At 41.8% G+C, this 69,968-nt stretch overlaps 7 protein-coding genes and 1 pseudogene across 8 annotated transcripts in view; 3 read left to right on the top strand and 5 right to left on the bottom strand.

Annotated features, from left to right (window-relative positions):
* LOC120286522 overlaps positions 1-402 on the bottom strand; it is a 456-nt gene extending 54 nt beyond the window's left edge. The window contains exon 1 of the mRNA XM_039298791.1: positions 1-402. This exon is cut by the window's left edge and continues 54 nt beyond it. Within this exon, the coding sequence (XP_039154725.1) occupies positions 1-402 (402 nt within the window).
* A 25,900-nt stretch (positions 403-26,302) lies between these two features.
* On the top strand, positions 26,303-27,609 carry LOC104435021 (ethylene-responsive transcription factor 3). The gene has a single exon (XM_010047856.3). It carries the CDS (start codon positions 26,607-26,609, stop codon positions 27,282-27,284), a length of 678 nt encoding a protein of 225 aa, XP_010046158.1. The 5' UTR covers positions 26,303-26,606; the 3' UTR covers positions 27,285-27,609.
* Positions 27,610-33,027: 5,418 nt separating this feature from the next.
* Positions 33,028-35,688, top strand: LOC104454770 (annotated as a pseudogene).
* Positions 35,689-36,726: 1,038 nt separating this feature from the next.
* Positions 36,727-39,489, top strand: LOC104454759 (triacylglycerol lipase 2). The gene is made up of 9 exons (XM_010069664.3): positions 36,727-37,073; positions 37,163-37,270; positions 37,634-37,774; positions 38,007-38,117; positions 38,218-38,361; positions 38,468-38,508; positions 38,646-38,725; positions 38,826-38,921; positions 39,008-39,489. Exons 1-9 carry the CDS (start codon positions 36,873-36,875, stop codon positions 39,325-39,327), a joined length of 1,242 nt encoding a protein of 413 aa, XP_010067966.2. The 5' UTR covers positions 36,727-36,872; the 3' UTR covers positions 39,328-39,489.
* Positions 39,490-40,670: 1,181 nt separating this feature from the next.
* LOC104435010 (centromere/kinetochore protein zw10 homolog) lies at positions 40,671-46,350 on the bottom strand. Of its 2 annotated transcripts, XM_010047848.3 has the most exons (14): positions 45,685-46,245; positions 45,384-45,521; positions 44,975-45,148; positions 44,712-44,873; positions 43,768-44,001; positions 43,542-43,691; positions 42,951-43,043; positions 42,582-42,677; positions 42,326-42,454; positions 42,122-42,199; positions 41,886-42,044; positions 41,662-41,812; positions 41,480-41,562; positions 40,671-41,210 (listed from the first exon to the last, which is right to left on the bottom strand). In XM_010047848.3, exons 1-14 carry the CDS (start codon positions 46,243-46,245, stop codon positions 41,127-41,129), a joined length of 2,292 nt encoding a protein of 763 aa, XP_010046150.1. In that variant the 3' UTR covers positions 40,671-41,126. The 2 variants fall into 2 exon arrangements, with proteins under 2 accessions (XP_010046150.1, XP_039171739.1); XM_039315805.1 differs by lacking the exons at positions 40,671-41,210; positions 41,480-41,562 and having other exon boundaries at positions 41,663-41,812; positions 41,886-42,028; positions 45,685-46,350.
* Positions 46,351-48,256: 1,906 nt separating this feature from the next.
* Positions 48,257-49,228, bottom strand: LOC104435000. Its single transcript, XM_010047837.3, has one exon. The coding sequence runs from the start codon at positions 49,105-49,107 to the stop codon at positions 48,457-48,459; it is 651 nt and encodes a 216-aa protein (XP_010046139.2). The 5' UTR covers positions 49,108-49,228; the 3' UTR covers positions 48,257-48,456.
* Positions 49,229-52,608: 3,380 nt separating this feature from the next.
* LOC120285950 (GDSL esterase/lipase At2g04570-like) lies at positions 52,609-55,501 on the bottom strand. The gene is made up of 3 exons (XM_010047828.3): positions 54,887-55,501; positions 54,215-54,704; positions 52,609-53,158 (listed from the first exon to the last, which is right to left on the bottom strand). Exons 1-3 carry the CDS (start codon positions 55,250-55,252, stop codon positions 52,965-52,967), a joined length of 1,050 nt encoding a protein of 349 aa, XP_010046130.3. The 5' UTR covers positions 55,253-55,501; the 3' UTR covers positions 52,609-52,964.
* Positions 55,502-57,529: 2,028 nt separating this feature from the next.
* Positions 57,530-60,216, bottom strand: LOC104434978 (GDSL esterase/lipase At2g04570). Its single transcript, XM_010047820.3, has 3 exons — positions 59,663-60,216; positions 58,952-59,441; positions 57,530-57,954 (listed from the first exon to the last, which is right to left on the bottom strand). Exons 1-3 carry the CDS (start codon positions 60,101-60,103, stop codon positions 57,761-57,763), a joined length of 1,125 nt encoding a protein of 374 aa, XP_010046122.1. The 5' UTR covers positions 60,104-60,216; the 3' UTR covers positions 57,530-57,760.
* Between the last annotated feature and the right edge of the window lie 9,752 nt (positions 60,217-69,968).

The following is a 69,968-nucleotide window of genomic DNA, read 5'->3' as shown; positions in this document are numbered from 1 at the left end:
GCTCCTCACCTCCGGTCGGAACCCATCTCTAAACCTTCGAGCTCGGTCTGACGGTCGTTGAACCAACTCAGGGGCATACTGCGACAGTTCGGCGAACTTCGCTTCATACTGATCAACTGACATGGCACCTTGACGAAGGCGCTGAAACTCCGCTATCTTCACCTCTCTAGCACAGTTAGAAAAATACTTCTCATTGAAGACTTCAAGAAAAACATTCCACTCTGGAACCACACCTTCAGGGAACACTATCCTTCTGTTAGTCTTCCACCATGTAGCTACGATCCCTCTCAATTGATAGGCTGCCAGGACGACCTTTTCTGCTTCAGTGCACAACAGTAACTCGAAGGCATTCTCTAACTCCAGGATCCATAAGGCTGCAGCTTCGGGGTCTCCTGTCCCCATGAACGTTTGTGGATTCAACCTCAGAAAATGATGTACCAACTTCTATTTAGGCCTCCCAGCGGCCACGTCCTCAGGTGGAACTTCCTCAGGTTCCTCTTCTGGTTCGACAACCGGTGCGGCGGCGGCTGCGGCGGCAGTAGCAGTGGCATTGGCGGCATTGGCGGTGTTCAACGCGGTGGCAATAGCAACGACTTGCTGATCCATCCTGTCTCCCATCGCCTCGAGCATCTGCATGATCCCAATAAATCTCAGATCCTCTGGGGCTGCTATACTATCTGGCGGCAAAGCTGTACCACCTGCACTGGCCCCGACCTGCGCTCCTCTCAGGGCACCACAGGCACCACCCCTCAACGAAGATCCACCCCGAAACACGGGGCCTGCTGCTTTCTTCCTAGCAGCTCTCGGCTCTCGGTCACTCATGCTACAGGCTCAATACAGACGCCTATTGGCGAATTCCAATACCATATTAGAATTTGAGTAACCTTCCAACCAAGCTAACAAACAACTAACAATCACATGCATTAGGATATGGAAAATTCTTCCTACTAACTATCCCATGACTCATCGCCCTTATCACTCCATACACAAACCATGCTCTGATACCACTTAAACGGGGATGTCACGCCCCGAACCTTGAGACACGTGAACAACCCGCCATGGTCATATAAATGCGACATTCCCAGGTAGTGTCGCCGACCCCAAAGTTAATTAAATTATTATGCGCATGCGGAACGTGCTAAGAAATCCCCTGACAAAAACATAGAGGATAGGACAGCAGGAAAAATCAATTCAAAATCAAACATGCTTTCATACATCATCATCAATCCAGGGTTTACATACACCAACAGGATCCAGAGACTATATGCACCAAAATGGGTCAGAGTTATGTGCATCAAAAAGGGTCAGGAGCACTCTCTGTCGTCTGGTCTATCTCCGTCTACATGCCATTCATCTCCGGGGGTACCGTCATCTACGGTCCTGTAATATTTTCCCCAAACCGGGATGAGACTTTGTCTCAGCAAGTTCACCCCTCCTAAACCCCTATTAGAAAGTAAATACGCTCCAAAGTAGCTTAGCCACGACATCAAGAAGACTTACCTCGCCTTAGCCTTCATCTGCAGGTTAGCACAGTTTATATAATTCAGCCACGTACAATTCTAATAACTCAACAATGAAGGCACAATCACATCATCAGAACAGTTCAATCACGGGGATCGTCTCAGCGATCAATCGACTCGGCCGATTACATGTCATTCTAGTAAATCAATTACTGCTTTCAATCTCGACCCTATAGGAAGGTTTAATAACCAGTGGCAATCACGGCCCCACTCGGCACGACCTGTAATTAGGTGGTAATTCACGGCCTCATTAGGCACGACCTCTCATAGGTGGTCTATCACGGCCTCACTGGGCATGACCTCTAATAGGTGGTCCATCACGGCCTCACTAGGCACGACCTCTAATAGGTGGTCCATCACGGCCTCACTGGGCACGACCTCTAATAGGTGGTTAATCACGGCCAATCTCCCATCAATTTCCATACTTAGGATTTTATAAAGAATCCTCATAAATCGCAATCACACTCAATTCGCCACAACCAATCATCAATTTCAAATTCTACATGCACAGCAGCGATCAGCACGAAATTCTGAGAAACTAGGACCAAAAATAATTTTTCGAGTGTTTTTTTTTATAAATAATATTTTAATGAATTCGGAATATGATATATTATTAAATAATCCAACAATTTTGAAGCATTTATTTAAATCATAAATAAATTCCTTTAAGTCACGTCAAGGCTTATTTTAAAATAAACATACTTAACCCTTAAACTAAACACACTTTACTTTAATTAATCACCTTAATCTAATCCACAACTAATTAAACTAATCTAACCACCTAATCTCAATCAAATTAAGCTAAACATACTTAAGGCATCATTAACTCGCTAATCACGGTTTAGTGAGGTAAACTCACCGGAATCGCTTTCCGACGAGTCTCCGGCGAAGAGCACGACGACGCCGACGACAAACCTACACGGATCAACACCAAATGAGGATCGAAAGGGGGCCAAACCAAGCTTGGAAGGGGCTGGTTCTTGCTAGGTTTTCCAGCAACTAATCGAGCTCGGAGGTGACGAAACGGCGGCTGAACGGGCGGAGGAAGATTGGCGACAGCTCGAGCAACAACCGGCGGTGGTTTGGGCGGAGGAATGGCGGTGACGGGGGGTTCGGCGAGGCGCGGCGACGTCGAGCAGCGGCTGTGGGATGGTGGACGACAGCTGGAGCTCACAGGCGGAGACGAAACAGCTCAACACGGGACGGTACGCGGTCGCACGCGGGCGAGCGGCGACGGCGAGCCCGGCGACGAACGGCAAGCGGCGGCAACGAGCGGGCAAAGGAGGCGGACGAACTTGCTGCAACCGGCCGGATTTCTCTCTCTCCCCCCCCCAATTTCGAATTCCAAGTCCCAAGGAGCTAGAGGATGAAGATGATGGTGATAGGTGGCTTTTTGAGATTGAATCTCCACCCTCCACTTGTCAAGATCTCCCTTATTTTGGCTACCCACCATGACATCATCCCATGATGTCATCTTCCACTATCTTCTCTCCCACAACGTCATTCAATGGGTGCAATATCATTTCCGCCGGGGTCCAAATCCTTGTACATCCCATTTCTTCAATTTTTCTTTCAATTCTCTTCTAATTGAATCCAATTAAAATCCATAAAACCCATGCTCCTAATAAGATATGTGACATGACCGGCTTCCAACTTCTAAATTCAATCCCAATTTTTACGGTTGAATTCAATCTGGTGCGATTTCAGCGCGCCTAATCCACTGAGTAGCTTTTGGGGAAATTTTCTTGCATCCGACCCAAGGGTGATCAGTCCCCAAGTCTGACGTGGTAAAATTCCTTAATTACTCCACTCAATAGACTAGTTCCCTCGTGAGTGGCCAACTCTGAGAGACGAACTACATGCACAGATGAATTGCTCGACTCAATTGACTGAAAATAAAATTGAGAAAATCGGGATGTCACAGGTTGTCTTCGGTGAGTTGGCAGCTTGAGATGGAGCATAATCGCTGGCAGCAAGCGGCTAGGTCTCTTCGGTGGTCAACTAAGGAGAAGAGGAAGTTCTTTTGTTGACCGAAGGGAGTTGGCTCATGGACAAGTGTCCATGGGTGAAGGGAAGAGGAAGAAATTTTGGTGAATGGAGATGGACGCAGGGGTGGGTTCGAAGGAAAACCAAAAAGGGAAATGAAAGGCAAAGTAAAAGAAAACTTGAGCATGAGAGGTCGAGAGAGAGAGAGAGAGAGAGAGAAGTGCACGAAAATGGACGTGGAGTCGGCAACGCCAGCTTGCCCGAGAAGATTTGTGCAAAAAGAAAGGAAATAGTCAACAACCTTTAGCCACTCCATTAATGGCTTGTCCCCCAATACTTTCCAACCAAATTTCCCACAAATAACCTCAATTAAAGTCCCAATTTTTCAGCCTTATGTCCAATTTCGAATTTCACTATATTAAATTTAGTGTCCTTACTCAATTTCCCAAATTGAGGTCCGATTTCGCTGAAGAAAAATCCCAAACAATTTTCTGCAAGTCCTTAACATTCAAAGGCTCGGCTCGGAAATCCAAATTCCCTTAAATTCGGCCTGTACGAATTTCCATTAATTTTTTCGCAACATCCGAACGATTTTCCGTAAAATTCCCGAGCTCGTCGGAATTTCCTCAAAAGGTGAGTCACTGTTCCTAGAATGACTCATGACACGATAGAACTTCCAGTTTCCGAAATCGAATTCAAATTCACGGTTATTTCCGATCAAACGTGCTTTTAGTGTGACCTTACCTACCGGGTAACTTTTAGGAGTTTTTGGTGCAATTGGCCCGTGGTCGATTTTCTTTGAACCACAATGAACCCATCCGACATGTTGGCGACTCTCAGTAGTCATGAAAATCCCAAGGTTTCAAATACGAGCACAGGGTACCCAAAACAACATAAAATTGGTTTAATGCCGATCGACGAGAATTTTGCAATCAGGTGGCATCACCCACACTTGATCACACATCTCAGTCGAATCGACCTGTCTCCGATCTCTGATCGATTTTGACAATGCCGTAATGACCCTTGCAAACCAACACAGTCGAGCAGTCGATTCCTAGTCGAATTCTCAAGTCTATTGCATTTAAAATCCCTTAATGGCTTCACCGGATAGGCCAGTTATCTCGTGAGTGGCCAACTCAAAGAAAAACACTATAGTCACATTGACGAAAGGTCCATCTTATCCAATCGAAATCAGAATTTGAAAATCATGATGTCACATGAGGACCCCTCACAAAAAACCTTTTCTCCTTCTTAAATTATAACTATTGACATAGTAAAAGACATTAAAAATCTAAGTTATTAAAGAATAATGTAAAATTACTTGAACTCATCACTAAATAGTTATTTAATATTGTTGACGCTATTTAATTTAAGATTTTCTCTATATAAAAAAATTATAAATAATATTATATATATAGTAAGGGTTAGTCCGGGTTGGACTAACCTAGAACTCTCAAGACCAAGGACCGACCCGTACAGTGCTGGTCCAGGAATTCTAGAACCAATGACCGACCCAGTCTCCCTAAGAACCGGACCAAGATCAACAGAGTTTGGCCGATCCAGGGTCGGTCCAGGGTTGACCCTAGACCGATGCTCACCCCTAATTTATGCAATGCGAAATAACCCAAAACATATATTGGGGACAAATGAATGCAAAATAAGGTCAAATTGGACATCAACCATCCATCATCTTCATGTCTTGAAGAGCCTCCACTTCCAATGACCTATTTTAATCCTAATCTAAAACTATGACTAGATGCATACAATAGGAAAGAAATAGTCGGTCATGGCAAAAACAATCACAAACACAATACAATCAAGAATAATCAAGTAATTGAAACCATATGCGAAAATGAACAAATTGGGCCTTGAGGTCAGCCTTTGCAATTTGCAACAATCCCTCTAGGAAGTCTACACAAATTTATATTTATGGCTTACAGCCATTGGCACCGTTTGTGTTCTTGCATGGCAACCAACAATTATAAGCCCCTTGGACATGTTTTAAGTAAATCCCAAGGTCATCCCACAAAATCATGTAGTGTACCTAGGCATACATCTAAAAAAGCACATGCATAGCGGGAAATAAATATGTAGGCAGTCCCTTGAACCTTGGTTCTCAAAACAATCAAACAATTTTAGTGAGCCACCATTGGATCACTTATTCGGTCAACAAGCGTCAAACACAATCACAAGCATATAAGAAAAGTAAATAAGTCAAGAGTTGTGAAAGTTCAAATGATGCTTAAAAGTCATTTGAAGAGCAATTAATAGTGAATTGTGAAAAAATATGCTAATGGTATTGCAAAGAGGTGTCATAACTATGGAAATCATTTAGCCACCCAGGCTAACTCGGGTGCAAGGATGGGCACTCATATGGTCCAAACTTTAGGCAACATCAATAGTAAGTTAAGAGCATAGTTTGAACGTTTGGAACTCGAAGGATGACATGAAAAATGTGTGCATGAGCATCACTTGAACTAAAGTCAAGTTGAGAACAACAAAAATAAAGAAAATTCAGACAAGTTCAAGACATTCAAAGGGTCTGAAAAGCATCATAAAGTACTTTTTATTTTTGGAGAATTTTTAGTGTGTAAAGTTCAAAAAGTTAGGATCAAAGTCCATGCAGACATGTGAATCCAATTCGACATGCAAGTTAACCTAAAAAATTCTATAAGAAAATCATGACAGAGCAATGCAACAAAACATCACAAAACAAGGTAAGCAAAATCAACGCAATTGAAATGGAACCCATTTGCAATAAGCTCCAAAAAAATTACACGACATTCACAAACATATGAAAAACAACTTTCATGAAGAAAGTTTCCTAAGATGGGTAAGTAGGAATTTATAAAATTTCAAGAATGTGCAGCATTACATGAGAATTTCAACAAAACAGTAGAGCATCATAGCACATCAACAAAGATTCGGCCTAGTAAACAAGGTCTAAAAAATGTGAAATTTTACCACAACGTAGATCAAAGAAAGAAGAACAAACTTTTTAGGAACTCAATCTCAAAATCCTTAACGATAAAATCACACAAAAATAAAAATAGGTCTGACTCAATAGGGGTAAAACAGGGGTTCCAAATTTCACTCAAGACAGATTTCTAACCTAAATTGGAAAAAATGGAAAACGAGCCAAACAATATACAAATCATGCAAAATCAGCATCATTGGAAAGATCAATGCGAGTCCTAAGACCTTCCAAGAGGGGTCAATTCTAATTGAGGTCAAATCAATGGTCGAAAAATGATACTCTTGATGGCATGCAAATCAGCCACAAGCAAATTAGGACATAATGCACGATTAATGATTCATGAGACCACCTAAACAATGCACAAAGAATATGAAACTTGCATACGAAATAAGGCTGAATGTGACAAGGGTTTTGTTAATACATTTAACCCTAAATCGAGATGCAAAGAAGCCACATGATACATTAACTTTGAAAAGTAACTCATTACCAAGAACAACATACCTGACAAATTTCCATTACAATTTGCTAAATTTATGCATGGTTTTCACATATTAAACAAGATTCAAATATGACATGCCATTCATCAATGCGAAGCTTGTAACATATGCTTCAAATGCCAAGAAGACATCAAGACATGATATGGCCCTTAAGGGGCCCAAAAAAAGAGGTTTCAATTGGTTCGTGATCAGCCCCTAATTCAACATGACTAACACTGAACATGAATAACTTTTGATGATTTAATGATATGTAAAAATCTTAGGAAAAATCCTATGTGTAGGATGCGACATTGCAAATACATTTCATGAAGGCATCTAAACCTAATTTGGCTCACACAAGCCGACACGAAAATGAAAAAATAGTCATGTGATGAAATGTACAAATTATAGTGGCACCCAAACAACTTTGCACATGTGATTAACATGGTAGACAATGTTTAATTCATGCAAATCATACCATTTTAGAACACTCACAACACATTTAACAAGTCTTATGAAGGATGCAAATTCATATGGACTCATTTAAGACCATAATTCCTAGCAAAAATAGGTTGGACCTACTATAAGGCAGACTGACCTAATTTTGGTGATTTTACCTAACCAAATCAACTTCAAAAAAATATAAAAAGAAGATACCATGTCATTAAGACAATTTTCATACAAATCTCATGAGAAAGTGTTTCCAAAATATGTGCACAAGAATCAGTACAAAAATACTAAACCAGAAATTCGCAATAAGTCAGAAGGCAAATCAACATTCAAATCACTGCAAAATTGACAAATTTCAAAAGCATCTTCAGTGGCCAAGGACGTTCGCTCGGGGCATGCCACCTATCAAATCAAAAGTTTTCAAGTCTAGATTACATGTCTAGAAGGGCTCAAGGCTAGAAAACGTCATCTATCACCTCATTTTAGTCTAAATAGAAAGTCACATCTCAAGAACATGAATTTGTAGATCAAGACAAATCAAGCTCATTCAAGTATAAGTTCATCATCAATGATCATCAACTTATTACAAATCATCTCATAACATCCTAAACCTCATATCTAAGCTTAAATCATGATCCTAAGGTCGAATCCTAGCCCATATTAGCTAATCCGATCTTGCTTCGTCATATTCATGATCAAGAAAATTACCTTTTGCGATTTTCATCAAACTTTAATTGCAATCAAGTGAAACTTGAACTGCTGGATCTTCAAGGACACTAATTGGACCTTTGTGGACTCACTGGGAGCTAGAATAGGTTGGTCGGACTACCGGTCTAACTACTAGACAAAACCGATCCAAGTCAAACGGGTTTGAGATTAGGATACCAAAGGCTTTCTGGTGGTGATTCTACCAATTCACGACCACAGCAAGGTCGAGGACACCTCCAAGGGCTGATCGGTGGTAGCTGTGAGCTCTGAGGACGATCGCATGGCGCCAATTTGCATGGTGGACGGAACTGATCCAAATCGAAGCGATTTTATGCACCAAGGGAAGATCAAGCCACTAGAAAGTATCCGGTGGCTAATTCACCAATCCCCGATCACAGCAAAGTTGGGGATACACCAAGGGAGAGATCGATGGGAGCTGAGCCATCGATCTAGATTGTCGGATCGGTGATCAAGCTAGTAAAAGCAATGACCAGCTCAATTGCCGGTTCTTTAAGTTGCGGAGAAAGAGCTACAGGGCAGGCTAATTGGATAACTGCCAGTGTGGATTCCAAATCCGATCGACACGAGTAGCAGGAGAGGAAGGTGCTAGGCGATGGTGCAGTGTGGCAAACCGCCGGCGAAGGGGTCGATACTAGCAATCGATGACAAGAGTGCGATGGAGAGAGAGAGAGAGAGAGAGAGAGAGAGAGAGAGAGAGGAGAATTTGTTGTATACTTTGATCTAAAAAAATCACAAATGAGCCCCCCTCAAGATTTTTGGAGGGAAAACCTTATACCGTCAGTTCAATCCAATGGTCGAAATTTGATCTAATAACCAAATTAATCTCATCAAGTACTAATCCTACTTTAAATGAGTCTTATGATTGGTCGGATGGTCTTAATTTGCTAAAAGGGAGTTAAAATAGATATTGCGATTAAGACCTAATTGGGGGAAAAATTATAAATTCACGAAATTCAAGGTTAATTTCATAATATTTGAAAAATATGAGGACATGAAGACGAAATATGCATGATGAGGATCTAACAGCCGATCAGCAGCTATCAAGAACTAGTCGACAAGAGGCCGAACTAGCCTATATCGCCAACAACTGATCATACCGGTTAGGCCGATTCACACTAGCTTAACCGGCTCCTAGTTGGTTTTGGCCGAGCAATCCTTATGACTAAAAAATTTATGCAATTTGGTCCTTCAAAAAGAAAACTTAGCCAATTTAAGGAGAAACGATCAAATTCTAATCAAATTAGGCCAATTAAACCACATTAATGCAATCTATTGGTTTTTTATTAACTTAATTGCTTGATTATTCAGAAAAATGGTGGATCTAGACCATGGGTACGCATAATTGAACCTTAAAGGCCAAAATAGACAATTTTACAATTTCCAGCTTGAAATCGCAAATTATTTGAAATTGAATTCAATTAATATTGCGATTCACCTATTCGACTAATTGTCCATGCTTAAGATAATCATTTGCATTTCGACACAATTTTTTCTCGAAATTGAGTGAACGAGTAAAAGACAAACAATCCCTAGACCAAATGTCATAAAACAAACTAGGTCTAATCATGACTAAAATGAAGTAATTTTTTTTTTTGGTTGATTTTGAACCTAAAACCAAAAAATTCGGAAAACAAAGTTCTTAATCGATTTTCAGAAAATTTTCGACACTAAAGTCAAATTGACACTAAAATGAAGTATTTTGTGGATTTTTGACTTTTTTTAATTTTCTTAATTAAAGGTTTGACTAAAAGTCAACCATTTAGTTGGTTTTTCCTAAAATGTTGATTTTGTGTCAAATCTTTGAAATTTTTGAAAATTAACTTAGCTAAAGTGAAATTAAGACTATTATGAAATTAAGACTATTAGACATCTTTTTGTACAAAAAGCTAGCTTTTGACCCAAGATTGACATTTTGATCAAACTTTTAGTCAAAAGGTTGATCAAAAAGTCAATCCAAAAGTCAAGCATTTGACTTTTTGGGCTTTTGCTAGGAATGAATAGGAAATCGTTTAAAAATGACAAAGAAAAAGAAATAAATGAAAAATAATTTTTTTTATCGAGAAACAAGCTCTGTCACAATCGAAAACTCTAATATTGATTTTTACATTTTAATGACACGTTGACTAAAAATCAGGTGTCAACAACCATGAGTAAAGTACATTTCTATGAGGACACGAACTAGACATCAAAATGAAATTGGAATTCCATGTTGAAATCGAATTTCAATTCATCAAATTAAACCTTAATTTAGAATGGGTTAAGTTAAATCGTCTCGATCGAACATATTAACATTATTTTGCAACTTTTGGATGTGCCAAATTTGCTAAATTGAGAAGTTTCATTTGAATTTGCCAAAATTAGCCCCAGATTTGGATTGATATTGAGAAAACAAGTTGATTAGGGGTACAATCATGTCGATCAATAAGAATTGATCGAAACCCCTCATTAGGGCTAAAAATGGAATTTTTCGCCTAGACATGCCAAATCAAAAAAAGGGTCACCCGAATGAACTAAAAATGACCTCTAGATCAAATATTATAAAAGAAGCCAAGTGAAAATATGACTAGAAATGAAGTAATTTTAATTTTGGCCAATTGCAAACCTAAATTCGAAAAATTCACAAAAATAGATTCTTAATATATTTTTGAGAAATTTTTGTGAACAAAGTAAAATTGAAACTCAAATAAAACATTTTGTATATTTAAAATTTTTCCAATTTTTTTGGTCCTTTAGTTACAATAATCACTAAAAGGTCAATTTATGGTCAAAACTTTGATTTGTTTCAAAATCTTTTTTTGCCAAAATGAAATTGAGACTATTTGGGAACTTTTTGTGGAGAAAAACCAAATTATGACTAAAGGTTGACTTTTTGTTCAAGGGACTAACCAAAAAAATCAACTCAAAAATTAACTTTTAGCTTTTTGATAAAAATAATTAAGAAATCACCAATAAAAGATGGGCCAATGAAAAAGAAATAGAAACAACTCTTTTCGTTTAAGAAAATGGTTCCATTACAATTGAAAACCCTAATCCCGACATTTTACCTTAATTGACGCATTGACTAAAAATCATATATCAATAATAGACATGCGGACCCCTAGAGTGGCATAACTTGGCACAATGGGACACTTAAGTGCCATAACTTACGAAAGTGACACTTGAGCGCCAAAATCAGAGAGAATGGGATCACTTAAGTGCCACTCCGGCCAAAATCTAGTCAAAACGTTGACGTGTCAATTTTCCAGCAAAGCGAGTGCAAAACGATCAGAGAGAATGGGATCACTTAAGTGCCACTCCGACCAAAATCCAGTCAAAACGTTGACGTGTCAATTTTCCGACAAAGCGAGTGCAAAACAACATCGTTTTGCACGCTGACATAGCCAAATAATGCAAAAATGGCGTCGTTTTGGGCTGATGTGGTAAAAAATGACATAAAAATAATTAAATTAAAATTTAATTTAATTTAATTTTAGTTAAAATATTTAAAAATAATAATTTTAATATTAAAAATTAAAACAAATTAAAACAAAAGAGGGGGGGAAGGCGGCTAAGGGCCGAGCCCTCAACCGCCGCCGCCGCCGGGAAGGACCGGCAACGGAGGGGAAGGGTCAACCGAGGTCGCCGAGCCCCGGCAGGTGTCGCAACCCCGCCGGCGGCGGCGAGGGCTTGCGAACCTCGCCCCAGATTAGGGTGAGGGCCGCGACCCTTGCCGAGATTTGTGGCGAGTGGCGAGGGCTAGCGGCCCTCGCCCAGATCCGGCCGAGGGTCGGCAGCCCCTGGCTCGGCCGGGCGAGGGCCGCCAACCCTCCCCACTCCATCGCCGGCCCTTCCGGCGACAGCGAGGAGGCGGCGGCGACGGCCGAGAGCTAAGCCCTAAGCCGTCCCCCCCCTTTTTTTTTTTTTTAAATTTTTTAATATTACATTTATTATTTTTAAATATTTTAAATAAATTTAATTTTAAATTTAATTTAATTAATTTTGATATTATTATTTTTACCACATCAGCCCAAAACGACGCCGTTTTTGTATTATTTGGCCACAAAGATGCAAAACAGCTTTGTTTTGCACTCGCTTTGCTAGAAAATTGACACATCAGCGTTTTGCGTAACTTTGGCCGGAGTAGTACTTAAGTGATCCGTTTTTCTTCGAATGTGGCACTTAAGTGTCACTTTCATAAGTTATGGTACTTAAGTGTCCATTTATGCCAAGTTATGGCACTTGAAGCGTTCTTATGCCACCAATAATATATAATATAGTGTTCATAAGATAACATGTGTCAAGGACTCGAAAGAAGCAAAAAAAAAAAACTCCTTTCTTTACTTGCTTGGAAGACTTCCCAAGGAACTCCACTAAGGACTAGAATCAAATAATTTGTCAATGGTTAAATTGAATTTATCTAGAAGATTAGGACCCTTTAAAAAGAAACTTGTCAATGAGACTAAGAAACTTGTCGATGAGACTAAATTTGACTATACCCGCTTATAAAAGGAAATTCTCACAACTATGGACCTGAAATTTAAGGGGTAAGAACTATAAAAGTACCAATACTTTCATACGGTGTTCACTTGAGTGTCAAAACTTTTTTTTTTCTCTCACTTGAGCATCACAAATTTGAAAATCAATCACTTGAGTGTCATTTCTGATTTGCCCCGCTGGAAAAGCTAATGTGGCCACTAGAAAATATTATTTTAATACTTTAAATATTTATTATTATTTTTTGAAATTTTTTATTTTTATTTTTATTTTTATTTTTGCTTTTCTTTTTACATTTTTTCTTTAGGGCCGGCAACTCTCGTCAGCCGCAAAACCCTCGTCCAATCTAGGTGAGGCCATCGTGGTCTCGCCAGTGGTTGGTGAAGGCCCCCACCACGAAGCCTTGGGCAATAGCGTCAGGGCCTCACCGGCAATAGACAAGGCCGTGAGGACCCTCACTCACGGCTGCCCAAAGCCAACAAGGCCTTAACGGCCTCACCCAAGGCCTTCATGACTGAGGGTGAAGTGGCCTCTTGGCAAGGGTTTCATGGCTGCAAGGGTTACCGGTGACCCTCACTGGCCCTGAAGAAACAAAAATGAAAATAAAAAATTCAGAAAAAAAAAAAAAAATCCACTTAGGACGTTTGGCTGGAAATGGCATTTGAGTGAGCGATTTTACTTTGATATGACACTTAAGTGAACAAAAAAAATTGGCACTTAAGTGAGCGTCGTACAAAAGTTTTAACACTTCTGCTATTCTTATCCCTGAAATTTAGTAAGACAAAGAAATCTCATCAACTAATAATTCTATATCATTGGACTAGATATTATGTCAAGTGTATCCTCGTTAAATGGAAAGTGTAATTTTCTCTTCTACATAACTTTTTAGTTATCAACTCATTAAGCAACTCAAATCAATCTCTGAGGATATAAAAGGTGTTATATTGGATCTACTCAACACATCACTACACCAAGTCATAAATCCTTCAATACTCTTTGAGAGGGGCTAAGAATAGCTTAGGTGGGAATGGCTAGCGTGGTATCAATATCCAAAAGAATGGGTCGATGATACTTGTGGCGGCTCTAATACTGTGGTCATCCAACGATGTGGACTCAAAGTTGTCACCCATCGGTGTCGATGCCAAGCTTAATTTAGGGCATAATTGAAGTGTTTAGTGTTTTTTTGTACTTTAAGCCTTGCAAAACTTCTATGCATTTTGAATTGCCTCCTTAATCATTCTAGAAAGTACTGAAACTTCACGGCATTAGATCACTGCAATATCAATTGTTTGTTGTCTACTTGCCTCGACGACCATACAAGTAATATTCTTCACAGTGAGATCAGAGATTTGACTTTACTTCTTAGATTGTATGATCTTGTTTTCTTTCTTAGTTTTTCATTGATGTATTTTAAATGTGAGCCGAGTTGCGTACTAATTTGTTTCATTTCCTTGGATTTTGATATATGTGCTCTTGTTAAAAAATTCGACTCTAATTTTGATGTGAATAACTTTTTAATATCTTGTTTCATATTTGAATTCATTTAGACACCAAGAAAGCTGGAGTTGATGTGAAGAAGGTTATAGCCTATGCCGATTCATGCTCTCAAGGTTGCCAAAAGACCTATTCATTGCAATAAACTTTGAAATTATTCCTTTTGTATGTTTAAAGAAAGGCAATTGAGTTATGTAATGCTTTTATGGTTTCACTCATCAATTAATAAGAAGTGCCTTTTTCATTATCTGCTTGTCCATGAGTGAAGTATATTTTTGTGAAATTTCAATTGTTATTAATTGAGTTTGCTTTCTATCATTTGAAATTAGATATGAGATATTACCACAAAAGAAAAGGTAACCTCTACCAAATATCGAAGTTCGCTATGTTTTGATAACTGATTTCTATAGAAAATGCTAATGCTTGCAAATTATGAAGTTTTCTTATATGGATTAACCCAATAAAGATTTCAAGGGCACTCGTTTTCTAAATTACATGAATAGTAATAATGAAGTCGACCGATTTTTCTATATAATAGTTGAACATTTTATAATAAACACGATCATATGTCTCGAAATTATTCATTAACAAAACAGGATCGGAGGCTTGCTCAAGCCTAGGATGCCAAAAAGGCAAATTAGTGAGTCTAAGCAATGCCCTTATATTTACGAGTATTGCAAGGTGCTTTATCCAAGTAGTCAGATCTTTATGTTTTTTTTTTTTTTTTTTTGGGTAAGTTGTCAGATCTTTATGTTTGTGCCTTGAGATTGTAGAAAGATAATGTCCTAGTCCACACGGCGGATGAAACGGAGAATCCAAAGGAATGCGCTAATTATATATATCTTTCGTTGTTTTATCTTATAATATGGAGGTAATTTTCGAATAAATCCCCTTTTTGATTGTAGAAGGAAGTGGAGAAAGCGAGACGAAGGGTGATTTTTGGTTTAATATGTAGAAGGAAAAAATATTCAATAATTTCAAAGCACCACATCAACTATTATACTATGTGGCAGACATTTTTTCCTCGCATCCAGTCATATTACAAGTGTCTATTGACGTGAAATTAAAAAAGAAAAATTCTTCTTGTTCTGCCGACCATGGACATTAGACTAGCCATGGGCCACCCATGAACACCGGTGCCCCAAAGGTCGGGCCTCCAAATCTGGCTGAGTCGTGGCCTTGAAGCTATCTAGTCTATCTTCACCTGATTCAAGCTCATCTATGGCCACCTCTAGATTTGGTCGAGCTCGACTTCACGACAGACATCATCCCCCTTAAAACAGTTCGAGCTCGGTGGGCTCTCCATGGCTGACGAGATCTTGGTCACACCGATAACCTTGGCAACCATAGAAGGCTATCACCTCCATATATAGAAGGCTCGATGGCAATGGAGGCCGCGTGTCTAGGGCATTAAAGGTTGCGAACTGCCATGGATAGAGACAAAAAAAAATAGGGAAAAAGCCACGAAAAACCCTGAACTTTGCCCAAAGTGACACATTTATCCCAAACTTTTTTTTGTGACGTGAAAAACCCCAAACTTTCCAAACCGTGACACATTTACCCCATCAAGGGCATTTTTGTCTTTTTATTCTATTTTTTTCCTTTTTCTTTTTTTTTTCTTTTTTTCTTCTTCTTCCCTCCGCCGGCCATGGCAAAGCCGGTGGAGGGAAGTCGGCGCCGAGCCCGACACAGCGAGGGCGGCCCTCGCCGGCGACGGGTGAGAACAGCCCTCGCCGGCATCGGGCGAGGACAGTCCTTGCGAGATCTAGCGAGGGCGGCCCTCGCCCGACGCCGGCTGGCCGGCGGAGGGAAGAGAAAAGAAAAAAATTTTAAAAAAATTAAAAATGAAAAGACCAAAATGCCATCTAATTTTGGGGTAAATGTGTCACATAACGAAAGTTCAGGATTTTTTGTGTCACAAAAAAAAGTTTGGGGTAAATGTGTCATAGTTTGGAAAGTTTGGGGTTTTTCACGTCACAAAAAAAAAAATTGGGGTAAATGTGTCATTTTGGGCAAAGTTCAGGGTTTTTGTGGCTTTTTCCCAAAAAAATAATGGCGCATGACAAGAATGGAGACAAAAATAAGAAAAAGAAAAAGTAGAATGGCGTGAAACAAAAAGAAAAAGAAATATTTTTGTGAGCGGCGACCAAATCTTGAGAGCCGACAGCATCCGGGGATGAGCGACGCGGACGACCATGGACGGCCAGATCTAAAGAGCCAGCAATGTCACCAGCCATGGCAGAGCAAGGTTCGCGAGCGATGCCGATGGCCATGGGCAGCCAAATTTGGAGAGCCAATGGCATCACCTAGACGAGCGACACCGACGACCAGATTTGGAGAGCCACCTCACCATTACCAGCCATGGCGACTCGTCTGAGGTGAGTGCTTTGGACGAATAAGGAAGACGAAGCCAGACAGACAGGACAATTTCAAATCAATTTAAATTAATGTTATCCAAGATACATGTAAATTTTTAAGTGGATACAAAGAAAAAGATGCGCGCTACATCAGTTGCAAATGTGGCAGTGTGAAACCACCGGATATTTTCTCGTGTAGAAGGGAATTTGGGAAAGGAACTTTAGTGAAATCTAATGTACATCGCGAAATTCTATAAAGACAAAAGGAAAAAAGGAAAAGAGGAGGAGGTCGGGGAATGTGAATGGGGTTTTAGGCTGTGTTTGGAAACTGCCTTCCTAAGTAGCTTTAGACACCTAAAGGCCTTTAGGCCAAGTATCAACTATTTGGAAAAAAAAATTAAAACCCCATTGAGCTAAAGCCAACCTTATGAAGGTTGAAAGCCCAGGGTGCCTTGGGCTTTCAGCTTTGGCCTTGCCCTTCATTCTACTGTTCCCATCTTCTTCATCTTCTTCTTCCGCGAGTGGTTACTGTTCATCTTCTTCGCGGATAAAACCTTGCCCGCACTGGCCACTGTGCCGGCAGCCCTCGACCATGCCAGCACCACCCGCACCGGTGACCCGCGAGCCCTCTCTACTCCACCGCCGTTCCGCCAGCCTCGCCAGCCACCATCGCTGCGCCTCCACCAGATCTAAACCCGAGCGGACCGCTGCCCCTTTTGAACCGAAGCCCCTGCAACAAATCACGAACCTCGCCACGCCGATCTCGCTCGACAACCGCGTCACTGCTAACTGCTGCTCGCCTCCGCTTGACGCCGTCGTCGCTCAACAGCTCGCGACCCAGCGCCTGAGGCCCTCACCGCTCAACTGCTGCTGTCCCGATCTCACCGCTTGAGTGCCCCGACACCTGCGGATCTGAGCTCACCTCCGCCCGACGCCGTCATCGCCTAGCAGCCCGCGACCCAACACCTAACTCCGTCGCGCCGGCCGACGCTTCCACTCGCCGTTTGCAGGACCTCCGCCTCAGCAGCGCACCTCCGTCGCGCCTCTGCCCACCGTCCTCCGCTCGGTCACCAACCCCCGCGCTCCACTGTGACCCCCTTCGTTGGAGCCCGACGCCACCGCGCCTTAGCACCACCGCCCACGAGCAGTCGTTGGCGAGGTCCTCCCACGACCTCGATGCCCTAGATCTAGGTCGCGGCGGGGTCGCCGGAGGTCGAGGCAGCGTCGCGCAACCTTGCCGCCCCAAATCCGAGGTCGCCGTAGGTCGCGGCCGCGTCGTGTGACCTCGGGCGGCCTTTGCCGACGGTCTTCAGGGGTCGGCGGGGTTGCCGAAGGTCGTGGCGGCGTCGTGTGATCTCAGGCGGCCTTTGCCGGTGGTCTTCAGGAGTCACTCGACCCGGGCGGCCTTCCTTAGTCATCTCCGGGGCTGCCTAAGTTGGATGTCGGCTGCCAACGACGAATTTCGATCACCGGCGGCCGCCCACCAGTTAATTTTTTTTTTTTATCTTAAAAGCCCTTTGTAAATGTAATTCTCCCAAACATCATTTTGCTCAAAGGTATTTCACAAAGAGCTTTTAAACTATAATTTACCAAACATAATTTGCATTTTGAAAAATATTTTTAATTCAAAGGTCTTTGCATTTTTATAAAGACTTTCTCCAAAAGTCTTCCCAAACGCATCCTTAATCCTGGGCCAAAGCCATGAACACGGCAATTGGGAACACGGGCGAATCGAATGGAATCAGCCCGGACGGCAGAAAGCGAGCGAGAGAAGGACGCCCCATGTGGGCCCCCCAATTCCCCAAGTCAGCAGTCAGCACGTTGTTCTTCCGTGGTCGGAAAGGCTAATCCCCTCGGGGGGCAAGGTGTAGACGCCCCCGTTTTCATTTGCTCCAACGAGGTGCGTTTACATTTGCCCTTTCTGCCACAAGCTAATTGCACTTCTATCTATCTTCATCGCTCTCAGATCCCACGAGGAGAGAGAGAGAGAGGGGGGATGGAGAGATATCAAAAATGTTAGGAAAAAGAGTATTAGAAATGTCAAAACTTTTATATAGTGTTCACTTAAATACTAAAAAAAAAAAAATTGCTCACTTAAGCATCACGTCGGAATAAAATTGCCCACGTAAATACTATTTCCAATCAAATGTTCTATGTGAAACTTTTTAATTTTTTTTAATTTTTTTTGTTTTTATTTTTATTTTGCTTTTTTATGACTTTTTTTTTTTTTTTAGGGTTGGCGAGGCTTGCGCAAAACCCTCACCCTCGGCCGCAAAGGCACTAAGTGAGGCCGTGTAGGCCTCGCCGCCTGCTAGCGAGGTCGCGAGGGCCCTCGCCGACTCTAGGCAATCGTGGGCGACACTGCTTAGAGTGAATAAGGGCCCTCGCGGCCTCGCTAGCACTAGGCGGCATCACCTACAGCTGACAAGGCTTCGACACTTTCGCCCATGGCCTTCACGGCAAGGGTGAGGCAGCTCTTGCCCAAGTCTGGCCGCAAAGGCCATGGGCAAAGGCATCACGACCTCATCGACCCTGAAAGAGGCAACGTCGCTTGCAACCACCCAAAGCTAGCGAGGGTCCTTACGGACTCGCCTAGGGCCTTCGCAACTGAGAGCAAGGGTTTAGCAATCAACGAGGGTTGCCAGTGACCTCGACAACCCTAAAGAAAAGAAAGCCAAAATTCAAAATTCAAAAAAATTCAAAATTCAAAAAAATTCAAAATTCAAAAAAATTCAAAATTCAAAAAAAAAATATTAAATATTAAAAAATTGTCCACTTCATGCCGGCAAAGCCACATCGGACAACTGGCACGTCAAATGATCAGTATAGTTTGGACAACGGGCATCAACGTCAAATTTCCAAACAAAGCAAATCAAAATTGACACTTGAATAAGCAATTTTTTAAATTTGTGACACTCAAATGAGCGGAAAAAAAGTTTTGGCACTCAAGTGAACATTATACAAAAGTTTTGGCACTCCTAATGTTTTTCACCCAAAATGTTAGCCTTCTTTCCATGAAAAAAATAGCCTAAGTTCGAGATAATTATCCAAAAAATCCTATACATATTGTACGGCGGCCAATTCAATTATACGTCTTTCAATTGTGTCAATATAGTTCTAAATTTTTCAACTGCACCAATTTAATCCTAAACATTTTGATGACTTGTCAATTTAGTCATTCCGACCAATTTTGGCCAAAAATCGCCAATGTGAGCATCAACCAGTCACCAACCTATTTACGTGGCATGACCGTCATTGACATGAACAATATATGCATTTTTTTTTCCTTTTCTTTCCCTTTGGCCTATTGTTGGTATTTGGCCATGGCCAACCACAAGCCATGAGCAAGGGTCGGTGAGGATGTTGCAGCCCTCATCAAATCTAGCAAGGGCTCAACAATCCTCATGGCCTTTGGCAGGGGTTCGACCATTGTCTATGACCGATCACCAACCACGGCCATAGGCCAAAGTGAAAGAAAAGGAAAAAAAAAAGAAGAAGAGATTTTTATTTTCTTTTTTTTTTAAATGCCAAATTTGTTCATCTTAGCGCCATTCATGCCACATAAGATAGCTGGCCGCCGACAAACATCATAGTCAACAATTTTCAATCAAAGTTTATTGAAATGATTAAATCACAATTTTAAAAGGGAGTACTTATTATTTTCATGGCCTGCTTGCAATCGTGGTGCCTGTATCTCACAAAATCCAACAACATTTAATCTATCGCATAACATTTATCATTCGATTCGTCTGATCTCTTAAAAACAGGCTCGAGCTTTGAGCAAGCAGGGCAAAGCCATCCAAAGTAACCATATGTCCCTGCTCAAATTGCAACAACGAGGCATGACACAAACTAAGAGAGTTCATTTCTCTATTTGTATTGTCCCAACAAAATCATGCGATCCTCTAATAACTTTCGTGCGGTCGTTATTACCATGTTATAAAAGTGACTTGATCTCACAAATATACATTTCCTCACACACCTAAGGCAAAATTCATAGGTTTTTGGGTCCAACTATTCATACATTTATTTTTAGTGCATAGTTGGTATATTGTTCTATAGAGAATGAGAGGCTCCTGGTGTGAAATATATAAAAAAAAACGGGACCTTCATTCTGATATCGACGGACGCATAGAAAAAAAAATTAGAGATATCGAAGCAAGGCAAAACGGGCAAATTAATAAAATTTCAATTGCTTTTATTTTTTTCGAAATGGTCAAGTCATTCTATTCAGTCAACGGCTTTATATAGCGAACTACGATAGCAAGACCCAAAACTAAAGGGTCCTAAAGGAATTGGGGGGCTTGGAAAGCCAATTAGCGAGAAGTGTCTCATTCCGATGATGGGCTTTAGCTACCCAATTTGTAGCTTGATCGGATTCCGGAGGGCAATGGGATGGGACACGTCATGTTGTGTGGTCAGAAGGCTGGAGCACTCCACAATGAGCTGTCGGAAAGCGACTGTTGAAGCTAAATTAACTTGACCCCTAATATTATTACAATCTCCCAGGGGAAAAAATAAGCAATAAAGGATAAATTAATTGAAGCAATAAGCATTGGCCTTATTCCAAGTCTGCCCTGCCCATTCTGTGTTCCGATCCGGTCATCGCCGGCAGCCGCCCTCTTTTTGAACAATTCATTAAGCTATTGCTTTGGCCATAGCGTCGATTACATAAATGCTTGTAATAACTTTGTAAGCGCGCGAAAAATAAACATATAATTTCTTTTTTGGCGTGCATAACTATAAGTATAACGAAAATATTATAAACTTTCGGGACCCTCGTTGCAAGGTTGATAAGCTGGCAACAAAGATGATGTTGAATCGAGGAAATTTTTACGTGGTGGAGAATTATTGGCCTTCGCGTTGAGGGTTTCACATTGTGGAATGCAGCTCTGGTGTGACAATTTAGGAAAAGCGTGGGAGGTCTTTTTTCGGCCGTTTTTTCAATGTCCCGCCGGCAAAATTGAAAATTCATTTTGACCGTTGAGAGATATGAAAATAACTTGGCTGGACTCTAAAATTATGAAGCTATTTCGATGGTAATATATTTTTCCCTTGTTTTTATTGATATGCACTCGCTATTTTCGAGAGGTTCCTACTATCATTCGCAGAGGTAGCAAAAGAATGGCCCAATTTCCCTTTGACTTGTGGCTGATATTTGGCCATGGTCGACAAACGGCCACAGGCAAGGGCTGACGAGAGTGCCATGGCCCTCACTAGATCTCTGGCAATGGCTTGACCCTCATGGCCTAGGTGACGACTAGCCTCGCCAGATTCAACGAGGGCCTGCCTCACTTGCTAGATGAAGGGAGGGTTCAACCCTCATCGATGGGCATAGGCCAAAGTGAAGGAAAAGGGAAAAAAGAATTTAAAAAAAATATGAAATTTGTTCACGTCAATACTAATTGTGCGATATAGAATGGTTGACTGCTAGCGAATGCCAACGTCAGCGATATATGGCCAAACTTAGCTAAAATAACTAAATTGACAAGTTATCAAAATGTTTATAATTAAATTGACTCTATTGAAAGGTTTATAATTAAAATAGTAAGTTGATGAAAGGTTTTAGGACTCAATTCCAAATCATTAAAATGTAAATGATTAAATTTGCATAATTGAAAGGTTTAGGGTTAAATTAGCAAGATTGAAAATTTTAGGCTAAATTGGCTATAGCACAGTGAGTTGAGGATTTTTTGGACAATTTTCCACTTAAGTGCCAGTGCCAAGTTTAAAAAGAGGATTTTTGTTATATTTGCAACATGTATCTTGTAAATTCTAACAAAGTTTAATCCATCACATATTATTTGTGATTTGATTTGCTTGATCTCTTACGATTGCGCTCGAGCTTTGAGAGAGCATAACAAAAGTAGAGGTGGCAAAATGGATCTACAACCTATATTTTAACCCATATTCGGAAAGATTAATCATAAATGGGTTGCCTTAAGTTATAAAAGCAGGCTTTAATGAGTTGTAAACGGGTTGCTTGACAATTTAATGAGTTTAAATGGGTAGATAACTAATGGATTTCTAACCCATATGAAAAAAATAGAAAAACAAACTCATTTCCAACACATATTAAATGGAGTTCGGGGCCTTTCGCTAAAGAGATGTCAGGCCAATTTTTATATTTTTCCCACTTTTTCATATTATTTTTTCATTTCCTTTTTTTCCTAAGTTTGGCAAGGGCCAATCAACCCTCATTGCCCATAGGCGGGACCGTGACCCTCACCGCTCAATGGTGAGGGCCCCACCCTTGCCTAAATCTATTAGCAAGGGTCGGTTAGCCCTCTCCTGGGATTGGCAAGGGTTGGTTGAGGGTCGGCTCTCGCAAGACTTAGAAGAAAAGGAAAAGGAAAAAAATTAATTTTTATTTTCTTGAAAGTTATAAAAATAGTTCTTTAGATTTGTATTTGTATGCAAGTGTTTTAGTAATATAGTCTTTAAAAAAAAATCTTAAGGAATAAGTTTTCCCTAAATTAATTTAAATATGAAAGTACTTTAGCATTATAAATCGACCCTGATATGGGTTGCTAGATGTGTATTGCATGAAAATTGATCAATTTGAGTCAGATTATTTTCAATCCACCCGTTTGATAGGTCTTAGCGAATCCATTGAAAGGAACCATATGTCCATGATCAAATCACAACAACGAGGCATGACACGGACTAAAAGGGTTCCCTTCTTTATTTGCACCGTCTCAACAAAATCATGCGATCCCCCAATAACTTTCAAGCGATCACTATTACCGTCTTATAATACCAACTCTATTTCGTAAATATACAATTCCTCATACACCTAAGGCAAAATTATTAGGTTTTGGTCCAACTATACATAAACTTAATATTTAATGTACACTTGCTATATTGAGAGAGAGAGAGAGAGAGAGAGAGGCTCCCGATGTGAAATATAAAAGATGGGACCTTCATTCTGATATCGACGGACGCATAGAAAATAAATTTGAGATATTGAAGCAAAACAAAACGGGCAAATCAATAAAATTTCATTTGCTTTCAAAAATAGACAGAGAGTGGAAAGCGACTGTTGAAGCTAAATTAACTTAACCCCTAATATCATTATAATCTCCAAGGCGGAAAAAAGGAAGAAGCAATATCAGATTAAATTAATTAATTGGCATTATTCCAAATCTACCCTGCTCAGTCTAAGTTCCAACCCGGTCATCGCCGGCAGCTGCCTCTTTTTGAACACTGATGCTTGTGATAACGTTGTAAGCGCACAAAAAATAGACATTTTTTTTCGGCGCACATAAGTATAACTTATGTTTTTAGAGGAAGGGCATTCCCCGTTTGTTGTTTAAGTTCTCTTAGTGTGTTTTTCTTTTACTATAATTGGAGTTCTTTACTATAATTGGAGTGCAAGGAATAGTTGTTAACTCCTCTGTTGTTGTCAACTCTTCCTTAACTCTTATTTTGGAGTGCGAGGAATAGAGATAAGATTTGCATTTCTTCAATATTCAAAGAAAGGTATACATAGAAAGGCATAATACAAACCGTAGAAGTGATGATTGGGTGTCTTAGTTTGATAATTTTATTGAGCTTATAGCACGTGCTTGGCCTGCTTTGTGATTTGTTGTGAATGAAATCTAAATTACTAAAAGAAAACTTACTAACTTTGTTATGAAATTATCTTTCAAATTACCAATTTTATAATGTAGAAACAAGACCGAACGTTTCAGCTATTGGTTGATTGGGAGCTTAAGCTTTTATATTTGTCAAATGATAATTTAAGGTTTCAAAAAAGCCACAATCAAGTCTCAAGCTCATCTTTGAGGCAATTACACGATTGGAAATGGCACATGGCATGTAGCCAAATATTTCACATGTAAGTCACGTCGGATTTCCTACGCTTCAATTTTGCCAATATTTTTTTTGACACTTATAAACTCTTTTAGTAATTTATCAGTACGGAAAAAATTCTTTCGTTTTTTCAATTGAACAATAGAATTGTCTATTAGAGAATCATCAAGAATAATTATGTTAAGCATTTGTTTAAATTGGATATCGTTACTTGGCCAATGCTTAAAAAAGGGAATGAAGTATATGATCTAAATTGCAAAATCTTTTAAGCTTGAAGTGCAGTAACATATTGAATTTTGATTATTTTGAGTTGAACAGAAAAAAAAATGAAAAAAAAAACAAAAATCAAAAGCTGAAAATCAAAAACTAAAAAACCGAACAAAATCAAACCGAACCATTGACACCCCTAAGTATAAGCACAACATAAATATTATAGACTTTGGGGAGCCTCGTTGCAAGGTTGATAAGCTAGCAACAAAGATGACGTTGAATCGAGGAAATTTTTATGTGGTGGAGAATTCTTTGTGTTGTTACGTTTGCATTGAAGGCTTCGCATTGTGGAATGCACCTCTGGTATGATGATTAAGGAAAAGTGCATGAGAAAGTCGCCCGATTCGACCCTTTTTCCAATATCCCGCCGCCCTAAATTGAAATTTTGTTTTAGCTATTGAGAGATACGAAAATGCCTCAATTGAACTCTAAAATTATGAGGTCGTTAAAACGGTAGTTTGGTTTTCTCATATTTTTATTGATATCTACTTGCTAATTTTCGAGAGATGCCTATTATCATTCAAGGGGGCAGCAAAAAAAATGGCCCAATTCCTTGAAAGAGCACCAATCGATCGCTTTGGAATTATAATGTCGGGGAACAAATTGAGTATGATGAGTTGCCCAATTCTAATTGACCGGACTAACCCGAATGAGGAGGAGGAATAGATTCCCAAATTGAAACCACTTCCTTCAAGCAATCGAGTACAAGTTTGTATGCGAGAGAGTACATATTAGGAAGGCAGATTGATCACGAGTATGTGTGCAATAGTGCACGATCAAGCATTGACCTATATTAAACGAATTGAAGATTCTGAACCCTAATTATAAGAATGAAGCTTCGATTATTATGATTTTCCATATCAATAGCAGCAACGACATGAATTTATTGTTAACGTATTAATGTGTCAATGTCATGTCGGCCCAACAATAGTGACTTAGGACGATAAACTAACAAGGATGTTAGATTTGAAATTGATTTAAAGTTGTTATCTTTTAATAGAAAAGGAATGTGTTAAAATCGAGTTGGATTTCACATATTTCTTCTAGGGAGTTGTGCCAAAAAAGAAATTGTATTTGTAAAAGGTTTGCTAGTCCCGGGGGCTGCCTGCAGCATGCTTTTAAATCGGCAGAATTGCCAAGACGCAAGAGGCAGGAGGAAGGCGGGAATCAGAAGCAACAATTATTTAACAGAAAGGACCACATAATACATTGCTCGCAATAAATAGCCATTTTTTGAATTATTAATTAATCGCCCCCCAAAAAAATGAGCTAATTTAATTTTCGGAAACGAAAAACGAAACTAAAATCAATATAGAAAAACGAAAGCTGTCAAGAGAAGAGAGCTAATTTTGCAAATAGAGAGATTTCGACATTTCTTAGGCGCCTTGGAAGAACGAGGAATATTTTATTCCTCTATGAAATTAATTGAATCGTAGAAACAAATAAAATAAAATGGGGAATTCCACCTCATCGATGATGACTCAAGCAGCAGCCCGAGAATGGCATAATCGTCATTTCGGGCCGCTGAATATTTACGCTTTTTCATCCGCTCATCGATGACTCGAGAACCAATGGCGAGAAAAATTCGAAAAATAAATGCGGGGAATTTCGCCTCATCCCTGACTCGAGCAGCTCGAGAATGGCGAAAAGACGATGGCACAACCGTCTTTTCGCGCGGCGGATGATTTCGCCCCTTTTCTTTTCTTTTCTTTTTTTAATAATTGTCTCTGCAGGAATAAATATAAAAAAATAAAAAATAAAAAAGAAGAAGAAGAAGAGAGGGCGGAATAATAAAGCAGGTGAGGATCAGCGACGAGAACAGAACGCGAGAAGAAGAAGAAGAAAAACTCCATAGGCGCGCAGAGATGGAGCGACCCAGAAACTAAACCCTCCATCGAAGGCGGCGGCCGTCGAGATTTTCGCCGGCGGGACCTTTTCCGGGGGCCCCCACATCCGTTCGTCCTCCGCCGTCTGCTCCGGAATCCTTCCCCGAGGGGGGGAAAAGGGGAGGAAAGGGGGGAAAAGGTCGCTTCTTGGTCCTTCGCCGCCTGTCTCATCCATGCCCGAGACCGGACCCGCCGCGACGGCCGCAGATCCGATCCCGACGACCCAGAATTTCCCAGACTCCGCCCAGCGGGAGCACCGGTTCCGCGGCGTCCGGAGGCGGCCCTGGGGCAGGTTCGCCGCCGAGATCCGGGACCCGTGGAAGAAGGCCCGAATCTGGCTCGGCACCTTCGACTCCGCCGAGGACGCCGCCCGCGCCTACGACGAGGCCGCCCTCTCCCTCCGCGGGCCCAAGGCCAAGACCAACTTCCCTCTCGACCCGCTCACCGGCTTGCCCCAGGCCGCGCCGTCCCCGGCGGCGCTCCTCCCTAGGCCCCGGCCGCGGCCCCGGCCCCGCGGCCGGCGGCGCCGCGGCCCGCCCGCGGAGGATTTCCACGTCAACCGGCCGACCAGCAGCAGCCTGAGCAGCACGGTGGAGTCGTACAGCGGTCCCCGGGTCTCGCATCCGGCACCGGCGGTCCCCAGGGTCGTGGCCGTCCCCAGGGCCCCGCCGGAGGACTGCCGGAGCGACTGCGACTCGTCGTCGTCGGTGATTGACGACGTGGACGACTGCTGCGTGCTGGCGCCCTCGTGCTTCCGGAGAGCGTTGCAGTTCGATCTGAACCTGCCTCCGCCGCTGGAGGACGCGGATCTCGACGGTGAGGAGCTTCGCGCCACTGCCCTGCGCCTCTGATCCATTGTACGACCAGGATTTGATATCAAGTTTTCTCTTCTTTTTTTGGGGGTATTTCCATCACTTTACGACCTCTAATCTTGTATCGCGTTCCGGGAAGAATGATAAAGAGAGAGTGGAGAGATTCGGGCAATCTTGTTTTCTTTTTTTTTTCTCCAGAGATAATCTACTTATTTTTAGATCTCCTGTAGATTATATGCTTTTGTCCATGAAACTTGATGGGCTTTCGGATAGAAGATTTATGTATCTGCTAATCAGACCTTGTTGATCTGCGTGTACAAAAATGTCATCTCCTTTTTGGCTAAGAATAATCCTTATGACTCAATGCGGTCCCCTCTTTCTTCTGTTCTGCATTGGTCTCTCCCTCTCTGTTTTTTTTTTTTCTCTGGTTGCCATTGTTTCTCTGCTTATTGTTTTGGGACCTTGCACGAAACAAGACTAGATTTTTGGGGGGTCACTGTGCACTGCACGTTGTGTCATACATATGGACAGAAGATGAGTTAGGATTCAAAGTCAGGAACTTGCTTGTTCAAGGGCAAAGGACAGTCATTTTGCTTTGAGCGTATTGACCCATTAGCCTACATTGTATAGCAAGTGAGGTTCTGGTGGACATGAGCGCGTCTTATGACCTTAGAACGTGGAAGGGGACATGCCCAGAAGACGATGGAGATGGTTGAGAATAGGGAAGGCTTTTGTGAGGACGGTGGTGATGAGTGGTGGAGGTAGGGTTTGTCGATAAGAGGCATTGAATGCGCATGGGGAGGGGGGCTTAATGGGGATTCTTGCAAAGCCTGGGATTTGCATCAGAGGCCCCGCATTCCGAGGCACTGCACCCTTCCCTAACCTTTTCTTTTATTTACTCTAGCTGCAGCTATGTATTGCTTAAGCAAAGGGCATGCTTTTGCTTCTTTTCTCTTTTGCTCTTTTGCTCTTTAAAACACAATACCGGGGGGAGAACGGAGAATTCTGGCAGGGGGAAAGTAAAGCTTTCGGGCAATTTTTGAAATCCTCTGCACATTTTATCGAGTGATTTCATGCTTATGCCCTTTTAGTATTCGTTATTGAATGAAAATGCAAAAGATTTCAGCCGTTCAATAAATACGAACAACTTGGGGCCGTAGACCCGTCCCATTTTAGTCGTTCATGCTTGCGTTTAGAAACTTTTTCCATCTGACTTTTTACGTGTGGGGCGTTGGCGTTCGTTGGATGGTAAAATCATTCATCTGTTTGATGATGTGTTGGGCATGGAGGAAGTAGGTGGGGAGAGAGGAATCTGGTCTTATCTTTGACAGTCTGTATGTCTGTCAAGGGTCAAGTCGGATATCAAGAGAGTAATTAACATGCTTTTTTTTTAACCCTAGGATTCTCTCAAAACAAAGAAGGGAGGAGGGAAGAGGAGGAGGGTAAGAGAAGAGATGAGGGGTTTTACTTTGTACTGGGCATTCGCTTTTTACTGTCGGGTTCGGAGACATTTTCACGTCCAACCCCTGACCTGCGGGTGAACGTAATAATGATACATTGTGCCGAATGCTCTTTTTCACTTTTTCTTTTGGGAGGCCATTTTAAGGTACATCGGTCTGGGTGGTGGTGGCTGCTGCTGCTGCTGAGTGATTGAAACGAAGTTTTAATCAAAAGTACCCCAATGAGACCCCTTACGTGGCTGTTGCTCACTTGACTTGCTGGGGCATGTTACTGTATGGTTTGGTTTGCCGTCAGCTGAGATGTTACCTAGGCGCGTTTGGTAACATTTCTGTTTAAAAATTATTCTAGGGAACGTAAATAAAAAAAGTGTTTATTCTTAACAATTTTTGAACAAAAAACGCATTTGGTAAACTGTTCCTAATAAAAATAAACAAATACGTTTGGTAAATTTGTATAATTTTTTTATTTCTTTTATTTTTAAATATTTTTTTTATTTTCTTTCTTATTTTCTTATTTCTTTTTCCTTTTTTTCTTTTTTTTTTTTTGGTCGACGAGGGGCGGCGGCCTCGCCTGCCCACGGCGAGGCTCGCGTCGCCAGGCCCCGCCGGGCGACGTCGACTGGCGGTGGCCGGCCAGCCAAGCCTCGCCGGCCGGGCGAGCTCGGCCTCGCCGGATCTAGGCGAGATCGAGCTCGCCCGGCCCAACCTCACCCGGGCCGAGCTGAGGCTCCTAGGGCCACCGCCAGCCGGGGCGGAGCGGTGGCCGGCTGACGGCCGAGCCTCGGCCCGTCGCAGCTCGGGGCTACGCCAGCCCGGCGCGAGGTCACGCTCGCCTTGGCTAGGCGGCTCGGGCCGCCTCTGATCCGGCGAGCCTGACCTCGTCGGCGAGGCTCGGCCTCACCGGGCCACCGCCGGAGCCGACTTGGGTGGTCCCGGCGACGCCGAGCCTCGCCGACCGCCGGGCGAGGTCGGGCTTGCGGATCCGGGCGAGCTCGAGCTCGCCTGACAAGGCGAGCCCGAGCCTTAAGGGCGGCGACGCTCCGGCGAGTACGCGCCGGCCCTCGACGGACCGGCCGAGGCCGGCAACCGCCAAAGAAAAAAAAGAAGAAAAAGAAATGTGTTTCTAAAATCTTTTAGAAATAAGAAACAACTTTTTTTGTTTATTGTTGCCCAGATGTGTTTACGGAAACAAAAAAACAATTTTTAACAAAAACGCACCCAAACGCATTTTTGTTTTTTTTTGTTCCTAGGAACAAAAAAACAGAAAAGTTGTTTAAAAAAAAAAAAAGAAACGAAAACAAACGGCCTCTATTGGCTTCATTTTTCTTTTCCATTTTTCTTGTGCTTGATTTAGGAAAGCTTTTGCAGAGGAGTTCTGAAAATTTTTGGAAATTGATTTCGAGACCACATACGTACAAGGTTTTGAAGATATGGTTTTTAGCAGATTAACAAATACCGATCTTTGAAATTTTAATTGAAAAGGTTAAAAGTGAAAAGTAAGTCTTGCAGTAGGTCAGCGATGTGTTGAATTTTTTTTCCCTTTAGTTGATGCATTTTGACGTGATGGTGCCATGCGGGAATGAGATTTTTTTCCAGAAAATTGGCCAAATGTTTATCATGTTAAGATTTCAATGGATGTTTGGTTAAATTTGGAGAAGGGTGCATCCATTTCAGATAACTGAAGGTTTAGGACAATCCAACAACCCTATCCAAATTGTTAATTTTAGAACTATTTCTTCAGTGTGAACTTCAGTCAAGTTCCGAAAAGGCAAGTCCAACTTGGTTTTGTATCTATTTTTTTTGGACAGGTTTTTGTATCAAACCATGTCAAATCGGGTTTAGAAACGAGACAATTTCCTAATCCATGTTGAAGTATTTGTGTTGATGGCGTCGACGTGCAGAATGTGATCTCCAACTTGGTGGCTTCCATTAAGATTCATGGAGAATTTCCTTGAGTTTAAGTGGCATTCGCATCCATGAAAGGATAAGTCAATGTTCAAAGCTAATGAATCTTATGGTGAAATTTGGGAATTTCTTTGAAAGATGGAGAGATTATTTTTGAGATTGTGAGTGATAAATACTGTGTTAGTTGTTGCATGTAAAGAGAGGTATTGTGCCAGTTCCATTGAAACTCTCGTGAACATAAGTAACATGGATGCGAATGTGACTCAGGCCAAGAAGGTGATTCGATTACTACAATTTTTTTGCTCATGTTTCGCTAATGACTATCTCAAAGAACCATTCTTTCAATGGTATAGTGAGAAAATCTGGACTATCGAATGCGGTGGAGTGCAATGCATGCAGGTTTTACGATTGAAGGGCTAGACGGCTAGCTGTGATCTAGACAACCGAACCCAACACCCGACATCTCTCAATGGGCGAATCGGTTCACATGATATGGACCACCGATAGTGTGTATACATGGAGTTGCACCATGGTTCGGATATTTGGATTTACCATCAGAACTCCATATGCGAGCTGAGGCCCACAGGCACCCAACTCTGTCAACAATCAGAGCCTTCAGGTCCAGCCATTAGGCACAAGACAAGATCTCTATTCTTCAGTGTGTTTTCTTTGCTTAGAGCTCATCACCGACTAGTGAAGGAATCTCCTGCAGGTCACAGCAACCTTTTTTTTTTTTTTTTTTTTTTTACATATTTTTTATCAGAACGATGTTTAGTATATATGTCAGGCCATTTTAAGATTCTTATGTCACGGATACTCTGGTGTGCGATGACTTGGACACTCCTTTTGTACTTGCAAGAAACGTGGTTTTGACGACAACCGCCTCGGTAGCTAAAGGCGCGTTTGGCAGACCATTTTTTAAAAAATTGTTTTTCTGTGAATGCAAAAAAAGTATTTCTGTTCCGGGGAACAATTTTGAACAAAAATACGCGTTTGGTAAACTTGTTCTAGGAATAAAAAATAAAAAGCTTAAACATGTTTGGTAAATTTGGATAATTTTTTTATTTCTTTTTTTTTCTATTTTTTCTTATTTTTCCTTTTTTTCTTTTTTTCTTTTTCATTTTTTTTTCTTCTTTGGTAGGTCACCGGCCAAGGCCTTGGCCGGGCGACCGGCCGGCGAGGGCCGAGCTCGCCCGGCGGGCGGCGAGGCACGGCTCGCCGGCCACCGCTGTGCGAGGCCGAGGCTTTCCGCCGGCCGGGCGAGCTCGGCCTCGCCGCGCCGGCGAGCTCGAGGCGGATCCGGGCGAGATCGAGCTCGCCTAGGCCGGCGAGGTCGGCCTCGCCTTTGATCCAGCGAGGCCGAGCTCGCCGGCGGCGGGCGAGGCCGAGGCTCACGGCCGCCGGGCGAGCTCGGCCTCGCCGGATCTGGGCGAGATCGAGCTCGCCCGGGCCGGCGCGAGGTCGGCTCGCCCGGCGGCCGGCGAGCCTCGGCCTCGCCGGGACGGCGAGCGTCGGCCTCGCCGGGCCGGCGAGCTCGCCGTGGCCGGGCGAGGCCGGGCCCTCGTCGGCCGGGTGCGGCCATGGCCGAGGCGGCGCGACCGCCAAAAGAAAGAAGAACAAAAAATAAGAGAAAAAGAAAAAGAAAAAAAGTGTTTCGATTTGTGTTCTTAAACAAGAAACACAAATTTGTATTTCTTGCTTTCTTTTGCCCCCAACAAAAGAACAAAAAAAACAGTAAAACGCACACAAACGCGTTTCTGTTCCTTTTCCTTCGAAGGGAAAAAAACAGAAAATTTCTGTTCCTGGGAACAGAAATAGGGTGCAACCATGCAGGCCCTAAATCTCTTCCCTGTCCCATTTCCTAAGGTGTCTTTAGTCTAATGTGATCTTTTGATCATCTAAACACCTTTTACTAAAAGAATTTATTCGCGTTGCTATGCGAATATCTCCCTCTTGATGTCATTACATGGACAGATGAGGAAGTTCTGCCTTATGAGACGCCATCGATGGAGATTCGTCGGTGTTGAGGCGCTCTATTTTGATTGCGTCAAATGGGCTAACTTCTCGGACATGTCTATGCTGATTTGCAATGTTTTTTTTGGAGGAACTTGGCCATGTGAAAAATGTCTTCGCTTTCGTATGCAAAATGAGGGGACAAGACTTACTTTCCTATGGAATCTTTTGGAGCTATCCTAAGCCTCGGGTGATCAGACAACAAAAAGCCTTTAAAACAGTAGCTTTTGGGTAATTCACATGTTTTGGCCGACATGTTTGACGGATTACACCTAGTAGTCATCGAGGGATGTAGAGTGATCCTAAGATTTCTCTTGAAGATGCCTCCATGGTACAATCGCAAGACTGTCCTCAAACAATGGCTGGCGTCCAGGTGTGTTTTTAAGCACTGAAGGGAGTTGAAAATGGCGAATGCTTTAGCGACGATTATTCTTCTGCTGACTCTTCTCTGTCGGTCAGCCACAGGAGCAAGAACAAAAGCATCTGCGCTCGGAAGTCAGCAGCCCCCGTCCAGCTTGGACGCACTTGCAGATGATAATGGCATTTGCCAATCAATGGTGGATCCACAAAACTATGACTGTGAAGAACATACTGTAATTTGCTGACTCCCAATACTTGATCACATATCGACAGTTTAATTCCCGATTTGCAGTGACTGCATAACGTAAAATTATCAATGTAAGTTGCATAATTTTTCAGGTAACGACACAGGATGGTTATATCCTGAGCTTGCTGAAAATTACGGTCCTGTGATTTTACAGCACAGGGTCTTCAGGGTTGGCAAATTAGCAGCTAATAGCGTTTTAGTTAGGATCTTGTTGATTTAATTTATCACGAGATAGGTTGACCAAAAAGATCCTTTTTTTCTAAGAGATGACATGTGTTTTGGTGATAGGATGGAATAATGTGGCTGCTATTGCCGGCAGACAAATTGCTGGCATTCCTCTTAGCCGATAATAATTTCGATGTGTGGTTCGCTTAACACCTGTGGAACCAAATATAGCCGTGGACATACGTCGCTTAGTCCTGACGATCCAGTAATGAACATTTGCCACTTCAGTACCGGATTCTCCCCTTTCGCCTTCCTATGTTTCTTAAATGGAAAGTCCATTCTTTTCCTCGTAGGCTTACTGGGACTGGACATGGGATAATTTGGTGTCTTCTGATCTTCCTGCCGTGTTCAACTATGTATACGATCAAACGGCGCAGAAGCTGCACTATGTTGGCCACTCCCAGGTGGGTTCCGCTCAATTTCAAAATCGACTTTGTTTTAGAAGCTGCATTAGGGTGCAGATTTAAGCATTTATAAGCAACTGAAGTGTTTTCTTGCAGGGGACCTTGATGGCTCTAGCTGCCTTCTCCAGGGAACAGTTTTTGGTTATGTTAAGAGCGGCCGTTTTACTTAGTCCAATTGCCTATATCGGTCAGATGACCTCTCCAATTGCAAGAAGTGCTGTCGAAAACTTCCTAGCCGAGGTAAATACCCAATTTTCTGTCAGTACTGGCCGAGAGGCTAAACTGACAAAACTGGACCAGAATCTCACTTTTTAACCTCTTGACAGGCTCTTTACCAGTTGGGCGTCTATGAATTTGATCCGAGAGGGTGAGAAAATCTGATTTGATCCCTTATCATTCTGGCAGATAGTGTAACAAGCGTAGCACCTCCACTTGTCCTGCAACATTTGCAAGTAACATGTCTGGACTTCCCACTAAACTACATTTAATGTAAGTATTACCAGGCTACCAAATAGACAGCCAGAGAAAGAACAATGCGTATTGCATCCATGGGAACATTCTCATTAGAAACTATTCCAAGAGTTAGACCAAGCCAAGATGCATCGGTATCACTTTATATTGAGACAACTTAGGAGTGGCATTTCCTCCAAGTAGTTTTAGCTATTGGTAGTCCGGTCGCTGTCCATTTACTTTCATCAAGTTTTATTTGTTAATATTGTTCCAAGACCAACATTGAAATTTCGGCAGAATATGTTCAGAAAGTCTACTGATCTGTCTTCTTTTAAGCATACAGGGACGCAGTAGTGAAGCTACTACAAGATATTTGCCAGAAAACTGGAGTTGACTGCACTTACTTGTTGACCTCTTTCACAGGTAGTATATGTTCCTCATATGTTGACTAACTGTAATAGGTTCAACAAAAATCAAGCTGAACGCCCGTAAATTTTATCTCTTTCCAAGGCACTATATTTGTTACATTTTTGGTGCAACAAACACCTCTTTCTTTGAAAATCATTTTAACCAGTGCGAAGAGAACAAACAAGTTATATCCTTGTGTTTTTAAAGATGAATAGGTTGATCAGTTGATCAAATAGTCAAACTCTTTGTATTTTCCCATATGTGGATCGAATAAACATTTTCAACATCATTCCACATCCATTACTGACCTGAAAGCATGCTTGAACATCTGTAGGCCCAAAATGCTGTCTGAACTCCACCATAGTAAATGTATTTCTGGACCATGAGCCTCAACCAACATCGACGGAGAATTTGATCCATCTGGCTCAGAGTAAGTAGATGAATTTCTAATAGATGCCAGCTAAATCACAATGTTCTTCAGTTGTAAAGTTATACGATGCATTGAGTTGCCAAAAGAAATGTCTATTTACCTTTCGTGATGGATGAGCAGTGGTTAGAGATGGAAAAATCTCGATGTATGACTATGGCAATGAAGGCCAGAACATTGAGCACTATGGGCAGGCGACGCCTCCTCTGTACAATATGTCGAGCATTCCAAACAATCTGCCCTTCTTCTTGAGCTATGGCAGAGCTGACGCTCTTTCAGACATGCGCGACGTGAAGCTGTTGCTTGACAGCCTCAAGGACCATGACGGGGACAAGCTAGTGACTCAATATAGAGTGGACTACGCCCACGCGGACTTCGTTATGGGTGAGAATGCTAGAGAAGTGGTGTTGATCCTCAGATGACCTTTCTCAGGCTGCAATGTGTACATACTTTTAAGAAAGCCCGTTCTCCAAGGATTCTTTCGGTAGAAACTTGTGGTTGTAATGGTGTAAAAAGGAACTATGTAACTTTAATGAGAGTGTGAATGTATTGAAAATTATAGATTCTTCAGATTTGTTGTCTGCTTTTGTTTGTTATTGGTCAGCAGTTGAATGCTCGAGGATATGAGAACAGGACCATACAGATAACTTTCTGACTTAGGATCATTCCCTGGTGTGATCTTGCAGATGATTATAAGTTTAGTAACCAATCTTGGTGGTGGAGTAATTAAGCATCTACGCCAGAGTTTCTTGTTTAATCCCACATGATTGATTGATCCTGGTCTTAATCTCGGTCTACTTAATGAACTTTGGTTGGTAAGCGAATCGTCTTGTTTGTTTGGCGTAGGTCACGTTCCCTTGTTTCCTTGTGGACTTATATCTGCAGTATATTCCTCACCGCATTAAAAAAAAGAGTGCTAGATCATCCTCTTGACTAGGCATATTGCAAAATTTTCAGGGCATATAAAATATAATTACAGACATGGCAAACTGAAACGATCTGAGAAAAAGTTAATAAATGACTTGTATTCTGTCGGAATCAAGCCTGGACAAAAAATCGGGTAATGGGACCAAGAATGATATCGACTTTGTCACACCCAAGACCTGTTCTTTTTCATCTCAGAACATGAAAGAAATATTCATGGATTTCTCTTTCGAACTCTTTTGTCAGCTTCAGAGTCCAACATCATTCGAAAGGGTTCCTTTTTGCGTTTTTAGCTATAAAACCAGAAATATCTTCCCAACGACGACAGGTTGCGTTTGTGTAGCCAGCAGATAACTTTCAAGAAAGTCTGCGTGCCGGATCCTGTTCTGCATTTTCACACCGTTTTTCTGCACGAAATGGAATAATTAATCAAAAAAGATGACTCTGGATTTGTCTTGTAATTGAGTGGTCTTTTGACATTATCTGCGCACTAGTTTTTCAAGAGCCCCACATATCAACGTCTTCTCTTCCCACATTCCCATTGATTTTGCAGTTCGCAAGCTGTCTCCTGGTTCTCATCATTGGCCGATTCGACTTCATAATGAGGCATGAGCAGCAGAATAAGGAGATTTCATCGTAGAAGTAACGAAGAGTGAAAAGATAGAAAAAGAGAAAAAGCCGCAGGATTAGACCCCACACGTCTTCCTTCCTTATTTGATCAGTTCAAACACCGAGCCTATATTGTAGGCAGCCATCTTCTTCTGTCCTCTTTTGTTTTGTCTGGACTTCGCATGGTATAAATAAATGGGCATTTTGGATATAGAAAGAAAGCAGTTGGCAATGGCTACCGCTAAGGTTGAGCTGATTCTTGCAACATTTCTATTTTGCGCAGCTTCGGTTGCAGCGGGAAGAGCAAGCTCCTACTCCAGGAGATCTTCAGCTGCTGTTGATGGTATCTGCAAGTCTCTGGTGGTCACCCAAGGCTATGCTTGTCAAGAACATACAGTTAATAAACTTATAATCACTTCATATCATACCCTTTTATATTACGTTCTCGTGGAATTTGATTGAACTTCTGATGTCATGGGTTTCAGGTGACGACGAAAGATGGTTACATTCTTGGCCTTCAGAGGATTCCAGCTTCACGGTCCGGCCGGTTGGCTTATAAGCCTCCAGTTCTTCTACAACATGGTCTCATGATGGTCAGTAGCTCTGAACTGACGATTCACAATAAGGACTTCAAAAAAAGAACTGAATGTCTGAATTTTCCATTTTCCTGTTTACGAGATAATATATAAGCAAAACACTTTTCCAGCAAAGACTTGACCACATCTCCTGCAGTAAATGTTTTACCGTCTGTGATGCACCTGAACCACCAGTATCACAAGCACCTGGCACATGCCAGAAATTTTCTTAGATCATGTATCAATGGGTTTTGGACGTATATGAGACGTGTATTTGTTACTGGTGGATTTGGCATAAGAAAGGGCAATCTTGAGTCTTACAACCTCCTTATTTGCTTAGATGAACTGACAGAGACACTGCTTTTCAATGACATTTGACAGGATGCTGTGACATGGTTGATGAACCTGCCAGATGAGTCACTGGCATTCATATTGGCAGATGCCGGGTACGATGTATGGCTATCCAACTCTCGTGGAACTCAATCCAGCCTCCAGCACACGTCCCTCAGTCCTAGTGATCCGGTTCGCGAGTCACTTCCTAAAATTTTCTACTATTAATTCCACTTTTTGCAATGGACAGGCTTTTTTAATTTCCCCACTTCTTCGTTAAAAGAAAACGGACTCTCCTCAGTCTTGAGCACATCAGAGGCCCAGAATCTAAATAGTCGCCTTTTGAGAAATTGCTTAACTGAACTTCTTATTGAACCGCTTTCAATCGGTGAGACTAAGTAACATTTTAGTTTCTGTACTTCAGGCATACTGGGAGTGGTCCTGGGATGAATTAGTCACTTACGACATGCCCGCCATGCTTCAGCACGTGCGCAGTATCACTGGCCAGAATATGCACTATGTTGGGCATTCTTTGGTGAATGAATCTCGCTTGATCTTCACATCAAGTTCATGGCAATAAAAAATCTTCACCGTGTTGCTGAAGAAACATAATTCGATGGTAAATTTGATTTCAGGGAACTTTGATTGCGCTGGCTGCTTTCTCGCACAAGGAATTAGTGAACAAGCTAAGATCGGCTGTTCTGCTTAGCCCGATCGCCTATTTGAATCAAATGCCCTCCCCGCTTGCAAGAGCTGCTGCTCAGATCTTCCTAGCTGAAGTAAACTAATATCATCCTCTTTCCCTTTTTATAAAGAATAGAAATTTGTCAACGAAGAGTTACAATTTCAGCAGCAAGCTAACTAAACAATGGTCTGTTTTACCAGGACATTTACTGGTTAGGTCTCCATCAATTTATTCCTAAAGGGTAGGTATAATTCACAATCACAGGCCTATGTGATTGCAAAAATGCCCATGCCATGCATATAATTTAATTTCTTTCACCCTCTGGCTTAAAACCAGAATCACACACTCTGAAGCTAGACCCTAGTATCAATTTGACAGGGATGCTGTGAACAAGCTTATAAACGACATATGCAACATAACAGGCAATGACTGTTCAAACTTGATGTCCGGCTTCACAGGTAATCCCAGTTTTCGCGTCCACAACCTTCATTTAATGTTCTCACGTTGTAATTTTTCACTTTTCACTGACCACCGGTTGTGCACTGTTATATGTTGTAGGTCAGAATTGTTGCTTAAATTCTTCCAGGTCAGATATTTTCCTTAATCACGAACCGCAATCAACTGCAACAAAGAACATGATCCACTTGGCCCAGAGTAAGTCTCATTGATTCTTCAGATATCGTCTCATGGCTACAGACATAGTTAAACCATTTTCCTATGCGATCTCTGTACTTGAGCAGTGATCAGGACGGGAACCATAGCGATGTTTGATTATGGCAATGAAGACAATAATATGAACCACTATGGCCAGCCAACTCCTCCAGTATATAACATGACGAAAATCCCGAATAATCTCCCTCTCTACCTTAGTTATGGAGGGAAAGACCTGCTTGCCGATCCTAATGACGTGAAAGTCTTGCTTGGTTGCCTCAAGGATCATGATGGGGACAAGTTGGTGATCCAGTACAGGGAAGACTACGCTCATGCCGATTTTGTCTTTGGCGTGAATGCGAATCAGATCATATATGAGCCTGTAATGGCCTTCTTCCGCCTTCACTGAGCGTGGAACAGAACTATGTATACAAATATAGGATAGAAGTTAGCCTTCTCTCTGCCTATGAATTATCAGCAAGGTGAGTGCAGACAACAATGTTGTATCGAGTACCACCAGGAAAAGAAATATAAAAAGAGTGCACACTGCGTTTAAAACAGGTCTACTGCAAATCTAGGACATGCACGTCCCATTTAATATGATGTTATTTGAGTAGTACGAAGTAATGTCTCCTAATTTTCTGCAATCTTCTGAACATCATTCAACAACAGGAAATCATTTCTTCAATCCCTTATTTCTAGGCAGAATTGTCGCGGACCACTTTCGACGCATAGGTTTTGTCGTTATCAGAAGCTGCACTACATGAACTGCGACTGACAAATCAGTAGCACGAGTAAGTTAAAGATAAATGTTATGCCTGAGAGAGAAGTGACTCTGGGCTGCAACACAGGCATTCCATGATTGGATCCTGCGCAGTGGATTGGCCTTGAAGGTGAAGCTAAGGAGTCTGAATGACTGGATTGGCCTCTAAAACTTTCGACTTTTTTCGCATGTTTGATGTTCCTCAGCGTTTTCCAGGGTCTCTCTTTTGTTCCTTCTTGGACATTTTTTCACATGTTCGATGTTCCTCAACGTTTTCCTGGGTCTCTCTTCTGTTCCTTCTTGGACATTTTTTTGCATGTTTGATGTTCCTCAGCGTTTTCCCGGGTCTCTCTCTCTCTGGCGATTGATATTTTGGTTTCTCTGAGTAGAGTTGAAATTTCTCTTAACGCAATTTACCATCATATTAGTAACTCGTAAGGGTCTGACACTAGGGATGAAGGCATTTTTAAGCATACATCCGTAGTTCTACTTTTCAACCCCCCAGCTGCCTTGCGCATGATAATTGTAAGTTTTTCGAATTGCGAATTTGGGCACATGCTCGCATGTGCACACACCTAAACGAATACCTTAGACATTTACACGTGCACGCATGGTTGCGATAGTCCATAATTATGTGCCAGCGGACGAGCACACACAAAATACTCAGATGCAAGGAATTGGTCGGTCTCACATGTCCTCTAAAGCAATGGTAACACTGTTGACATGTGACTCCAAAGCAATGGTAACACTGTTGACATGTGACTCCAAAGAAAGTGTAAGCAAATAAAAACCGCTGTTGTGGCGATCTCTATGTGCAGCCAGTAAAACAGTGAGCGGTTAGATAGTCACAAGGCAATTACTTATGTGTGAGCAGGAAGCTACAAGCATAATATTAATTCTTAAGTCAATGTACTGAATGCCCAGGAAAAAAAAAACACAGCAAATTTTAGCCAGGAGCATGCAAGAATGGGGCAGCACACAGCAACAGATTGGTGGACAATGCCTGTAGATGTCATAAGATTACATTAAATAAATACATCCAAAAATTGTTGATCAACAGAATCCACTGATGAGATGGATCTCAAAATCCTAGATAAACATTGATCGATCCTCTATCAACAACTCGGAAAGTTGGGCCCATATATATAATAATTTACAACGGAGTGGCCCTAGAAAAATCCCTCCAGACTCGAGAAGTATGCCTTTTTCTTCCCTCGAACTCCCTCAAGAGAATGTCGAAAAAAGAAAATCTAGCCAAAAGAAAGAAAGAAAGAACGAAAGAAGAAAATTTACACCACAAGTTAATCCTGGATTAGCTTCTACCAGGAAGGAACGCTGTTAAGTAAGTTGCTAAAGATGAACCTGTAGCCGAAAAGAAGACTGCTCATTCCTTTCTTTCAGTTGTTGGATCTTCAAAACAGATGGATGCGATCATTTAACAAATTTTAGAAGCTGGAATTTTCGATCCTCCGTAGGCATTCTTTTCTTAGAGGTGAATCGGTAAATATAGCTTTGATGAAATCCTTGATCTGCAAATATGTCACCATAAAGCATATTAGGAGAGCTAAGAATAACAGGCAAAGAAGGAACTAACAAAAACAGGAGTACACATATGGCATGAAAAAATGAACAAAATCCAATTTGATGGTGAAAACCCACAGCTATTTCCCTTCCTGATCAAAGTACTTCTAACACCGAAACAGCACAACAGTTTAAAAAGAAGAGTTTGACGTAAAACAAAACAGTGAATTAACAAAAAACAAGCATACTGATTGCCTGAATATGCCATAAATAGTACCTCAGGCAATGTGAAACAACAAGTGACCAATTCACCACCTTCCCAAGCTGCTGTAATGGATCTCAAAGGCATATCCAACATCTCTGAGTTGTGCAAGAATGAAACGCAATAATCAGATTTGCAGTACAGAAGTTAGTCTCATGGATTTGAAGAAAATTTTGAGTATCTGTGGGAGAGCATGCCTGCCAGTTTACGAAGTTTACGGAGAGATGGCATAAAATCATCAAGGGAGCGTAAAGAGGAATCTTGTGACTTTCCCTCTTGGTCTATGGCATTCAGGGAGTGGAATAAATCAGACAGACTTTCCAGCATCAGGTATATAAGCCTCTGGAGCTGAAATGAGAATCCTGTGTTAGACCACTTCTGGCAGATAGCAGCAGAAACCAGCCAATGAGAACTTAAGTACCTGTAATGTTTCTTCTGCCGCCATGTCATCCAAAAACAGTATGTCCCGAGCGACCCTGGAAAAAACTGATTCCAGGACGAGACACATGCTCTTATGATAGATTGAAGGCAGCAAAAGGGGCTCCCATATGATGTGTACTTTTTCTAGAATGAAAACCACCTGATTAACAAGAATTAGATGCAAACCAGGGGTTAAAGACAGCATAAGCAGAAAAATAAAACCTGTAGCAAAAATACCTGGTCTATACTGAATTTAGCAGATTCAAACTGCTGCATTTGATGGGTATTCTGGAATCCATCTGCACTGTCTAAGGCCTGACAATAATCAATATTAGCAAAGAGTTGAAAAGTAAAGTTACTTCAAGAATAACAAAGGCAAATAACTTCTAGGATCTCAACTGCCACAAACAACTAAGGTGCATCTACATAGAAAGTCTTTACCTCTTTTAAATTGAAAATTACAAGTTGAATTTGTCTTTGCAACATTTCTTCTGCCTTCAAATGTAATCTTGGTGCCAAATGAACAAAAACAGCATGCTCCTTGATGGAATTTGGGAAGTCAGGCCGGTACTGTAACATCACATTTAAGGTGTACAATCTTATTAGAAGATCGTTAAGTAATTATAAAGCAGATTGTTGATATTCACAGAAAGAAGGAAACCACACCTTAGAAACCAACAAATTCATACGTGCCTACCTGGAATGCGAGGCCGAGTACTTCCTGAGCAAGATAAAGGAAGTCATTGTGCATGAGAACAGCAACCTGGTTGATGCCATCAAGATGCCTTTCTTGCTTCATAACCCAAAAGAGACTATCAAGATCACATCATATACAGAGACATATGTAGTAACATGAGGATACAGTTGAGTTTTTCGTCTTTATACTCTTATTGAATTACAATATAAATTATTACTCACTTCAGACAAGGGGGGGAAAGCAGCAATCTAGGGCATTCTATATCATCAGCCAAGAAAATTTTCTAGTGCAGACATCAAATTAAACTCTAGTATATATACAGCAATATCAAATATGAAAACCATATTTACACATATGCTGGTCACTTACCCTGACAGGAATAATAGCCTCGTAAAGAAGAATAGCATCCCTTGCAGCATGGTACAGTTCCAATGCAACTCTAGTGGACGATGAGCAAACATCCTGCATGAGGTCACAAGTCACAATCATCCTATTTTCTTTGTTTCTCTCTGTTCTATAAAATAAAACCATCATTTTGTGCCACTGGCACGCTTCATATAAAATGCTAGGCAACCAAAATGGAAGGTACAAAGAAGTGATGCTCTACAGATTAAGAATATGAACAGTAATGAAAGAACGATATCGTCTTATCAGGATAATCAACAAGCTTTATGATGTTCACTAAAAAACGTGAAAGTTTTCCATTACCAATCAAAGCATTTAGATACTGCAATTATAATTCTGCGGCAAAATATAGTTTTAAAGTAATAGAAGCCCACCTGTATACCTTCGCTTCTGCAGCATAAGTAATTAAAGTGCACTCTACCTAAGACATGGTGAGTTGATATTCTATGAAGAACTGGTCGTTTCAATAGTTCCACCACATAAAATGGAACTTCTTTTTTCTAGATTTGAACATATCTGTAATGCAAAATTTTACACAGCACAGTTTTTACTTACTCTCAGAGTATCATGCACCATCTTCATCAATCCAGAAGCAGCTTCAGAAACCAAACATTTCTCTGACAGAAAAAGTAAGTCAACAGCATGATCAGAAGGATCCTCAGTGATTTCAGCATCTTTTGGCGAATGACGTTTCCGAGTATATTCCTGCCAGGCAAAAGTCAGTGAAAAAGCTAACTAGTGGCAAATATGAAATATCTGTAACAAGTTTAAAAGACCTTACTTGTGGAACAGCAAAATCACAATTTAGAAGCAGCTTTCTGGTCCTTCCTAAGATTTCCTTTTTCTTCCTTGATGCAAAGTGAAGCTCAATATTTTGAGTGAAATTGCTCAATCTTTCATCCTTTTTATCAGAGGATGAAATAAGTCGTAAGTCCTTCAAGGCTGTCTCTAATCCAGTTGCCAGTTCAATGATCTTCTGAAAATTGGCAAGTTCAGAAGCATCTTCTGGAACAACCTGAAAATAGTAGTCTTAAGGATGTCAAAAGCCAGTTGACATGGTCTAAAATCTATATCTATGAGGCAGTGTCTATATTCATATACAGTGCCTGAACCTAAAAAGAGACAAGAGTCCACATCAATGTGCTCTGTAAAATTAGACAAAAAAAATCCTGAGAAGGAAGAGAATAAATTTTCAATTGACAATTCTTATAAAGTAAGCAATGACCACATAAGTTATAGTACAACATCATGGGAAGAACCCAGATACAGACTCTGTTCCCAATTATGAGGCACTTTATCAACCGGCAGAATTTGTGTTCCAAGCCACATCAAGTGAACTCTGGAAAGGGAGAACGTAACGTTTTATCAACTATGGGGATATCGGAGGTCCGGGTTTACCTACCTAAGGTGGATTTCTTCATCGTAAAAATGTTTTATCAGCTGAACAAATAATTCAGCAAGTGAAATGGCTAGGTGAAGCAGAGAATTTTCCTAGTTCCAATTTCACATAAGCAAAAACTCAGTGCAGCCAAGCACCTCACAATCTTACCAATATTACTGAATATAATACACATGCCATGATAGACAAAACATTTCAGAACTTCTATTGTTTCAAATCATGAGATTATTTCAAGCACAAACTCCGAATAACATCATATTTCTAGCACCCAAGCATGCATAGTTGGTGACTGTATCAAAGCCAATTTGATTGCTTAATGAACTAACCTTGGAGATGATGTTAATTATTATCAGCTCTGACATCCTTGGCCATGTCAATCTTCCAAAAGATTGAATCCATGAATCATTTTTGAAGCATATCCGTTCACAAATAAACGTAACAACCTCAATAATCTTGGAAAAGATCATCTCGCTATCCACAGTTCCAATCTGGAAGAATAATTGGTAAGTTCTTCACCAAAGAAGATTATTTTTGCAGTCAGAGAATGTGGCCCAATATATCACCTATAAGAAACGTTCATAATAATCACCTTCCGATCCGGAGACTGCACCATCTTCAAAAACGCCTCAGTCATTTTTCCCGACTCTTGTTTCAGTTCTTCTACAAAATCAATTGCCGAGCCAGAATTAATGACCGGTGTGATAACATACTTGATCATCAAATCAGCTACTCTAGCAAGTCCATAATCTAAAAGGCCGACCACCTAGAATAAACATGAACAATGTCAAAATGTGAATCTGAAGAAATGGTGTCTTGCCACCAAACCAACCAAAAACATTTAAGAAATAGATAGGAGTTTGCTATCTAACACAGGAGTTTGCAACCATACTCGAAAGTACTTCACCAATTTGCATTATTTTCACCTGAAGATTATAATGGGAAGTAGAACTGCATAAATTCTACTCAAGCATAAGCCCATGGGAGATTGATAAACTCACCTCCATTGACTCCAAAACTTCTTGGAAATCCACCCCAGCAATTCCTTCGACACTAAGCAGGTATTTCACCCGAATTCTGCGAGACTGCTGCTCGAATACGACTGCATTATCCACGAACCTCGAGAAAAGCTCTTGTATCTAGAAACCCAAATCCAAAATCTCTCAAAGGACAATCATGAACTGAAAAGATCACCAATTAAAAGCTTTTCAACGAAATAAAAGCACAAATTCGGGACCTCATTCCATTCCCCTATCAACCAATCTTGAACTAAAATGGGAAAAAGAAAAGAAAAGAATTCACCTCCTCAAAACACTCGTGCCACTGAGCCTTCAACAGCCCATACACCACAGGCTCTCTCCCCGCACCCTTTTCCTCCGCATCACAAACTCTAGCCGCCGACTTCAGCTTCCGAATCTCTTCCGCGGCGAACCTGATCCGCCCGCCCCTCAGCGCCTCCCTTGCCCCTCCGAACCTCTCGCTCAACCCCGAGACGGCCCTCACCAGCTCCAGCAGCTCCCTCTTCAGCCTCGCCTCCCGCGTCTTGACCTCGATCTCGGACACGGCCTCGCGAATCTGGGCGTCGACGGGGCCGTCGGAGACCAGCCGCAGGACGCCGTCCAGGTCGGCGGCGACCCCGTCGGCCCGGGAGACGGCGTCGGCGCAGAGGGAGAAGAGGGCGGAGAAGTCGGCGTGGTGGGAGAGGAGGTAGGACTGGACCTGCGACTTGATGCCGCGGGAGTGGGCGTCGAGCCTCTGGATGAGGAGGCGGAGGTCCGGGGCGGAGAGCGGGGACGTCGGGTCGCTCAGGTCGCCGGCGGAGAGGAGGTCGCGGACGTCGATCGTGTCGAACAGGGCGTCCATCTCCGTCGCGGACGGCGGATCGCTCGATCGGAGGGGCCTCGGTTCGGGCGAGAGGATCGCGACGGAGGGCAGAACGGAGGAGTTAGGAATCGAGGACGCGAATGGGCAAGGAAATTCCAGGGCGCGTGAAGGCTGGCGGCGGAGGAGGCTAACGTGCGCCGGCCGCGCGATGGGCCTGTCGGTTGTGGGCCTTGTGGAGTCGTGGTGCGTCTGGCCCAATGAGTTGCTCAAGCCCACTCGTTTTTTAAGAAATAATCTGGGGAGAAGGATAAAATTATTTTGAGTTAATACTACGAAAAACTCCAAACTGATACATCTATGATAAATTTTACCCTCAATTGTTTTCCATTAAATTTTACCTTCATATTACTAAGTTGAATAACATGTAATATTTTCCGGCTTTTATTTGTTTCCGTTAACTTTTACTTACCCTTCTTCTTTTTTTCTTTTTCTAAATGTCACTTATCCTTTGATAATTAAGGTTTACTATGGATTAAAATTTTCGGATAGCTAAGGAAAAAAAATCAATACATGAAAAGATAGCTTTAAAGTCAAATGTTGGTATACCCTACGAAGAAAAACGAGACCGGCGGGCACAAGCTTCAAGAACGAAATCAGTCATCTGTAATGATTCATGTCCAAAAGTGACTTAAAACATCTGCACAATCGTTACAACAAGTGAGAGAACATTTGACATTGGCAAAATGTTTCTTCTTCTTATAAGGCCTATTTTGGGCAAATAATCCTTAAACTAATCGAATCATCAGAACGTTTTGCCACTCAATTTGTTGCACTTTTTTAATAAATTGGATAACTTTGGACAACGATTGTCCGTTGTTGATCTACTCTGTTTATTAAAACAAGTTGGACCAAGTCTATTGACATTATCCTTTGAGGCGGGGAATCTCATGATTTACATCGATATTGCATAGCGAAAATTAAAACTTTTTCATAAAGTATTAGGGCAGAGAGGGACAACTAGTGAGAGTGAATTTTTATATTTTTTTAGAATTAGTCAAGGGTCTCATGCCCTTTACACAATATTCAGACCATGTCAATATTATTCCGCACCTCTCGCAATTCAAAGATCGAAATTGACAAGTAAACTAGCCTTGACTTATCGGCATAAGATAAGAATTCCTTCAGCTTCAAATTCGCTTTAGTTGAATTGGTTCAGCTAAATATCGAATGGTAAGAGCAATTCTAAAGCAAAGCCTAGCGGGTTTAAAAAAATCAATGCAAGGTCAAAAAGAGGATCTTGAATACCTCCCTTAGCCAAGGTTCTTTACTCAACAGATATATCATGAGTCACTTAAACATGGTGTAGAAAAATAATAAAAAATGAGGTGCATATGCATGATTCACCAAGCAGAACGAAATTTCATAACATGTGAATAATAATTGATCGTCACCGTAACACGATATATCCATCACGCAAAATACTCTATCATCTCCATCGACAGCAAATCTAGATGGCATCAATTTCCGAAGGACCAGATATTGACGCAATGGTTCGCCGCTATAAACTTTTTTTCGCAATTATCACTTATATAAAAAAATAAAAGTTACTCGTCCCCCTCGGCCTAGCTGTCCAGCCTTATCCTTCATGCCAGGACGGTCAAACTTTTCCGACCAGCCGCAGCAAAAGTAAAATCGGGAACCTTTCTCCAAATTTGACCACGTCTCCTCTCACGCACGCACGCACGCATACAGAGAAGAGACCACGAAATTCCTTTCCTTTTTTTTTCTTGGTCCTCTGCGGTTGAACGACGCTAGCTGCAGAATATTGACCGCTCCGCACTTGCATACCAAAACCAGAAACATCCACGTGTCGCCGCCACGCCACTCAACATCAAGATGCAGAATCCATGGAGTTCAAGAACATCCTCAGCTAGACGAGATTAGAAAGGAATTTGCAGCAGGAACTGCTCGATCCAGTCCCCCCCACCCCGTTCCTGTTAGCTTATGCTCGACCGATTCGCTCGAAAAGATCAATTAAGAACAGTGCAAATTGGCAAAAGATGAACGTTACATTACTCTTTGAGATTCAGAAGCTTAGCTCAAACCCAGTAATGGGCAAAAAGTTACACTAAGTGCCCCATTATGAATACGGTCATTTACAGGGAACAGAGAGAGAAAGATTGGAAACTACGAAGAAGTAGAACCAAAAAAATGAATCTTTTGCGAAATGGGTAGAAGAAGAAGATGACCTTACACCCTATTCCAAACGCCCCAAATTCTCTCTCCGATGAAACTGGCAATCTTTCTCACCGTCCCCCTCTCCGACCCGACCTCGCCGTCATCTTCGACACCGCCGCCGGCCGCCCCCGCCGCCTCCGCTTCATCGCCGCCGCCGCCGCCGCCGCCGCCGATCTCCTGCTCACCCAATTCGTCCTTCGCGGTTCTTTCTGCCGCGACTCTGTCCTCGCCGCAATCGGCAACTCTGTTCTGGCCCTTCCTCTGCTTCTTCTTCTTCGCGCCGGGGCTCTTCCCTCCGTTCCGGAACAGCCCCTCCTCGTACGCGTCGATGATCTCGTGTATCGCCTGGCGGTTCGGCGACGCGTCCCAGCGCGACCAGAAGCTCTTGTAGCACCGGAAGCAGCCGCACTGGAACTTCGGGGGGTGGTCCTCCTCGCCGGAGAAGACGGGCTGCTCCCCGTTCTTGCGGCCGGAGGGGCGCGCGCCAGAAGAAGCGTTGCCGCTGCTGTTGGAGCACGAGATGAGGTAGGCCAGGACTTCCCTGTCCTCGGCCGAGAGCGCCGCCGCGAGGGTCAGGATCGCCGCGGGGAGGAGGGCCAGCTGGTCGGCGACGGAGGACGGCGACGGGTGGACCTTGCCTTTCTTGTTGTAGAGCTTGGCCATGGAGGGTGGATGCGCTGTGGTTTCTTGACCGGATGGGTGGAGAATCTTCTCTGCTTTCTTGCAGAACGGGGTTAAGTTGAGAGGAGTTTTGAACTTTGAATGATGGTAGGTTTGAAAAGTCCCGAACCGGGTCGGGAATATAAGGAGAAGAAAGACACGCCCACGCGCCCCGTCTCGATCGCCTGTGCGAGAGTAAAGTATTATTATAGGAAAAGGTAATATTGCTCTAGGGTTTGTGAAATTAATTAGCTGACGGAATTTTTCCAAGAATTGTTTCACTAAAGGCACGGTCTTATTACAAATGCCATCAATGCACATTTGAGTAGATAAATGCTAGCAATACCATCAATGGTTATTGTGTCCATAATTAAATGGGGTTTTTGAAATAATATTTCGAAAAAGATCAAAAACCCATGATGGAAGCATGATTGAAGCATGCTTGCTTGTTGAAACTGCAATCCAAAGTTTGAACTTAAGGCCATATATTAGTATATGTTGTCAACCGCTTTTAAGTTTTTTTTCTCTAAAATGAATGGTTTATGCCATCAAAGTAGGAATGGCGAGTTTGGATAGTGATACTTTTTTTTTTTCATATATTGATTTAGTGTATTGACTCATATTATTTTTTGGTCTATTTGCCAGTTCTCTGTTTGTTACATCATTATTTGATCGAGTGTAAGATCTCGTTACATATGTGGAGGAGTTACACATAAACACATGCACATATGTATTATTTCGCATTTTTGAATATCTTGCACTTACGGGAAAATTATTTATCTAACAAACTTGATTATATAAAGCTTGCCAAAACTTCTCTATATGGAGGATACTATTCCCTCTTAGAGTCTTTTTGGCTTTTAAAGAGGGTCATCCTATAGGGCACCAAGGAGGGCCTTGGAGCCTTCATCAATTATTTTGCCCTCGGCTTGATCGCAAGACTCACTCATTGGGCGAGCTCAAGCTACATAAAGGCTACATTGAACCTCCTAAGGTTCATTCTGTCAAGTCACTCTTCTCTTTTTATTTAAACCTTTCATCCAAGAAGAATAAAAACAGAAAAACAAATAAAACTTCAAAGCTACTTTGCTAATTCAAAAGGAAAACTTTATAGTTTACAAATGTTGACCCAAATTAAAGTGATATATACGATGTGTAAGGCTAGACTTTTCGCCTCGAATGACAGGAAAAAGTCTTAATTTCAATCTCATTTATTTTTCTTGAAATCCCTTCCTTAGAAGTTTTGGACTTGCGTGGTTGTAGTAATTATGGAGTGGTCAAGAAGGGATGACTGGGATTTTCCTAATTGACATCGAGTTTGCCGCAACAGCATAGAAGCGAAAAAAAAAAAAAAAAAAGAGAGAGAAAGAAATAAAGAAAAAGCTCCAAAAGAATTGACCGGGTAAACAAAATGAAAAAGCCGGGGGCTTGTGAGCCACACGCGCTTCCAGCTGGGGTGGTGCTGAACACGGAATTACAGACTTCTGATTATATTACACCTTTTTATCTTTATTTACTTTATTTCCGGACGAAAATGACATCACACGGTTCGAACATAGACCGCCGTGTTCCGCGGGGCGCGGGGGTGTCAACCACCAAATCGCAGTTCCCAAAAAACCTTTTCGAAAATCATGCTCTTTCGCGTTGGGGCCATTTACGAGGACCCGTTTTCCCCACCCCGGCATCCACGTCAAAACAGCCGATAAACTATACATAAAATCTAGAGAATCACCGGCCACCGCACATTGGTGATACGTGTACGACGAATGTAACTCGTCGATAATTGAGTAAAGCTCCTCATTTGAATCGCCCATGCTCATTTGACTGTTTCTGAATCATAGCTTCGCGACAACCTATTGAATTGAATTTGTTCGCATTGCTTGTATGACGTCTCAGGCCAGTGACTAAGGGTGCGTTTGGATGGGCATTTAAAAAGCCCATCCAAGCCTCAAAGCCCTTTCACCCTAAAAATAGGGTGTTTGGTAACCTCCTTGAAGGAGCTTTAAATGAAAGTCTCCCATTGAAAATCTTTTGAAAACAATTTTTTTCTATCTAAACTATCCTCATTAATTTTCATATTTCCGTTATTACCCTTATATATATTTATTTTTAAACGAAAAAGGAGTGACCCTTCACTTAGGACCGGCGGCAAAGGGCAAGGCCGCCGGTGAGTCGATCGACTGGCCGGCGAGGTTGGGCGACCGGCGAGGTCGCCCGAGGTCGAGGCGACCGACCCGAGGGTCGCGTGACCCAGCGAGGGCCGTCGGAGGTCGCAGGCCCCTGGGTCGAGCGACCTCGCAAGACCCGGGCGAGGGGCCTGCGGCTGCGACCCAGGTCGCGTGACCCTCGCCGAGGGTCGACCCGACCTCGGGCGACCTCCGGCGGCCCCACGACCAGGCCGGGTCGCACGACCCTCGACCTCGGAGGCCACGGCCCGACCCTTCGTCGGTCGGCGAAGGGTTTAGCGAATTTTCAAAAAAAAAAAAAAAAAAGAAAAATAATACCCATCAAAGCCCCTTGTGAAAGTTTTTAACCAAAACACATTCAACTTAAAGTTCATTTGCAAATTTTTTTACCAAACAAACCGCATTTTCTTCAAGTAGCTTTGAGCTTTCAAAGATTTGCATTGGACTCAAAGCCCATTGCAAATCTTGAACCAAACGCAGCCTAAATTGGCTTAGAGAAAACCCTCCCTTCAGAGAAACTTCTGGTGCGGAGAGCCTAGTTGCTTTGATTTTTTTTTTCTAGGCCTTGATTTCCTTCTTTCTTCTCTTCCGGTCTAATTTGGGAGTCTTATTTCGCCTCGTTTTGGTATATTCTTTTGCTCATTGTTATTGTTTTTCTTTCTCGTCGTTGTGAATAAATCTACTTGCCGCTACAAATTTTGTGAGAACATCATCACAAATCTAGCCAGCAGGATGCTTGACACATAATTCTTCATTCTTCGACTTCTCTAAGATCTGACGGAAGCTCTCCTCTCTCAATTTAGGTGTAGATTTAGAGTTTTTCTCTCTCAATCTAATCTAGGTCTAGGAGTTTCTTAAAAGCATTTGATTTGTGGTGGTTCAACATGTTATTTTTGTTGTTGTCTCCATATGGCGATGGTATTGAGGATGCTGAATCTAGGCGCACATTACAAGCGGTAGTTTCTATAGGGAAAAATCTCAACGTGGGCCCATCATTGATGATTCTAGTGATCGATTGTTGATTGTTTTTGGATGTTATAATAAATTTGGTCTCTTGAGATGAGAGTGTGCTTAGAGCTGCAAATAGTACTCTTTTGTTTTTTTGAGTTTTGTCCTGTTTTGTAACCCTTTTGGGATTTGCTTTGAAGTTTTTTAATGTTTTTCTCATGCTTGATAATGATAAATGACTGAAAATTTCTTTTGACCGAAAAAGAAAAAGAAAAAAAGGAAGGCCAGTAACTCTGATAGGAAACAACAGCTCTTAATTCAAGACTCCATCGCCGTCACCCTCTTTTGGTAATATAGACATACAGAGCGATTTCCGAAGATAAATACATGGTGAGATATAAAAAATATAATCAAGAGGATTTTCTAATCCTTATCAAATCCAAATATACCAAACTTCATATGACTAAACTCTTATTGGCGGCTTCACTAAAATAATATTCAAAACATAGGAAAGAGGTGAAATTAATGAGTAAAAGCTCGCAAACGTATAATTTTACTGCCAAGCATTACACCCCTTAGCTCTCATGCTAGTACTTACACTATCCACAAGATCACGTAGACATAGTCACTGAGAGCATGTAGACTCTACAAGAAGACATAGGTCGTATTATACGTAGACTAGACAATATTGTATTGTATACGGATCCGTAGGCAGCGGGGCAGCGATCAAAGGAACCTAGCCAAGACGGTCCTCATGACATAATCAGCGACAATGCGGCTGGTCTTCTCAGTGGGATGGAAAGCGTCCCAGAACACGTACTTGTTCGCGTCCTGGCACGTGAATGGGTTTTCTCGCTGGCACGCGTATCCCATCTCGAACAGTCCAGTCGCGCAGCACGCGACCGACACAGACTCGAACCCTACAAACATCCAAGAACATGGGGAAGTCGTGTCGGAACAGCAGAACGAACACAACATAAAACTTACTCTACTCGCATCCTAAATGAGATGAAGATTCGAAATCAGTTTGAGCTTTTCTAGACCAGGATCACGCGATATTGTCTATACTTATATCGAGACCTTGTTCGTGTAGAATTAGAATTCCCCCCTAGTCGATGACGAAAGATGATATAAGTATCAACCTAGCACAAGAGATACATTAAAAACAGCATGCCAACACAGTACATCTTTATCGGCCATAAAAAGAAAAACATGGTACATCTTTAGGTCCCATCCTCACCACTTGTGTCCCGTGAATTGTTTTTAATGCCGGGTTCGTGTGTGTCCCAACGAATCTCCCACAGCAGGGAAGAAGGACGAGATGAGTAGTCGGCGGCTTTTATTAGATTTTCATAGAAAAATTAGAGAAAAAGTCATAAACCGATTGTAATTATGTCCATTAATCCTAAATATTTTTTAATTGTGTCAATTTAGTTCATTCAACCAATTTTGACTGGCCGACGCTAACGTAAACGCCGATCTAGACAAGGCCTAGGGGCCATGGGCAAGGCAGCTTCTCCCAAATATGGGTGGTGAGGCCACCTTCGCCCTAGGTTGGGGAGGCCATGGTGAGGCTAGTCTTGCCCAAATCTGGGTGAGGCTTGGGCGAGGGCTTGTGAGCCTCCTTGAAACTAGGGAAAAAAAGAGAATAAGAAATTGAAATAAAATAAAATATTATTAAAAATTATTTATGTTAAGACGAATTGAATTGGTACAATATGTTTAGAATCGAATTGATAAAAAAAGAGTTTAGAACTGAATTGATGCAATTACAATAGGTTTAAATTTTATTTTATTTTATTTTATTTTTTTGTAATTCTCCTTATTTTTTAGTCTACTCAGTCAACCTTAAACGAATTCTTTTTCTTAAAACCTGAGTAATGCTTTTTATGGCACACGACAGCCTGCCCGAGATGCTGACTACACGAAATAATACGTAGATATACGAAGGATGGAGCTGATTATAGAGGACTCACCATAGGAAGCGGGCTTCCGAAGGATGTGCATCATGATGTAATACGGGTTAGAGAACACCAGGTTGATCCCCGGGAGCTCCGAGCTCAGCCTCCCCACCATGCCCTTCAGCTTCGCGTTGAACTCCAAGGCCACGTCGTTGTAGCTATCCACGCACTGGTTCTGCTCCATCACGTTCGTCGTCCTCTCGAGTGGCAGGCACCCCATCGGTGGCAAGCCCCCCAGCGATATCTTGCGCGCCCCGAGGCCGTAGAGGTCCCTCACGAACTTCTCCGCGATCCCGATGAGGAAGTCCTCGTACTTTGTCACGGTGAACTGCGAGCGGCGGTCCGGCAACGTGTAGTAGTTCTCGAGGAAGTCGTTCGTGCCCATGCTGATCATGTAGAGCGCCTCGGTAAGCACTTGGTTCGCGGAGCTCGGTCCGAGGTACGATCTTAGCTTTTCTTGGTATTCCTTGTAGTACTCGAGTTCCTTCCACAGGGGTATCACAGACTTGCAAAGCAAACATGAACATATGATTACGATAACGTCACTTCGAAAAAACGCTTAGCCTAATATCTTGAAATTGCAGTTCTTCGTTGTCTGAAATAATAGGGTTGAAAAAGAAGAAGAAAAAAGGTCTCTCAAGATGCTTCGATCTAGCCACATATGGTATCTTAAGAAGAGAGACTCACGAGCACGTCGGATGTCGCGTTGTCATAACCCGTCCCCGCAGAGGCAAAGGTCACTCCGGTGGCGAAATCCGATATTTCATAAGCCGTGTCCAAGTACGCGGGAATGCTCGGCTTGATCTTGAAGGCCTCCGCAATGAAATCCGATGTGATCCTCCCATTCGAGAACCTCCCGGTCGGCTTTTTGCCGTCAAAGTCCCGGCCATAGGGCTCGAAGTTGCTCCTGGCGATCGTTGGGATGTAGTTGTTGTTCCCTGCGTCGACCGTGGAATCTCCAAACACGATTATCGCCGGGACTTCGGCGCTTGCTGTCGTGACCAAACAGAGGAGATGCAGGAACAGCGCGGCGCCGTACTTGACGAGGGCCATTTCTCGTTAATAATTTCTGCTGTGTATGGTGCTCGAGGGGAGATTGGAGGGCGTCGTGTCGAGGGGGCTTGTCATAAATAAGAGATGCCGGGCGGGATTTTTAGTTGGAGGAGGTCGTTGAAATTGTCAAATGTGGACCGGTTGGATTGTACTTGGCATGAATTATTGGTCGGGCCTGAGAGAGTTTGATTTTGTGCTAAAGTGGCACGTCATTTTGGGGGATGTTTCTAGGGTTTGTCCGGACACCGAAATGATATAAAGAAGAAGAGCAGCTGTGCATCATCAAATCCAACAAGAAAAGGCAAGGCTGGTTTTAGGACCCCCATCGAACAGTTTCATCAGCGATCAAACATCATCGTATTTACTCTTCGAGTAAAGAATGAGGCCATTGATGCAGAAATCAACCTCATCAAGTCGCGAAAGGAACTACTCATGCGTGTTTGACAAAAAATGCACTCTCCTGATACTTTTTCAATGCGACGATCCAACGATGGGCGTCGTCAAGGTTATTTAATGACTCGCAATTATGAAAGTGGAAAAACCATAGAAGACAAAGTGACTTGCCCAACCGCTCTACCGAAAGAGAACATTAACATTGGCCTCAAAGTCCACAAAAAGATATCTGGAGCAAGATAACTGGAGCGAGAGCGAGAGCGAGAGAGAGAGACAGAGAGACAGAGAGACAGAGGAGACTTAATGACATCAACATGTAGTTGCAACCGCCCAAGATAGCGAAACACTTGAAAAGAAAAAACTCCAAATGTAATTGAGAGGGGAAAAGTGTCAAAAAGAAAAGTCCTAAACCTTTTTGTATTTATGCAAATTTAATCCTAAACCTTTTATTGGTGTCAATTTTTTCCTAAATCCTTTGATTTGGTGCCAATTTAGTCATTCTAGCTAATTTTGATGGGATTTTATTGGTTAGACACCGGTCAACTGACATGGCATAGCCGGTGCTAACGTGAATAACTTTTAATAATATTTAAAAAAATTTCGAATTTCGAATTTATTTTTTTTTTCCTTCTTCTCCTCGTTCCTCTAGCCGGTCGCCGGACCTTGGCGATGGTTGATGAGATCAACCTCAACCTCATCGGCCTCTGGTAAGCCTCACTAGTGGCCAGGAGAGGCTCAACCCCGTCGGATCTAGCAAGGTCATGCCTCACTAGCCCAACGCAAGCCGCCATGGCCTGGGCAGCCTTGAGCTAGCCTCGCCCATGGCCAATGAGGCTTGACCCTCACCAAATCCGGCGAGGGCGAGCCTCATCACCTAGTGTGAGCAACCCTTGCAACCTTTGGCGAGGGCTCTAGCCTCGCTAGTGGCGGCAAGGTCCACCTTGACCTCGTTGGGTGTCGCCTTTGGCTTATTGCCAAGGTCTAGTGATCGGCCGATGGAAGGGAGAGGAGAAGAAAAAAGAAAAAGAAAAGGAAAAATAAAATAAAATAAAACATAAAAATCGAAAAATATTAAAATATTATTATAAGTTGTCTGGGTCAATGCCAATCGTGTCATGTTAGCCGATCTACGTTCAGTCAATAAAATTAGCCGGGAATGACTAAATTGGCACCAAGTAAAAATACTTAATATTAAAGTGGTACCAATAAAAGGTTCAAAACTAAATTAACACAAATACAAAAGGTTTATAGTTTTTTTTTTACACTTTTCCCTAATTGAGAGCATTGAAAGTTTTCCACCAAAAAAGGAGGTCCCTTGATTTGGCCATCAATGGTGTTGGAAATATGTTTGCAACTCCGCACTGTTTACCGTGATTAAAGCCGAAAGTGATAACAAATTAATAATGACGACCAAGTCAATATATATATATATATATATATAATCTTTACAAGTAAAATTGATTGGTGTAAGGTATAGCTAACTAAATCTCCTTAAGTTGATTAGTTTCTGCAAACGGTGTTAAGTAGCTTTACGAATTATGCCTTCCAAGATACAACACTACAAACCTATTTGAATTAACATTATGCAAATAGGACTCCATCGAATAATTCTCAAATCAGCACAATCGAAGAAGATTGAAGTGAAGAGATGTGAGGTTTTTCTTCTTCTTGTTCTAGTTCAAATGAAGAACAGTTCGTATCAATTTATGGAGATTGAGAAGTCATGTACTAAAGAGATATATTAACTCAAGAGATGCATGTATTCAAGAGATACATGAACTCAAGAGATACAAGAACTCAAGAAATAAATGAATTAAAAATATATGAGAAAAGTACAATTTTTTTTTAAACATATTGCATTGATATCAAATAGCAAAAATAATATTCAAAACAACATAGGAAAGATGTGAAATTAATAAGTAAAAGCTCGCACCGTATAATTCTACTACAAAGCATTACGCCCAATAGCGCTCGCGCGAGTACTTACATTATACACAAGATCACGTAGACATAGTCACTGAGAGCATGTAGACTCTACAAAATGACAAAGACCGTATTACACGTAGACCATACGATATGGTATTGTATATGGATCCGCAGGTAGCGGGGCAGCGATCAAACGAATCTAGCCAAGACTGTCCTCATGACGTAATCGGCGACGATGCGGCTGGTCCTCTCGGTGGGATGGAAAGCGTCCCAGAACACGTACTTGTTCGCGTCCTGGCACGTGAAAGGGTTGTTTTGCTGGCACGCGTATCCCATCTCGAACAATCCCGTCGAACAGCACGCGACCGACGTAGACTCGAACCCTACAAACATCCAAGAACGTGGGGAAATCATGTCGGAACAACAGAACTAACACGATGTAAAAATTTTACTCTATTCGTATCCTAAATGAGATGAAGATTCGAAATCAGTTTGAGCTTTTCTAGACCAAGATCATGCGATATTGTCTATACTTATATCGAGACCTTGTTCGTGTAAACGTCTTAGAATCCCTCCGGAGTCGATGTCTACCTAGCACAAGAGCCACGCCATACATTAAAAACCAGCATGCCTACATGGTACATCTCTAGGTCCCATCCTCACCACTCGTATCCCGTGACTTGTTTTAATGCCGGATTCATGTGGGTCCCTACGAATCTCCTACCGGCAGGGAAGAAGGATGAGATGAATAGTCAGCAGCCTTTATTAGATTTTTAGGGGAAAATTACCACAAAAAAAAGAAAGTCTCAAATCTATTGTAATTATGTCAATTCCATTCTAAAATAATTTAGTTCATCCGGCCAATTTTAGCCAGTTAATACTAATATGAACGTTGATCTAGGCGAGGCCTAGGGACCGTGAGCAAGGTGGCTTTGCCTAGATCTAGGTGGTGAGGACGCCTTCGCCCAAGGCTTGGGAGACCATGGCGAGGCTGGCAAGCCTTCTTGGCACAATGGGGAAAAAAAGGGAAAAGAAGGAAGAAAGGAAAAAAGAATAAAAAATTTAAAATAAATAAATTATTATTGAAAATTATTCACGTTAGCGTCAGCCGAGATGAATTGAATTGACACAATCACAAAATGTTTAGAATTGAATTGACAAAAAAAAAAATTTAGTACTGGATTTACATAATTAAAATAGATAAATGACTTTTTTTAGTAATATTCCGCTTTTGAGTCTATTCAATCAAGCTTAAACGAATTCTTTTTCTTGAAACGTGAGTAGTGCTTTTTATGGCACACGCCAGCCTGCCCGAGATGCTGACTACACGAAATAATACGTAGATATACGAAGGATGGAGCTGATTAAAAGAGGACTCACCGTAGGAAGCGGGCCTCCGAAGGATGTGCATCGTGATGTAATACGGGTTAGAGAACACCAGGTTGATCCCCTTGAGCTCCGAGCTCAGCCTCCCCACCATGCCCTTCAGCTTGCCGTTGAACTCCAAGGCCACGTCGTTGTAATTATCCACGCACTGGTTCTGCTCCATCACGTTCGTTGTCCTCTCGAGTGGCAGGCACCCCATCGGCGGCAAGCCCCCGAACGATATCTTGCGCGCCCCGAGGCCGTAGAGGTCCCTCACGAACTTCTCCGCAATCCCGATGAGGAAGTCCTCGTACTGTGTCACAGAGAACTGCGAGCGGCGGCCCGGCATCGTGTAGTAGTTCTCGAGGAAGTCGTTCGTGCCGATGCTGATCATGTAGAGCGCCTCACCGAGCACCTGGTTCGCGGAGCTCGGCCCGAGGTACGATCTTAGCTTCTTTTGGTAGTCCTTGTAGTACTCAATTTCCTTCCACAGGGGTATCACAGACTTGCAAACCAAACATAAACATGTGATTATGATAATGTCACTTTGAAAAAATGCTTAACCTAATATATTGGAATTGCAGTTCTTCGTTGTCTGAAATAATAGGGACAAAAAGAAGAAGAAAAAAGCTCTCTCAAGGTCATTTCCTTAGGTATAATTCATTCATTCCACTAAACAGATGGGTCGATCTAGCCACACATGGTATCTTAAGAAGAGAGACTCACGAGCACATCGGATGTCGCGTTGTCATAACCCGTCCCCGCAGAGGCAAAGGTCACTCCGGTGGCGAAATCCGATATTTTATAATCCGGGTCCAAGTACGCGGGAATGCTCGGCTTGATCTTGAAGGCCTCCGCAATGAAATCCGTCGTGATCCTCCCATTTGAGAACCTCCCGGTCGGCTTTTTGCCGTAAAAGTCCCGGCCGTAGGGCTCGAAGTTGCTCCTGAGGATCGTAGAGATGTGGTTGTTGTTCCCCGCATCGACTGTGGAATCTCCGAACACAATTATCGCGGGGACTTTGGCGCTTGCTGTCGTTACCAAACAGAGGAGATGCAGGAAGAGCGCGATTCCGTACTTGACGAGGGCCATTTCTCGTTTCTTCGTCTTGCTGTGTATGGTGCTCGGGGGGTGATTGGAGGGTGCCTTGTCGAGGGGGCTTGTCATAAATAAGAGATGCTGGGCAGGGTTTTTAGGTGGAGGAGGTCGTTGAAATTGTAAATGTGGACCGGTTGGATTGCACTTGGCATAATTTAATGTTGGGCCTTGATTTTGTGCTAAGTGGCACGTCATTTTGGAGGCTGTTTTTTAGGGTTTGTTCAGACACCGAAATGATATAAAGAAGAAGAGTAGGTATGCATAAATTAAATCCAACAGAAACGCAAGGCTGGTTTTAGGACCACCATTGAACAATTTCTTCGGCGATCAATGCTCGGTTTAAGATCTGATACATCATCGTATTTACTGTTCGAGTAAAGATTAAAACTGCAACTCTCTCGTTCTCTCTTTTATCCTGATCTTAGATGATTCTAATGGTGTCAACACATAGCTCAAATCCATCATCCGTGGCACAGCATTCGCAGTTCCATTGTGCATTTTTCAGTACAGTTTCATTCGACCCCAGTTCGTTTTAGCTTGTACAAAGCAAAAGAGTAGAAAGAATGAGGCCATTGATGAAGAAATCAACCTCATCAATGCGACGATCCAACGACGGGCGTCCTCAAGATCATTTAATGACTGGCAATTATGAAAGTGGAAAACTATGGAAGACAAAGTGACTTGCCCAATTACTCCACCGAAAGAGAACATTAACATTGACTTCAAAGTCCACAAAAAGATATCTGGAGCAAGATAATTGGAGGAGCGAGAGAGAGAGAGAGAGAGAGAGGAGACTTAATGGCATCAACAGGTGGTTGCAACTGCCCAAGATAGCGAAACACCTGGAAGGAAAAAAACTTCAATGTAATTGAGAGCATTGAAAGTTTTCCATCAGAAAAGGAGGTGCCTTTATTTGGCCATTAATGGTGTTGGAAATATGTTCGCAACTCCGCACCGTTTGTTGTGATCAGCTAAAGTAGACAGAAATAATAAATCCGAAAGCGATAACGAATTAATAATAATGATTAAGTCAATGTGTATATAATCTTTACAAGTAAAATTGAAATCTTCTTAAATTAATTAGTTTCCGCCAACGGTGCTATGTAGATTCACGAATTATACCTTTCAAGATACAACACCGTGAATCCATTTGAATTGACATGAACTAAAGAGATTTATGACTTGAAGGGCTACATCCAATTTTTCTTTTTTCTTTTTTGGTTATAGGGCTACATCAATTGAAAAGACGTTTCGCTCATTTTTGTTGATCTATTAACCCACCATAATCACAAATGGAGCTTCCTTTATTATGTGAAAAATAAATGAGCTGTGATTACATTATGTTTCGAGCTTATATGAGTGTATGAAACCCAACTGGATTAGAGAATAGGATGTAGAATGGTTTTTTTTAAAACAAATCCATTTGTTTGGAAAGAAATCCCAAATTCACTTTCCTATTTGGTTTTATTTATAGGGCTTATTCACCTTCCTTCTGGGATGTCAAAATGGGTCCATGACTTATTTTCTGATTCATATTTTAAATAAGTGGATTGTATGTGGGTTATAAATATAAAAACCTAACGAAAATAAGTTCAAAAAGTTTAACGCTGAATTATATGAGTCGAAAATGACTCAGACATTCTAACCCATTTTCGACATTAAGTGGGTGCCCTAGCTAACATGGAGCTTTAACAATCATAACATGCAATAGATCGCAACACTCTGCTGCTTGCCCGCCTCCACATTGCTCGCCTCCGTGGCCCGCCTTTGACGCTAGCCTCCACACCGCCTCCCTTGCTCGCCTCCGCGCTCACCTCCACGACCATGGCCAGTTCGAGGTGGTTCTCTACCAAAAATCCTTCCCGTTGTTCATCCGTTTCTCATTTCGTCTCTCCTCCCCTCTTGTTCATCCGTTTCTCGTTTCTGCTTCCGTCTTCGTTTGAGGGCAGCAGCAGCGGCGAAAATGCTTCAATTTTTCTCTGATGGAGTTCGTCCTTCTTATTATTATTTGTCTTATTTTCCCTCTGCTGTTTGATTCGTGGGCCATTCTTTTTCATGTCGTTGTTTTCGGTGGGTCCCTCTGCAATGCATCAAGAGGAGTAACATTTATAGTTTTGATGGAATTCGTTCATCTCGCTATTATTTGTCTTATGAATATCTATTTTATTGGTCAGATTCTTTATAAATATTTCAATATATAGGTTTTTTAACAATTTTTATTTTATTTACTATTTTTTTATTTTTTTATTTGCTTTTTAAAATTTGACTTGAAGTTTTTATTCATTTAGCATAGAACTTAAAATAGGCGTGGGTTTTCCTAGAATATTAATGGATTTTAGCAATATAAGTCAGGTATGGGTCACTAGATTTACACTACATAAATATGGGTTAAAATGGATTAAAATGGTTCAAATCATTTGACCCAACCCAACTCATTTGACGGGTCTATACTCGCTTTCCTTAGCCGCACCATGGGAACTCTGAAAAAGATGATTTGTCCGGAGAATTCTACCTCCACTTGAGGCGTTTTCTTCATGGAAATGTTCAAATATTTAAATATTAAAGAATGTCTTTCTTTAATAATTTAATTTTTTTAGCACAATTGACAGTGGTCTCAGTAAATCTCTCATGGTATCAGAGCGGGAGGTCCAAATCTTTATTTGCCTCCCCTAGTAACATATTGCTATGCTTTAATCTTAGGTCATAACTGATGTAGAACAACATGCAAATACCTTTATAGAAACATTGGAGCGTCATAAGAGCGGGCAGTCCCACAAATCAAAGAGGATTGTGTGATTTTCGATATTACAAATGTGTTACAATATTTGATTCACGTGTTTCCCTTAATTTGTTATTAAATTTCAGATTTTTTGGTTTATCAATATTTTTTCCTTAATTTTGTTATTAGATTTCATTTATTTGGTTATTTTATAGATTGACCGCCTTATAATAGAGCCTAAGATATTGTAATCGACACTTCTTTATTAAAAAATAAATACTATCTTTTGGAATTCCTTCCAAGCATAACTTTCTTTGCGTCATTTGATATCAGAGCAGGTTTCTCCTGTGACGATGGCTAATAACGTTAATAACAATCTCCTTGTAGCTAAAGGCCAATAACTTTAATGACAATCTCCTCATAGCTAAAGGCCGTAGAAACAAGCCTATTACACGGGATGAGTTCAACCAATTTGCGGAGCAAATCGAATGGAGGTTTCAAGAATTACTTGTCACCATCCGGCGTTTGTCTACCAATCCCATACTTGGTAATTTTCTGGCTGAACATGCTCAGGTAGCTCGAGACCCGAAAGCAGCTATGGAACGTGGGGCAAATCCCCGACAGAGGCAACAAGCCTATGTCAAGGACTATGAAGGAGAAGAAGAGTTCCTGGATCAGCCTGTTCGTGGAGGCCACCAGAACAGGGGATATCGACGAGACCCCAAGCAATATTAACTTAAGGTTGACCTTTCGACCTTTAATGGCAATTTGAATATTGAAGAATTTTTGGATTGGCTTTAGGAAGTTGAGAAATTCTTCAATGCCATGGAGATTGAAGAGGATTGCCAAGTAAAATTGGTGGCATACAAATTGAAGGGCGGCGCCTCAGCATGGTGGGAGCAAACACAACTAACCCAACCTCGACAAGGAAAAGCTCCCATTTGAACATGGAATCGGATGAAGGAAATATTGAAGGTTCGGTTCCTCCCAATTGATTATGAACAATTATTATTTCAACAATTTCAGAATTGTAAGCAGTTAAGCCGATCAATCCAAGCTTACACAGAGGAGCTTCTCCGACTTTCCACTTGTAACAACTTGGCTGAGTAAGAGGCACAACAGATCACCAAGTACATTAATGGTTTGCAACTTAATATTCAAGACCGTGTTTCACTACATCGTTTGTTCTCCGGAGGATGCTCAAAAGAAGGCCCGAAAGGTTGAGATGCAATTAGAGAGAACTAGCCCCATTAATCGGGCTAACAATTATTCCGCTCGAGGATCATCTAGAAAGAGGAGACAACTAGATGTTCCAGAATCCTCCAACCAGCAAACCAACACTATGAACCAAACTTCGGGAAGTATTACTAGGGTGCGCAAGGAACCGATCATTGCAAACAACTGTAATGCCAATCAGAATGCCCAGAACCCGTACGCTAAGACACCACCAATCAAATACTATAAGTGTAATGAATTGGGACATCGTTCGAGTGATTGTCCACGGCGGAAGATGGCCAATGTTGTCAAGCACGATGATGACATATACGAAGATGACTGGATTAATGGGAAGAAGTGGAGGATGAGAAGGACGAGCATGTCAACTGCGTTGTTAGGAGACTATTGCTCGCTCCGCAAAGAGAAGACACGCAGAGGAATAGTATTTTTCGTGCCCGTTGTACCGTCAACGGCAAAGTTTGCGATGTCATCATCCATAGAAAAAGTTGTGAGAACATAATATCCAAGGCTTTGGTGGACTATCTACAACTAAAAACAGAGTTACATCCCTTCCTTATACAATCGGGTGGATTCGTAAAGGGGTCGAACTCAAGGTGACACAGGTATGTTATTTACCTATTTCAATTGAAAAGTCCTATAAGGACACCATAATTTGTGATGTAGTGGAGATGGATGCATGCCATGTCCTACTGGGACGACCATGGCAATACGATGTTGATATCACTCACGGGGCTCGAGAGAACACCTATTCTTTTGTGTGGAAAAAGGCGAAGATTATTTTGAAGCCAATGAGTAACAATCTCCAAGCTCCAACGAAGTAAAGTGCAGGGATTATGCTAAACGCCCGTAAACGTGAGGGTGTGTATATGATTGTGGAGAAAGGCAATCAAGAAACCATTATTCCCATTCTGGTGGCTCTTCAACCTTTATTGAAAGCATTCAACGATGTTATCCCGGAGGATCTACCTGTTGGATTACCACCCTTGAGGGATATCCAACATGAGATTGACTTTCTTCTAGGAGCGAGACTCCCTAATTTGCTGCACTACCAGATGAATCCGACGGAGAACCAGATTTTGCAAGACTAAGTAGGAGAACTTATTTGAAAAAGCTTCTTGCGTGAAAGCATGAGCACTTGTGCAGTATCCGCACTCCTCACTTCGAAGAAAGACGGAAGCATGTGTATGTGCGTTGATAGCCAGGCAATTAATCGAATTACTATCAAGTACCGATTTCCAATCCCTCGCTTGGATGACATGCTTGACCGGCTTGCGGGATCAAAGGTCTTTACAAAGATTGATCTACGTGGCGGGTATCACCAAGTATGCATTCACCCTGGCGATGAATGGAAAATAGCTTTTAAAACAAGTGAAGGTTTGTAAGAATGGCTTGTCATGCCATTTGGCCTCATGAATGCGCTTAGCACCTTCATGCGTTTGATGACTCGGGTTCTTAAACCTTTTATTGGCAAGTCTGTGGCGGTCTACTTCGATGACATTCTCATATATAGTTCAGATGACCAACATCATATGGAGCATCTAAGGGACGTCTTATCGGCCTTGCAGACAAACCAATTATACATTAATTTGAAGAAGTGTAGCTTCATGACTAATCGACTTCGCTTCTTGGGGTATATTGTCGGAGTAGAAGGCCTTCAAGTTGATGTAGAAAAGGTAGCTGCCATTCACGACTGGCTAACTCCCCAGACCGTTGGGGAGGCGCGTAGCTTCCACGGGCTTGCGACATTCTACCGACGCTTTATCCAAAATTTCAGTTCTATTATGGCTCCGATCACCGAGTGCTTGAAGAAAGGAAAATTTCATTGGGGTGACGAAGCGGAACCCGGCTTTGCTCTCATCAAAGAAAAACTTTCCATGGCACCAATACTGATGCTCCCAAATTTTGAAAAGGTGTTCGAACTAGATTGTGATGCTTCAAATGTAGGAATTGGTGCTGTTCTCTCCCAGGAAGGTAAGCCCATTGCTTATTTTAGCGAGAAACTTAATGATATTCACAAATGATGGTCTACCTATGAGCATGAGTACTTTGCTGTAATACGAGCTATCAAGCATTAGCAGCCCTATTTTTATCAACATGAGTTTGTCTTAACACTGACCATCAGGCACTCAAGTATATCAAGAGCCAAAGACATCTAAATCGAATTCATGGACGTTGGGTCCACTTTTTGGAGCAATTCAATTTCTTGCTTCGACACAAGGTGGGCCACTTGAACAAAGTCGTTGATGCACTTAGCCGTCATGCTGCAACACTCGTCACCATGTGCACTAATGTTGTGGGCTTTGACCACTTCTGTGCTCTTTATGCTGATGATGAAGATTTTCAAGAAATTTGGGAGAAATGTTTTACGACAGGTTCTCATGGCGACATGATCGCTTAAGACAAATTTTTATTCTTTGGCAACAGGTTGTGCATTCCTCGCAGCTCTTTGCACGAATAACTTATTCGAGAGCTGCATGGTGGTTTCCTTGGAGGACATTGTGGCCGAGATAAAATGGTTGCCTTAGTTGAAGAGCGGTATTATTGGCTTCAATTGAAACGGGACGTTGGATGATTTGTGAAAAGGTGCTACATTTATCAAATTACGAAAGGTCATTTTCAGAACACTGGACTTTACACCCCTCTACCTATTCCTTCTGGACCTTGGATAGACATTTCAATGGATTTCGTGTTAGGGCTTCCCCGAACCCAACGAGGTATGGATTCCGTTTTTGTGGTAGTGGACAGGTTTACAAAGATGGCACACTTTATCCCTTGCAAGAAGACTTATGATGCTTCCCATGTAGCGAGTTCATTTTTTCGAGAAGTAGTTCGTTTGCATGGTGTTCCAAAAACTATCACCTCTGATTGTGACACCAAATTCCTTAGTCATTTTTGGAGGACCCTATGGCGTTTATTTGGGACGGATTTGCAGTATAGCAACTCCTTTCATCCTCAGACTAATGGTCAAACTAAAGTTGTCAATCGTACTATGGCGGATATTATTCGGTGTCTTTGTAGTGACATGCCAAAGCAATGAGACCAATATCTTGCTCCCGCTGAGTTCGCTTTTACCAACACTGTCAACCGTTCCGTGGGCAAGTCTCCGTTTGAGACCATTTACGGGTGAACGCCAAAACATACACTAGATCTTCTTTACCCAAAGTCCTAAGATATAGTGTTGCAGCTGAAAACTTAGCAACAAAATTACAAGAGATACAAGAGAGTGTGAAGTAACAACTAGAAGCTTCCAGTACTGTTTACAAAGCTGCTGCAGATAAACATCGTCGCCTCAAGGTATTTGCTGAGGGTGATGAAGTGATGGTCTACCTCCACAAGGAACGCTTTCCTGTTGGTACATATAACAAGCTGAAGCACAAGAAAGTTGGTCCCTGTCAAATCGTGAAGAAAATAAATGACAATGCCTATGTTGTTAATCTTTTTGATGACCTCAACATCTCCCCGACATTCAATGTAACGGACCTATTTGAGTATCATCCTCTAGATACTCCTCTTTATCCTTATCATAACTCGGGGTCAAGTTCTTCTGAAGTAGAGGAGACTAATGTAGAACAACGTGAAAATGTCTTTATAGAAACATTGGAGCGTTAAAAGCGGGCGGTCCCACAAATCAAAGAGGATTGTGTGATCTTCGAGATTACAAATGGGTTACAATATTTGATTAACGCGTTTCCCTTAATTTGTTATTAGATTTTAGATTTTCTGGTTTATCAATATATTTTCCTTAATTTTGTTATTAGATTTCAGTTATTTGGTTATTTTCTAAATTGTGACATTCTTATAAATAGGCACCTAAGATATTGTAATCCGCACTTCTTTATTCAAAAATAAACACCATCTTTTGGAATTCCTTCCAAGCATAACTTTCTCTGCATCATTCCAGCTATGCATAAGGCAAGTGTTAGAATATTAAGATATTCCAACAGAGACTTGAGTATTCAAAGCTATGAAGTATTCTTTGCGATTTATATTGTCGAGTAGTTACGCAAGTCTAAACACTGTGGATTGAGAAACACTCAAAAGGGCGAGCGATTGTAACTTTGTAATTTTACGATGAATTAGTGGATTCTTTGTGACTGGCTCTCTCATGCATTAGGTACCAACACTCAAACAGAGCCATGTAAATCTTTCACACTGTTCCTCATTGATTTTTTTAATAATTTGGTTCTCTTGCGCTTGACTTGCAAAATCTGTTAGCCTTCGTCATTTCCCAACAGTTGCAATGCCCATTGCCCTTTTTCTTTGAAAAATCTTCCACATAAATACTTTGCTTTGTCTCATATTTACTTCTTTTATGGTGAGAAAGTACTTTTTAAAAAGATAAATTGGGTCACGAAGTACTTGTTAATGTCATGAACTAGATAAGACACAAGCTAAATATTGAGTAGCCCTTAGAATTTTTTTTTCCTCTAATGTTTGAGAGACAACCATCTTGATTTCTAAAGCTAATCAGGGACATCGTGACATTGACAACACCTTAGCTCTGTTGGAGAAATCTTCATGGAGTATTTTGAAGTTGACAAAACGTTTCCATCAGTCTAGTCTGAAGATTTGCAGACTCTACTATTTAAAGTCTGAAGACCTCCGGACTGCCAGACTCAAGACTCAAAGTCTATTCTCATTGATAGTTTCTAATCCGTCGAATAAGGGCTATCCAAGACTGGATGTTTCGTTAAGGATTTGACCTTATCAACTGGAGAAGATCTTGGGCTGGTATATGACATAACGGAATCCTTTATTGATTCAAAGATTGAGGATTCGATGATTGGCGAAGTATACTTGGAAGGTTCTACTTATGGAAACCAAGATCCGATTGTATGGCGAGCGGGATTGATGGGCTATCGACATGTTCCTTAAATAGCTCGAATGATATTCCTAATTGATTCTGTCCAATGGGAAGATTGGAAGAATTCCTTTGGTAAGTGCCAACGGGTATGATGGCATAAAGGAGTATAAAAGGAAGACGTTCCAATTGTTCGAGTGTGTGCGCGATAGAAGAATTCCAAAGTCTGAAGCTCTTTATTCTTAGTCAATTCATTTTATGAGTGAAATCTTGTACACAAAAGAGAGTTCATATTACTAAGAAACCTTGAGGAAGTGTGATAGAGTATCTACACTGTGGAATCAAGGAGAACCTTGCTGTAACATCTCTTTTGTTCATAGTGAAATTCAGCCGGTGGGCTGTCAGTGCGGAAGAGTGGACGTAGGCTTGGAATAAGCCGAACCACTATAATTTCTGTGTTCATTTTCTCTTCCCTACTCTCTGCTTTACTTTGATCATAATTCGCCTTGTTAACGAAAGAAGATCTTCCTATTTATTGTCTACTTAGTATTGCTCTCTTATCTCGAGAAAATATTTTTACACATATTCACCCCCCTCTAGGTGCTTATACTAGCTATCTCAATTGGTATCAGAGCCTGTGTACTCACTTTGTTTGAAACGTTTTACTTCAGAGTTAAAAATCCATGGCTAGTATGTTAGCTCTAGGGCTGGTAGAAGGGCAAAGCAATACCAGACCGCCTTACTTTGACGAAAAGGAATACAACATATGGAAAAACAAGATGAAGGCGTTCCTAAGATCAAAGGATCCTTTGGAATGGGACGTTGTAGACAAAGGAATCATTCCTAAAGCTGCATCTGTCTCAAAGAGAGGAAAAGAAGCTGTTGAGTCTAGTGAAATGACTCAAGAAGAGATAACCAAGAGACAAGCTCTTGATGCAAAAGCAATTTATTCTTTATATTGTGCTTTGTCACCTACTGAATATAACATAATATCTTCTTGTGTTACGGCGAAAAGAAGTTTGGGATATATTACATATTACCTACGAAGGAACCGATCGAGTGAAAGAAACCCGAGTCAACATTCTCCTCGGTCAATACGAAGCCTTCAAAATGGAATCGAGGAGAATTTATAGCGACATGTTTAGTCGTTTACGAAATCGTGAATGGTTTTGAAAATC

The sequence above is a fragment of the Eucalyptus grandis genome, chromosome 1 (assembly GCF_016545825.1).
Source record: "Eucalyptus grandis isolate ANBG69807.140 chromosome 1, ASM1654582v1, whole genome shotgun sequence".
NCBI classification, from domain to species: Eukaryota; Viridiplantae; Streptophyta; class Magnoliopsida; order Myrtales; family Myrtaceae; genus Eucalyptus; species Eucalyptus grandis.
This window is presented reverse-complemented; position numbering and strand designations above follow the sequence as displayed.

Excerpts from the sequence above, each read along its gene's own strand:
- LOC104435021 (XM_010047856.3), top strand. The coding sequence starts at position 26,607 with ATGCCCGAGACCGGACCCGCCGCGACGGCCGCAGATCCGATCCCGACG.
- LOC104454759 (XM_010069664.3), top strand. The coding sequence starts at position 36,873 with ATGGGCATTTTGGATATAGAAAGAAAGCAGTTGGCAATGGCTACCGCT. Across the intron at positions 38,118-38,217 it reads ACTATGTTGGGCATTCTTTG|GGAACTTTGATTGCGCTGGC; the intron begins GTGAATGAATCT and ends ATTTGATTTCAG. Across the intron at positions 38,922-39,007 it reads CATGATCCACTTGGCCCAGA|TGATCAGGACGGGAACCATA; the intron begins GTAAGTCTCATT and ends GTACTTGAGCAG.
- LOC104435010 (XM_010047848.3), bottom strand. The coding sequence starts at position 46,245 with ATGGACGCCCTGTTCGACACGATCGACGTCCGCGACCTCCTCTCCGCC. Across the intron at positions 43,044-43,541 it reads TGGTGCATGATACTCTGAGA|GATGTTTGCTCATCGTCCAC; the intron begins GTAAGTAAAAAC and ends GACCTCATGCAG. Across the intron at positions 41,813-41,885 it reads CGGCAGAAGAAACATTACAG|CTCCAGAGGCTTATATACCT; the intron begins GTACTTAAGTTC and ends TTCTCATTTCAG.
- LOC104435000 (XM_010047837.3), bottom strand. The coding sequence starts at position 49,107 with ATGGCCAAGCTCTACAACAAGAAAGGCAAGGTCCACCCGTCGCCGTCC.
- LOC120285950 (XM_010047828.3), bottom strand. The coding sequence starts at position 55,252 with ATGGCCCTCGTCAAGTACGGCGCCGCGCTGTTCCTGCATCTCCTCTGT. Across the intron at positions 54,705-54,886 it reads ACGCGACATCCGACGTGCTC|TCTGTGATACCCCTGTGGAA; the intron begins GTGAGTCTCTCT and ends TTGCTTTGCAAG. Across the intron at positions 53,159-54,214 it reads TCGGAAGCCCGCTTCCTATG|GGTTCGAGTCTGTGTCGGTC; the intron begins GTGAGTCCTCTA and ends GGATGTTTGTAG.
- LOC104434978 (XM_010047820.3), bottom strand. The coding sequence starts at position 60,103 with ATGACAAGCCCCCTCGACAAGGCACCCTCCAATCACCCCCCGAGCACC. Across the intron at positions 59,442-59,662 it reads ACGCGACATCCGATGTGCTC|TCTGTGATACCCCTGTGGAA; the intron begins GTGAGTCTCTCT and ends TTGGTTTGCAAG. Across the intron at positions 57,955-58,951 it reads TCGGAGGCCCGCTTCCTACG|GGTTCGAGTCTACGTCGGTC; the intron begins GTGAGTCCTCTT and ends GGATGTTTGTAG.